This window comes from Gossypium arboreum, chromosome 1 (genome assembly GCF_025698485.1).
Source record: "Gossypium arboreum isolate Shixiya-1 chromosome 1, ASM2569848v2, whole genome shotgun sequence".
NCBI classification, from domain to species: Eukaryota; Viridiplantae; Streptophyta; class Magnoliopsida; order Malvales; family Malvaceae; genus Gossypium; species Gossypium arboreum.
The window spans coordinates 20,342,909-20,414,997 of record NC_069070.1 but is presented as its reverse complement, the minus strand read 5'-3'; the positions used below and the strand labels follow the sequence as shown (position 1 = coordinate 20,414,997).

Below are 72,089 nucleotides of genomic sequence, written 5' to 3'. Positions count from 1 at the left end.
GTCGCCTTGTTCATCTTCTGATAATCGATGCAAATTCTCCATCCCGTAACCGTTCTAGCCAGTATCAACTCGTTATTCTCCTATTTAATGACTATGATACCTCTTTTCTTCTGCACGCACTGGACCGGACTTACCCATGAACTATCTAAGATGGGGTAAATTTTACCCGCATCTAACCACTTAATGATTTATTTCTTTACTACGTCCTTCATGATGGGGTTTAATCTCCATTTTCCATCGATCGTCCCTTTCTCACCATCTTCTAGTATGATCTTGTGCATGTATACCGATGGGCTAATACCGCGGATAATGGCTATGGTCCATCCGATAGCCCTTTTGAATTGTTTCAACACGAAGATGAGTTTCTCTTCTTGCTTAGTAGTTAATTTTTGCTGAAACAATCACAGGCAGAGTAGAAGAGTTACCTAAATAAACATATTTTAGATGTGAAGGTTGTACCTTGAGTTCTAATTTAGGTGGCTCCCCAATTGGCGCTTTTGATTGGGCATAATCCCTTTCCTCTAACTCCACAAATTCAAAGCAGGATTATGAAATAAATCCCCTTTAATTAGCTTCTAACAAAGCTAAGTACTCATCCTCCTCTTTATCATTCAGAGGATCTGATGTCAAAATTTGTTCCAACGGATCCTCCACATAGTTGAGCTCCTTCTCCACTATTAAATCTTCTCAATCAGATACTGTAGAACAATCATAAATTGTGTCAGGAAATCACATAGACTTAAAAATGTTAAATGTTACCTGATCATCCTAAACATGCATAGTAAGCTCGCATTTCTGCACATCAATAAGGGTTCTTCCGGTCGCTAAAAATGGTCTTTTTAAGATAATTGGCATTTTTTTTGTCTGCTTCAAAGTCTAGAATAACAAAATCAGTAGGGAAGATAAATTTATCTACACGTACCAATACGTCCCCGATTTTTCCTTCTAGATGTGCTAAGGATCGATCTGCTAATTAAAGTGTAACCGTAGTAGGTCTAACTTCACCTATTCCCAACTTTCTAAATATTAACATAGGCATCAAGTTGATACTCGCACCCAAGTCACATAGTACCCTACCACAATATGTTGCTCCAATGTTGCAAGGTATGGTAAAACATCCAGGATCTTTCAATTTTGGGGGTAGTTTGTCTTGAAGATATGCACTGCATTCCTTCGTCAGAGCTACCGTCTCAAATTCTCCGAGTCTTCATTTTTTGGACAGGATATCCTTCATGAATTTACATAGTTCGGCATTTGCTCAAGTGCTTCAACCAACGGGATGTCGATATGAAGTTGCTTTAGTGCATTTAGGAACTTCTTGAATTGAATATCCTGCTTCTCATTTTGAAGTCTTTGAGGGTAGGGTGGTGGTGGTTTCTTTATTGGAACTGGTTGATTCATCTTCTGTGGCAATTCAGCATCTGACGGGGTTGTTAGTTGATCAAAATTAGCTGGTTCTGAAATTACCTTGTCGGGTTTTGTAGATTCTGGTTCTTGTGAAACTGGAATTTCAACGCTCGGTTGAACTTCCTTTGATTCTTGAGCATCAGCTTGCTCATTTTCAGTTTCAATGGTGTTGGGCTCTGGAACGACGGAAAATGTACAAGTGTATACAATCGCAACAAGTAATAAAGTAAAAAGTAAATGTCGAGTTATCGTACCCATAGGGACGGTAAAAAGAATTTTTTATAATTAATTATAAAACACTTTGGTTAGGTAAAAATATTTTTTTTAAAAGATGGTCAAAACTATTTAAAAACTAAGTAAATAATTAAAATAAAACAAAGGAGTTCTAATGCACGATTTCAAATAAGATTTAATCAAGATAACATACTTGTGTTGGATTAATTACATTTCTTTAACTTAGAATTATTAAACTTTTGTTTATATTGCTACGAATAAATTCACGGTAACTCGGTAATTTGCTAACTACTGCTCATACATACTTATTAAATTAATCAATCTCTTGAACATTTTTCAATGCCAATCCAAGCGGTTAATTAATCTTCATAAGCATATAAAAGATTAAGTGAGGTAATAGGGTATTTCAACCTTGAAACAATTTAATCACAAAAATCTTGCAAGTTATGCAAGGCATATGTATTGCCGAATACAATGCTAATTTAAACTTCAGCTACCTTAGAAGAATAAACATGCACTGATTAAGCATTGTGTCTATTAATTCTAATTTCTATATGATTTAATAATTAATTCATTAGTTATTTAACAATTATATTGCAAAAATAACTTAGGCATGATTTTACTTAACCAAGCAATTTACCGAGGCCTATAATAGCATAAACATCATTTTAACAATTCAAGCAGGCATAATATAATCAACCCAACACAAACTTAATTTAAGCTAAATTGATTAAAATAACTATTTCAATAGCATAAATATTCATAAACATGTTCGTCAAAACAACAAAAAAAATTAAAGAGATAGGGAACAAGAAGCAAATCCGGTGTTTCTCCGTGGTTTGACTAATTGCTCTGTTCTTTGTTCTTCGTTGCCCTCGGCTATCAAGGTAGCTTATGAACACCTAATTGCTGCTCCAAAATGGCCGATGAGAGCCTCTTTCCCAAGAGAAGAAATCCACACTTGAACAAAAAGGGAAATGGGATGGAAAAAAATAGAGAGAAAAGTGAGAGAGGAGAAGAGAGAATGAAAGAATGTTGTGGGATTAGGGGGTAGTTTGAATTATCAGCAAGGGGTCATTTTTATAGCTGATTGTGGCTGCTAAAAATAGAAAATTCCAGCAGCCAAAGAGCCCCCCTATGGTCGGCCATCTACTGGGCAAAAGTTGAGACTTTGAACTTTGCTAAAAATAGCCTGGGGCAAATCTACAAAGCCACAATTAAAGATGGGGTTTGAATGCAATTTGGAAGTCTTTCAAGGGCCTTTTTGCAAGAATATTTAATCAGCTAAAATACTGATTTGGGTCAGCATATGGACGGTTCTGGCTGCCCAATTAGTGGCTGGTTTGGTTCACTCAATTTGGTTCGACCAGTGCGGTTCAACTGGACCCTTTCTTCATAATTAATTAAAAATAATTTATTTAACCCAAATTAAATGGGGAATAAATTGAAATTAATTAAGTTATGAATTAATACACATTTTTGGACCATCTTAGGCTGGAAATTAATGTGCCTCGATACTTCAAATTGCTTCTCAGTTTTGTGCTTTCAGCAGTGTCAGCCAAGCCAATTTTCGCCCTTTGTGAGAATCTATCGAAAATAGTCAAAATTAATCAAAATTAAGTATAAAATTAACTAAAATTCACCATGTTCATATTTTTAACACAATTTAATTATTTTATAATATTTAATTATTTTTTCAACAAGAATTTAACCGGATTTGCACGAATTTAAGTAAAAATGGGTATGAAAATGCATATAAATTTTTGTGTTTCCACACCCCCAACTTAATTCATTACTCGTCTCGAGTAATGCATAAATTTTGAAAAGAATTTATCAGAAACACTTTTGAAAAACTCCTTTAGAACAACATTCTCCCTAAAATTATGAATTTGATATACTCATGCTCAAAAACAAGAAATATGATAGTTATGCTACTTAAGTATAACGTTCAAATTAGATTCAACAACTTATTGTAATAGAAAATTTTAGACTAAATGATTTTGTAACAAAGACATGTTAACCCTTACCAATTTGATTTTTATTCCTTTATTCAAGACTAAGCTGCAATCATTAAGCTTAGCTTATGTCTTCATATGTTGATCGTAGCAATTTCTCTCCACTAATGTAGGTAGCATTAGGACTTTGAATCAATAGGTCTTTATCAAGGTTGTAACGTGGCTAGGCTAGGGGTAGGTGAAAGATGGATAAATTTTGGCTTAAAACCCTAGACTCAGCATCAATCGAACCTTCAGAACTTTTACCTTCGATACACCAACTTGACTTTCATATGCTCTTTTGTACATCTCTTTCAAATACATGTGCTCTTTTCTTTTTTTTTAAAAATAACACGAGCACTTACTTTGTGTACTGCAATTCTCGAGCATTTGATACTTCTTTTCAACTCCCCCAAACTTATTTTCGAAGAACATTTTGAATAGTACTGAGTCTAGTGTTTGGGACAATTTTAAGATCATTAAACGAAAAGTAAGGGCTAAATATTGGAAGGGAAGAAATAAAATTAGACCATATAGTCTCAAAGTTGGGTTTCAAAGGATAAAATTTACCATGATGGGCTTGAAAGGCTCAAATGGTCCAAACAATAGTTGCCTAAATCATTTCCAAAGCTCCATGCTCCCTAAGATTTCGCCTCAAGAAACTACTAAGTCAATTCTAAAGACTTAAACTTTCATGCATACCTAACTTTCCTAAAGAACTAAAAAAAATTATGGTACGAATTTGCATGTTTTATTAAAAATACGTTCATGTCATTATTAAGCTAACATAATAATTTATTGAAATAATAGAATTTATTCATACTCAAGTTTAGCATACTTAACAAAATTCAAATTTTTGAACAAAATATATCCTAATCATAATTAAAAGAAAAATTTTATTCTGAGTGGAAATTTCGGTCCCTAAACTTAAAATGAACAATGTTCTCATAATTTAAAGTGAATAAATACTATACACCAGGTAGGATTCCAGAAAAGAGGAGGTGAGTCAATTTGACTGCTTAAGTACCAAGCTCTCTCTGAATCCAATCCTAGTATGTATATATTTATTGCCACTCTTTATATTTTGTGACTTGTTCATATTACTCATAATTTCCATCTCTTGTTTTATTATGCAAAAATAAAAATTCCTAATTAAACTTAATCCTAGAAATAATCTACGAACAAAAATAAAGAAAAGTCAAGATCCCTCCATTTTATTTATTTGCAGATCCTTCCGAATTGGACTCATATTTTACTCCATCATTATTGTCTTTGCATGAATCGCTTCACTCCTTCTTTTATAATGGACTCCATGGTTTGAATATGAAATATAGGAACTCAGGCACAAAAATAAACGGGTCATTGTATATTTTCTTAAAAGCACTTCTTATCAAGCCATCCCTTATTTTTCAGTATCTCTAGTAGGCTTGTTTCTGCCATTGCATATGTTGCATTAAGTCCATCAATTTTGATAGCTCATCTTGAAGGTTTGGGCTAGGCGGTTGAGCTCTAAACATTGAAGTTTCAGCATCAAGTTCAGCTTCTGGCTCCACTGATTCTACCTTATTAGGGACTTCAAACGATTGTATCATGGGATCTTCTTCTTCATCAAGGTCCTCAGGTTCGTCACTTCCTTCAACTCATTGCTATAGAACTGAGTCTCCAGCTACTCGGTAGATGTCCTAATCTGTGATTGTTCCTTGGCTATACCCTGTCTTCTTTACATTTGCAAGATTTTAGGTTTTAAGTATAGAATTGTTATTGTAAACGGGAAGTGAGCAGGGCCAGAGCGTTTAATGGCACAATTCCGTATTTCCCTCAAGATGATCTTTCCCACATCAATGGTCTTACCAGTTAGGATCGAGTACAATAATACCATTCTCTCTAACGAGATTGTAATCCCATGTGAGCTAGGCATAAGGCTGAATTGAATGAAGTAAAACCATACCTTCGTGAGTGGCATCAAATATTCTCTTCGACAAGTGTGGATTCCTTGTTTTGACACAGTCCCCGTAGAACCCTAAACTGTCAGTTCCTCAAGAATTTCTTGCAAATTCTCAGGCTTGATATTGCTCATTAATGTGGAATATTCATTGTTTTCAAAATCAGGTTATTCAAATAACTCATTAATAGCGTTTGAATTTATTGGTACCTTGATTCCGCGAACTGGAACTTCTGTCATCTCACTTGAAGTTAAATTCGCATAGAAGTCATGAACTAGCTCATCATCCACACTAGGTCTCTTTTCACAAAACAGTTCCCAATTGAGGGTTTCAGCAACTTGATGAATACGTGCCATAAAGTCTCTATAGTTGCTTTCCTTTAATGTAAAGCCTTTCACTGGATGCATCTGTTGATTCTTGAAGATACTTTCGTATCTCACTTTGGCCTCTTCACAGTGGAACTTGTTTTGTGTTTCATCAATTTGAACAAAAGCACGAGTTCTCTTGCAAGGCATGTTTCATCTGATCATAAGATGGAAAAATTATTTTCTGAAAAATTTAATAAAAATTATTAATAATTTAATGAATTGAAAAATTAACTAATTGAAAAAAATTTAAAAATTAAGAGAAAATTAGGTCTTATCACCTTTTGTTTTTGTAAAAATATAATAACTCTTAAAAATAAAAATAGAAATAATAATTATGAAGAAAAAGATGGCAATTTAAAAGAAGGTTTGGAAGGCTTGGCTTAAGGGCTTGGCGTGCAAAGTGGCTAGGTGCTTGGACAGATGGTGCATGTAGAAGCAGCAATGCAGTAATGAGCCTTTAGCAGCAAGCCTAGTGTGGGCACTAAGGCACTGGGCATTCATGCATTGTGGCCTGGAGTAGTAGGCATGTGCGGATGGAAGCCTGGTGCAGGACTTGGCCTGGACAGCTGCTAGGCAAGAGCAGCAAGCGCGCGTGGATAAGCACTTGGCGCAAGCTGAGGCTGGAGCAATAGGCGCGCGATGGAGCTGGAAGTACAAGAAGATGTCGTGTCTTTGGTCACCACCGGGCTAGTGTGACGATTATGGGTGTCGTAACTAATCGACTCTTCAAATCCTTGAAAGTCTTAAGCATTCATCATCGAACTTGAACGCCGTGTCCTTCTCCAATAATTTGTATAAGGGTTTAGCAATTTTGGAGAAATCCTTGAAAAATCTTAGATAGAAACCGATGTGGCCCAAAAAGCTCCTAACACCCTTTACAGATGCTGGCGGTGGAAGCTTCCCAATAATGTCTACCTTCACTTTATCTACCTCGATCCCATGTCTTGTTATCCGATGCCCTAGAACAATTCCTTCTCGTACCATGAAATGGCACTTCTCCCAGTTAAGTATGAGGTTTATTTCTTCGCATCACCTTAGTACCTTAGCCAGATTGGCTAAGCAATCATCGTAAATATCTCCGAATACTAAAAAGTCATCCATAAAAACTTTCAAGTACTTCTCAACCATGTCAGTAAAAATAGACATCATACATCTTTGAAATGTAGCAGGTGCATTACATAAACCAAATGGCATGCGTCTAAATGCAAATGTACCGTACGGGCAGGTGAACGTCGTCTTGTGTTGATCTTTCAGTGCTACTGTAATCTGATTATACCCTGAGTATCCATCGAGAAAATAGTAATAGTCTCGCCCTGCGAGTCTATCCAGCATTTGGTCCAAAAACGGCAAAGGAAAGTGATCTTTCTTAGTCGCCTTGTTCAGCTTCCGATAATAGATACAAATCCTCCATCCCATAACTGTTCTAGTTCGTATCAACTCGTTATTCTCGTTCTCTATGACTGTGATACCTCCCTTCTTTGGTACGCACTGGACCAGACTTACCCACGAACTGTCTGAAATGGGATAAATGATACCCGTATCTAACCACTTGATAATCTCCTTTTCCACCACGTCCTTCATGATGGGGTTCAGTCTTCGTTGTCCATCAATAGTCCCTTTTTCACCATATTCTAGATAATCTTGTGCATGCATATAGATGGACTAATACCGCGAATATCGGTTATGGTCCATCCGATAGCCTTCTTGTATTATTTCAAGACTAAGATAAGTTTCTCTTCTTGCTCAATAGTCAATTCTGCTGAAACAATCACGGGCAGAGTAGAAGCGTTACCTAAATAAATATATTTTAAATGTGAAGGTAATACCTTGAGTTCTAATTTAGGTGATTCCTCGATTGATGCTTTTAGTTGGGCATATTCCCTCTTCTCTAACTCCAAAGATTCAAAACAGGATTGCGGATTAAATCCCCTTTGATTAGCCTGCAGCAAAGCTAAGTACTCATCCTTCTCTTCATCATTTAGAGGGTCCGAAGTCAAAATTCTTTCCAGTGAATCCTTAACAGAGTTGTGTTCCTTTTCCACTATTAAATCCTCTAAGTCAGATACTGCAGAACAATCATCAACCGCCTCAGGAAATCGCATAGATTTAAAAACATTAAATGTTACCTAATCATCCTAAACACGCATTGTAAGCTCGCCCTTCTGCACATCAATAAGGGTCCTTCCAGTTGCTAAGAACAATCTTCCTAGGATAATTGGTACTTCTTTGTCTGCTTCAAAATCTAAAATCACAAAGTTAGCAGAAAAGATGAATTTATCTACATGTACCAATACATCCTCAATTTTTCCTTCTGGATATGCTAAGGATCGATCTACTAGTTGAAGTGTAACCGTAGTAGGTCTAACTTCACATATCCCCAACTTTCTAAATATTGACATAGGCATCAAGTTTATACTTGCACCCAAGTCACATAGTGCCTTACCACAATATAAAACACCCAAGATCCTTCAGCTTTGGGGGCAGTTTGTCTTAAAGATATGCATTGCATTCCTTCGTCAGAGCTACCATCTCAAATTCTCCAAGTCTTCGCTTATTGGACAGATATCTTTCATAAACTCGATGTAGTTCGGCATTTGTTCAAGTGCTTCTACGAATGGGATGTTGATATGAAGTTGCTTGAGTACATCAATGAACTTCTTGAATTGAATTTCCTATTTCTACTTCTGAAGTCTTTGAGGGTAGGGTGGTGAAGGTTTCATTACTGGAACTGGTACTGGTTGATTTGTCTTTGGTGGCAATTCTGAATCTAACGCAGTTGTTAGTTGATCAGAATTAGGTGGTTCTGAGGTTACCTAATCAGATTTTGCAGGTTTGGGTTTTGGTGAAACTGGAATTTCAATACTCGGTTGAACCTCCTCTGAGTCTTAAATATCAGCTGGCTCTTTTTCAGCTTCGATGGTGTTGGGCTCTACTGTCTTTCCGGTCCACAATGTTAATGCTTTGCTATGTTCCTTTCCCGGATTTCTTGGATTCTCCGTATCACTAGGTAAAACACCTTGTAGTCGGTTTCTGAGTTCAGTTGCAAGCTGGCCCATCTGGTTCTCCAAGTTCTTCAATGTAGCTGCTTGGCTTTGAATTAAGGCATCATTCTTCACAATTTAAGCCTTCAGTAGATTCTCTAAGCTATTGGATGATTCAGCTTGAACTGGTTTCTGAACTTGTTGGGAAAAACTAGGTGGCTGGGTCAGTCTAGGTTGGGCCTAGTTGTTACTGGTTCCAGCCCTTTGTTACTCCAGCAAAAATTCGGGTGGTTTCGCCACGATGGGTTATAGATGTTGGATTTCATTCCTTGCCCTCCTCGATTTTGGTTCTGGTTACCCATGTAATATACGGATTCAGGGTTCGATCAACATTCTTCGAACAAATTTCCTTCCCCACAATAGACAGAGGCTATACTCTTAAATTGGTGAGGTGGTTGGGCTGCAAAATTGTTAGACCCATTAGTGGTAAGATTCTTAAACATTGGGGATATTGAAGATACATGAGATGCGAGTGAAGTGAGAGCGTCCACTTCATGTATTCCAATGACTCGTCTTCCTGATGCGGCTCGATTGGTTTGGCCATTGATAATTTTTACTGGCGATCCTCTCAATGATTTCGTAATCCTCATTCTAAAACTTAGAGAGAAGAGCACCATTAGCAGAGGCGTCCACTACCATCCTCGTGTGAGCATTGAGACCATTATAAAATGTCTCAAGTTGGATGCAATGTGGGATTCCGTGATGAGGGCTCATCATCCATGCCTCATATAAGGACTCATCATCCATTTGTTAGAAGGTAGTGATCTCGTTCCTCAACTTAGCATTCTTGCTTGGCGGGAAATACTTCATGAGGAATCTTTCTGCTAACTCTTGCCATGTGAAAATTGAGTTTGGTGGCAATGAGTTCAACCAGGCTCGAGCTCTGTCCCTTAGTGAGTACAGGAACAACTTCAATCGTAATGCATCTTTGGGTACTCCGGTTAATTTGAAAGAGTCGCTCACCTCCATAAGTAGTCTTAAATGAAGATGAGGATCTTCGGTAAGCATTCCACTGAATTGGACTGTCTGAAGCATCTGGAACATGACTGGCTTCAGCTCGAATTGTTGTGCCTCAATTTTGGGTCTCCTAATACCCAGATTAAGATCATTAAACACTGGCATAACATATTGTCTTAAGGCTCTATCCTTATCATCAGCAATAAGGATAGGATTTTGAGCATGCTTTGCTTCATTTCCTTGATTCATATTCTCGAAATTCATTCCTTCAGTCCTTCTCTGGTTCACTTGTCTTCTTCGTTGTCGAAAGGCACATTTTATCTTAGGGCCTACAGGGAGTAAGTCAATAATCTGGTCTATACTCTAAACACTTGTAATAATCACAGAAAAATTAAGTCAGTAAAAATTTAAACAGGAAAATAAACCAAAATGTAAAACTAACAAATTTACAAATAATGGTTTTTTAAAATAGTCCCCGGCAACGACGCCAAAAACTTGGAACGACAGAAAATGTGTAAGTGTACACAATCGCAACAAGTAATAAAATGACAAGTAAATATCGAGTTATCGTATCCATAAGGATTGTAAAAAGAATTATTTATTGAAATTAATTGTAAAACACTTTGGCGAGGTAAAAATAATTTGGTTTTAAAAGAAAACTATTTAAAAACTAAGTAAATAATTAAAATAAAACAAAGGAGTTCTAATGCACGATTTCAAATAAGATTTAATCAAGATAACATACTTGTGTTGGATTAATTACATTTCTTTAACTTAGAATTATTAAACTTATGTTTATATTGCTACGAATAAATTCACGGCAACTTGGTAATTTGCTAACTACTGCTCATACATACATATTAAATTAATCAATCTCTTGAACATTTTTCAATGCTAATCCAAGCGGTTAATTAATCTTCACAAGCATATAAAAGATTAAGTGAGGTAACAGGGCATTTCTACCTTGAAACAGTTTAATCACAAAAATCTTGCAAGTTATGCAAGGCATATGTATCGTCGAATACAATGCTACGTTAAACTTTAGCTACCTTAGAAGAATAAACATGTACTTATTAAGCATTGTGTCTATTAATTATAATTTCAATACGATTTAATAATTAATTCATTAGTTATTTAACAATTATATTGCAAAAATAACTTAGGCATGATTTTACTTAACCAAGCAATTTACCGAGGCCTATAACAGCATAAACATCATTTTAACAATTCAAGCAGGCATAATATAATCAACCTAACACAAACTTAATTTAAGCTAAATTGATTAAAATAAAAATTTCAATAGCATAAATATTCATAAACATGTTCGTCAAAACAACAACAAAAATTAAAGAGATAGGGAACAAGAAGAAAATTCAGTGTTTCTCCGTGGCTTGACTAGTTGCTCCGTTCTTCGTTCTTCGTTGCCCTCGGCTATCAAGGTAGCTTATGAACACCTAATTTCTGCTCCAAAATGGCTGATTACAGCCTCTTTCCCAAGAGAAGAAATCGGCACTTGAACAAAAAGGGAAATGGGATGGAAAAAAATGGAGAGAAAAGTGAGAGAGGAGAAGAGAGAATAAGAGAATGTTGTGGGATTGGGGGGTGGTTTGAATAATCAGCAAGGGGTCGTTTTTATAGATGATTATGGCTGTTAAAAATATCAAATTCCAGCAGCCAAAGAGCCCCCCTATGGTCGGGCATCTACTGGGCAAAAGTTGAGACTTTGAACTTTGCTAAAAATAGCCTGGGGCAAATCTACAAAGCCACAATTAAAGGTGAGGTTTGAATGCAATTTGGAAATATTTCAAGGGCCTTTTTGCAAGAATATTTAATCAGCTAAAATGCTGATTTGGGTCAGCATATGGACGGTTATGGCTGCCCAATTAGTGGCTGGTTTGGTTCACTCAATTTGGTTCGACCAGTGCAGTTCAAGTGGACCCTTTCTTCATAATTAATTAAAAATAATTTATTTAACCCAAATTAAATGGGGAATAAATTGAAATTAATTAAGTTATGAATTAATACACATTTCTGGACCATCTTAGGCTAGAAGTTAATGTGCCTCGATACTTCAAATTGCTTCTCAGTTTTGTGCTTTTAGCAGTGTCAGCCGAGCCAATTTTCGCCCTTTGTGAGAATCTATCGAAAATAGTCAAAATTAATCAAAATTAAGTATAAAATTAACTAAAATTCACCATGTTCATATTTTTAACACAATTTAATTATTTTATAATATTTAATTATTTTTCGATAAGAATTTAACCAGATTTGCACGAATTTAAGTAAAAATGGGTATGAAAAAGTATATAAATTTTTGTGTTTCCAGGCTCTATTGTCTTTCCACTCCTCAATGTTAATGCTTTGCAATGCTCCTTCCCTAAATTCCTCGGATTTTTCGTATCACTAGGTAAAGCACCTTGTGATCGGTTCCTGATTTCAGTTGCAAGCTGGTCCATTTGGTTTTCTAGGTTTTTCAATGTAACTGCTTAGCTTTGGATTAAGGCATCATTCTTGGCCATGTATGCCTTCAACAGATTTTCTAAGCCATTGGATGGTTCAACTTGGGTTGGTTTCTGAACTTGTTGGGGAAAACTTGATGGCTGGGTCGATCTAGGTTGGGCGTAAGTATTACTGGTTCCAGCTCATTGGTTACTCCGGGAAAAATTCGGGTGGTTTCGCCATGATGGGTTATAAAAATTGGATTGCAATCCTTGCCTTCCTCGGCTTTGGTTCTGGTTACCTTTGTAGTACATGGATTCTGGGTTTGATGGACATTCTTCAAACAAATCTCCTTCCCCATAATAAACACAGGCTATATTTTCAAATTGATTTGGTGGTTGTGCTGCAAAACTGTTAGACCCATTAGTAGTAAGATTTTTGAGCATTGAAGGTATTGATGATACCTGAGATGCGAGTGAAGTAAGAGCGTCTACTTCATGTATTCTAGCAACTCGTCTTCCTGACGCTGCTCGGTTGGTTGGCCATTAGTAATTGTTGCTGGCAATCCTCTCGATAATTTCATAAGCTTCATTAGAAGACTTAGAAAGGCGAGCACCATTAGCAGAAGCGTCCACTACCATCCTCGTGTGAGCATTGATACCATTAAAAAATGTCTCAAGTTGGATGCAATGTGGGATTTCATGATGAGGGCACTTTCATAATAACTCTTTGTACCTTTCCCATGCCTCATACAAGGACTCATCATCCATTTGTTGGAAGGCAGTGATCTCATTCCTCAACTTAGCATTCTTGCTAGGCGAGAAATACTTCATAAGGAATCTTTCTGCTAACTCTTGCCATGTGGAAATTTAGTTTGGTGGCAATGAGTTCAACTAGGCTCGAGCTCTGTCCCTCAGCGAATATGGGAACAGCTTCAATCATAATGCATCTTCGGGTACTCTGGCTAACTTGAAAGAATTGCTTACCTCCATAAATAGTCTTAAGTGTAGATGAGGATCTTCGGTAGGCATTCCACTGAATTGGCCCACTGTCTGAAGCATCTGGAACATGACTAGCTTTAGCTCGAACTGTTGTGCCTCAATTTCGGTTCTCCTAATACCCAGATTAAGATCATTAAATACTGGCACGGCATATTGTCGTAAAGCGCTATCCCTATCATCAGCAATAAGGATAGGATTTTGAGCAGGGTTTGTTCCATTTCCTTGGATTGGATTTTCGAAGTTCATCTCTTCGGCCCTCCTCTGATTTGCTTGTCTTCTTCGCTGTTGAAAAGTTCTTTCTATCTCAGGGTCTACAGAGAGTAAGTTAATAATTCAGCCAATACTCATAAACACCTGAAATAATCACAGAAAAATTAATTAAGTTAAAAATTAAATAGAAAAAAATAAACCAAAATGTTTACTAACAAATTCACAAATAATGACTTTTTAAAATAGTCCCCGGTAACGGCGCCAAAAACGTGGAACGACAGAAATGTACGAGTGTACACAAATGCAACAAGTAATAAAGTGACAAGTAAATGTCGAGTTATCGTACCCATAGGGACTGTGAAAAGGATTATTTATGAATGCAATTTAAAAAACTTTGGTAAAGAAAAAGATTTTGTTTAAAGAGGGTGATTAAAAAATTAAGAAAATTAAAATAAATAAAAAATGAAGTAAAAGAAAGTTCTAATGCACGATTTCAAAATAAGATTTAATCAAGATGATATAATTGTGTTGGATTAATTACACTTCTCATCTTAGAATTATTAAACTTATGTTTATGTTGTTACGAATAAAATCACGGCAACCCGGTAATTTGCTAACTTATGAACATACTTACATACCAAAATCCATCTATCTCTTGGCAAATCCCTATGTCAATTCAACCGACTAAATAGATTCTAGTAAGTAAACATGTTAGTGCACATACATACTCATTAAACTGAACTAATCTCTTGCATATCCCTATGTCAATTCAAACGATTAATTAAATCTAACAAGCATATAAAAGACTATGTGAGGTAACAAGGTATCCCTACGTTGAAACAGTTTAATCACAATAATCTTGCAAGTTATGCAAGGTAATAATATCGCCAGATACATTGCTAATTTAACCTTCAGCTACCTTAGAAGAATAAACATGCACTGATCAAGTACTGTGTCAATTAATTACAATTTTAATTCGCTTAAATAATTAATTCATTAGTTACCTCACAGTCGTAACGCAAGAATAACTTAGGCATGATTTTACTTAATCAAGCATTTTACCGAGGCCTATAACAACATAAACACAATTTTAACAATTTAAGAAAACGAAATGCAATCAACCCAATACGAATTAAATTCAAGCTAAGCTAATTAAATTAACCATTCCAACAACATGAATACTCATAGATATGTTCATCATAACAACAACAAAAGAGATAGGGAACAAGAATCAAATCTAGTGGTTTTCCGAGGCTTGACTTTGTTGCTCCGTTCTTCCTTCTTGTTGTCCTCACCGATCAAGGCTTCGATGAACACTCTATTGCTACTCTAAAATGTTTGAAGAACACCCCTTTTCCAAGGGAAGAAATTGGCACAAGAGCAAGGGAATTGAAATGGAAAAAAGAGAGAAAAAGAATGAGAGAGGAGAAAAGTGTTGTGAAATGAATGAGGAATGAATGAGATGCTTTGAATGATCAGCCAAAGGGGACTTTTATAGCTGAGTGTGGCACCTAAAATTTGCTAAAAATAGCAGCCAAAGTGCCACCCCTTGGCCGACCACCTATGTGGCAAAGTTGATGCTTTCAACTTTGCTAAAAATGGCTTGGGGCAAATCCAAAAATCCACCAATTGTGGAGGGGTTTGAATGCAACTTTGACAAGACTTCAAGGGATTCTTTTCAAGCTTAATTAATCAGATAATAAGTTGATTTGGGTCAGCATATTTCCGGTTTTGGGCTGTCCAATCTTTGGCCAGTTCACTTCAATCGGTTCTGTTCAACTGGACCACATTTTCCATAATTAATTAATATTAATTTATTTAGCCCAAATTAAATTAGGTATAAATTAAAATTAATTATATTATGAATTAATACACATAATTGGACCGTCTTAGGCTGGAAATTAATTCGTGTTGATATTTCAAATTGCTTCTCGGTTTTGTGCTTCTCGGTTTTGTGCTTCAAACAGTGTCTGCCGAGTCATTTTTCGCCCTTTGCACAATTCTGTCAAAAAATAACCAAAAGTAATAAAAATTAATTATAAAATTAACTAAAATTCATCATATTCATATTTTAAGTATAATTTAATTATTTTATAAAAATTAATTATTTTTTGACAAGAATTTAATTAAAATGGTATGATTTTAAGCTAAAAAGAGTATGTAAAAATGCGTAAATTTTCGTGTTTCCAATGTACCTGGAAGTGTTCTGAACGACTGGACTGCGGAAGAGATTCCTGTAGTTTTTGGAGCTAATTCAGAGTCTCTAGATATCAATGATATGAGCGACGCTGCTAATGACTTAAAGTCTCCTTTTGAGCAAGATATGTGTATGGAGGATTCTTAGGATTTTGAAGATGACCAAGGCTATAACCTATCTCCTGATTTTTTGAGGATGGTAGAACAAGATGAGAAACAAATCCTACCTCACAAAGAGTCAGTGGAAATTACGAGTTTAGGAGAGGGAAAAGAGGTGAAGATCAGAGCTTGTATCACCTTAGAGACAAAGCGAGACTTCATTGAGTTACTCTAAGAATTCAAGGATGTCTTCAAATGGTCCTATCAAGACATGCCCAGGGTTAAGTACTGATATTGTGGTATATTGACTCCCCACAAAGGAAGAGTGTAAGCTAGTGCAACAGAAGCTTCGAAGGATGAGGCCCGATGTTTTGCTGAAAATAAAAGAAGAGGTCAAGAAGCAGTTCGACGCCAGATTCTTAAAAGTGGTTAAATACTCAGGATGGGTAGCCAATATCGTCCCCGTCCCTAAAAAAGATGGAAAAGTGTGAATGTGTGTAGACTACAGGGATTTGAATAAAGCCAGCCTGAAAGATAATTTCCCACTACCTCATATCGACACTTTAGTGGACAACAAGGCAGGTCACTCATTGTTCTCCTTCATGGATGGTTTCTCCATGTACAACCAGATTAAGATGCATCCTGAAGACTTAGGGAAAACCACATTCATAACCGTGTGGGGAACATTTTGCTATAAAGTGATGCCATTTAGACTGAAAAATGCAGGAGCAACATATCAAAGAGCCATGGTAAACCTTTTCCATGATATGATGCACAAAGAAATCGAAGTTTATGTAGATGATATGATCGCAAAGTCCCCCGAATAGAGAAGGAGCATGTGTAAGTCCTGAGGAAATTGCTCTTAAGATTGAAAAAGTTCCAGTTAAAGCTCAATCCAGAAAAGTGTACCATCAGAGCCAGGTCTGTAAGGCTACTAAGATTTGTAGTCAGTGAAAAAGGGATTGAGATTGACCCAGACAAAGTCAAGGCCATACAAGAGCTACTTCCGCTGCATACTCAAAAAGAAGTTTGAGGTTTTCTAGGAAGACTAAATTACATCGCTCGGTTCATTTCACAACTAACTGAGAAATGTGACCCCATATTCCGTCTCTTTAAGAAGCACAATCCAAGTGTATAGGATGAAGAATGCCAAAAGACTTTCGACAATGCCAAACATTACTTGTCCAATGCCCCGGTGCTAGTGCCACCCAACCCAAATAAGCCACTGATACTATACTTGGCGGTATTGGAGAATTCCATGGAATGAGTGCTCGACCAACATGATGAATCAGGAAAGAGAGAAAGAGCAATATACGACCTTAGTAAAAAGTTCACTGAATGTGAGACAAGGTACTTACCGATTGAGAAATTGTGTTGTGCCTTAATATGGACAACCCGAAGACTAAGACAGCATATGTTGTATCACACCACTTGGCTAATTTCAAAACTGGATCCTTTGAAGTACATGATTGAGTCGACAGCTTTGAATTAGAGGATGGCCTGATGGTAAATTCTGCTTTCCGAATTTGATATAGTCTATGTGAACCAGAAAGCTATAAAAGGGAGTGCAATAGCGAATTTTCTGGCTAGTAGAGCTTTAGAGGATTACGAGCCTTTAAACTTCGATTTCCCAAATGAAGATCTAGTGTATGTTGCAACCAGAAAAGAAATTCTTAAGAAGGCCACCTTTGGAAACTAAATTTAGACGGAGCCTCAAATGTTGTGGGTAATGGAATCGAGGCAGTCTTGTTATCCCCAAACGGAGATCATTATCCATTTACTAGTAAATTGGATTTTGATTATACAAATAATATGGCAGAATACGAAGCATGCATCATGGGTATCCGTGCAGCCATAGAATGCAAAATCAAAGTGCTAAAGGTATATAGGGATTCTGCACTAGTAATCTATCAGCTCAAAGGCGAATGGGAGACAAGAGACCCCAAATTGATTAATTATCGAAAGATAGTTCTGGAGTTAATTGAGGAGTTTGATAACATCACTTTCTGCTACCTCTGTCGAGATGAAAACCAGATGGCTGATACATTGGCTACTCTAGCGTCCATGATCAAAGTGAACAAACAAGAAGATGTAAAACCTATCCAGATGAATATTTATGAAACTCCGGCTCATTGTTACAACATCGAAGAAGAAGAAAAGGATGATCACCCTTGATACCACGATATACTGCGATATGTGAAAAATCGTGAATACCCTGACCAAGCAACTAAGAATGATAAAAAAATGTTGAGAAGACTGGCCAATGACTATGTCTTAGATGGGGAAATCTTATACAAAAGAAGAAAGGATCAGGTATTACTAAGATGTGTGAACGCTGTTGAGGCTAAGAAAATCTTAGAAGAAGCCCATGAGCGCATCTGTGGAATACACGCTAATGGCTTTACAATGGCCAGAAATATTATAAGATTCGGGTATTATTGGTCCATCATGGAAGGGAATTGTATAAATTATGCCAAGAGATGTCATAAGTGCCAAATTTATAGAGACAAAATTCATATACCTCATTCACCTCTACACTTCTCCATGATCTTTCTCTATGTGGGGCAAGGATGTCATTGGGCCAATCTCTCCAAAAGCTTTAAATGGGCATCGATTCATCTTTATGGTCATCGACTACTTCACCAAGTGGGTAAAGGCCGCTTTATATGCCAATGTTACAAAGTTGCCGGTCAGTAAATTCTTGAAGAAGGAAATCATATGTCAATATGGAATGCTAGAGAGGATCATATCTGACAATGCACTAAACTTGAACAACAGCACGATAGCGGAGGTCTGCAGTCAATTCAAGATCAGACACCACAACTCATCGCCATATCGCTCAAAAATGAATAGTGTAGTGGAGGCAGCCAATAAAAACATTAAGAAGATCGTGGGGAAAATGACAGAGACTTATAAAGATTGGGATGAGAAGTTACCATTTTCCCTCTATGCTTATCAAACATCTGTCAGGACCTCCACCGGGGCAATGCCTTTCTCTTTGGTTTACAAAATGGAGGCAGTTTTGCCTATTGAAATTGAGATTCCTTCCCTTTGAGTTTTGTCAGAACTAAAGTTAGATGAAGCAGAATGGATCTAGTCTCGATATGATTAGTTGAACTTGATTGAAGAAAAGAGGCTAAGGGCTATCCGTCATGGTCAGATGTACCAAAAATGAATGATATGAGCTTATGACAAAAAAGGTTCGCCCAAGAGAATTTCATGAGAGAGACCTGGTATTAAAAATGATTCTTCTCATAGAAAAGGATTTCAGAGGGAAATGGATGCCAAACTAGGAAGGATCTTATGTGGTAAAGAAGGTCTTTTCTAGAGAAGCATTGATTTTAACCGAGATGGATGGGAAAAACTTACCTAATCTTGTAAATTCAGATTCAGTCAAGAAGTACTTCACCTAAAGGGGGGAGAGGCTAATGCGAAAACCTGCAAAGTGCACTTTGAGACCTAAAAAAAAAGAGGGAGAGGCCAATTCAAAAAACCCGCAAAGGGCGCTTTGAGACCAAATAGGTTTTGAGTTGAAAACTCAAAAAAGGGTAGCTTAAATTTTGATCGAAGATGGGGCATATGGTAATCTTGTCCTCTCAGAATTAACAAGAATGAGGAATGTTACATCTTGGGGCATCAACAAAATACTTTAGATCTTCTAAACACATATCTAGCTCGAAATGGTCTTTGAGAAGTTTGAATGGAGAAGCTCGTGCTGTGTTTGAATGGAGAAGCTCGTGCTGTGATATCTAGGGCACCTATTTTCATCTTATTCATTTTGTACCTTAGCAAAATTTGCTATCTTGATTAATTTATCCATTTCGAACATTGCTATCAATAAAATTTCATCTTGTCCATTGTGACAATCTTTTTCAAGCATTTTTCATTGAAATAACGATTATTGAACAAATAATATTCATAAGCGAAGTTCTGCATATTACTCTGAAAGGTTTTCTAAATAGTACAAGGACTTGAAATAAGTCCACTAGTTAGAACTAACTAAATTCAGGAATTGGAAACATTTGAGAAAGAATAGTCCAAATTATGACTATTTCTTCAGATCTTCTGTCAAAGATACTGGCTAAACAAGAAGGCACGATAGCATATAAGTGATAGGACCTTGATGAACGACGAGCAATGACAACCTAAGCATTAAAAAGGGGATCATTCTCAAAAAATGACGTTCTACATTCATGTAAATATCATTCGTACACATTCAAATAGGAGCATTTGATTCATACCGATCATGACATCCTAATGGCTTGGCATAAATAGGCCCATAAAATGGATCCTACAGGTCATGTTCCCCAGAAAATGGTGTAACGGATCAGAGAAACCATAAATCCTATACCTCTAAAGTTGTAATAGGTCGGATTAAATCTACCATAACAAGTTTTATCTCCTTGAAATTGTAACAGAGCTGACTGAAGATAGCGAATCTTATTTCCCTGAAGTTGCAATGGAAGGATTGAAGTTATCATGACAAATCTTATCTCCCGGAAGTTACGGTGGAGCAGATTGAAGCCACAAATCCCATACCCCTAAAGTTGTAGTGGGATGGATTGAAGTTATTATGGCAGGCCTTATCTCCCTAAAGTTGTAGTAGAGCAGGTTAAAAGTTACAAATCTCAACTCCCCGAAGTTACAGTGGAGTAGATTGAAGTTAGATCTTATCTCTTTAATGTTGCAGTGGAATAAATCGGGGATAGCAAATCTTACCTCTCTGAAGTTACAGTAGAGCAGATTAAAGCCATTAACCTTATCTCCCTGAAGTTGCAGTGGAGCAGGTTGAAGATAGCAAATCTTATTTCCCTGAAGTTGTAGTAGAACAAATTTAAGCTTCAAGTTACAAATCTTATACCCCTGAAGTTATAATGGGATAGATTGAAGTTATCATGGCAAATCTTATCTCCTCAAAGTTGCGGTGGAGCAGATTGAAGCCACAAATCCCATACCCCTGAAGTTGCAATGGGATGGATTGAAGAAATCAAGTCTTATCTCCCTGAAGTTGCAGTGGAGTAGACTGAAGATAGTGAATCTCATTTCCTTGAAGTTGTAATGGAACAGATTAAGATTACAAGTTACAAATCTGATCCCCTGAAGTTGCAGTGGAGCAGATTGAAGAAAGCGAGTTTCATCTCCCTGAAGTTGTAGTAGAGCAAATTAAAGCTACAAGTCTAATCTCTCTAAAGATGCAGTGGAGCAGATTGAAGCGACAATTCCTATACCCCTGAAGTTGCAGTAGGTTGGAACGAGGCTACTTGAAAAAGATGAGCACCATGAAGTCAAGATTTGGCGAGACAGGGCAAAATTGGTTTTTCTTAAAAGTCTTTGCTATATTCTCGTTACACGACAATAACCAAAGAATGGCAACTATAAACAACCCAATTTGCCAGGGCTCAGGTGGAGAATAAGAACAAAAAAAAACCAAAAATAATACACCAAAAGTCCAAAATATTGGACTAACTTAAACAAGCCCAAAAATTAAAAAAAAAAACCTAATGGCCCAGTTGCCCAATGTGACACCCCTAATTTGACCCTAGTCGAAAAGTGGTTTCGGGACCACAAAATCGAGTCATAAAAATAATTAGCCGTCATATTTTATGTTTATTATATGTGAATATGAATGTGTGAAAGTTTCAAGCTTCGATTTAGTCGATTGCATGTGAATTTAGCTAATCGGACTTATGTATGACACTTTTAAAATGTGATAGGCTAATCTATAAGGATCAATTAGTGCATGAAATCAAAAGGGTGGACTTGCATGTCAATTTCCCCCTCTAATTAGTAGTGGCCGGCCATGAGCATGAGGGTGGACAAAATGTTATGGCTAAAACATGTCATAAACATGTTGGATTAATGCTTTATGTTAGGAATAATAAAATAAAGAACATGGGCAATAAAATATTAGTGTTAGTAGTAGGAGAAACAAAAAAAAAAATGTGTGTGGTTGTTTCCCCATTTTTGCCGTACCTAGAAGAAAAAAAAAAGGAAAAAAAAAAGCTTCATCCTCTTTGTTGTTCTTGACCGAAAAATGAAAGAAAGAAGAAATATGTTTTGAGGATTTCGGCAAGATAGCAAGCTAAAAATTTAAGGTATGTGCATTCGGTCATAGAGAAAATTGAATCAAAAGTTGGTTGATCCTTGTCCTCCATTGCCGTTGCCTAAAGGGAGGGAGAAGAAAGTTTGGTTGCCTTGATTTTTGGCTTAGAAGATGGCTAGAATGAGGTATATATTGAATGATTCTTGAAAATCTATGCATGTTTGAGAGGATTAGTTCAAACTCTACTTATCCCATAGATTAAACTTAGAATTTTGAGGTTTGAGATTCGGTCAATAAGCTTGAAACTCATAGTAGTTTGTTTTGGTAAGCTTGGTATACGGTTGATAGATGTGTTTTGGTTTTGGTGTGATAAAGGTGTTGAAGATGGTGATTTTCGGTCATGTATTAACTTAAATTGTAAGTATGATTTATGGTATAATTTGTGTGATGGAATGGCCTTGAGATTTGGCTTGATTAAATGGGTAAAATGCTAAGTGTATTAAAGGTGATGTAATGGATATTTCGGTTTATGTGAAGTAAATATAGATGATGATTATATGTTGTTTTATGATTTGATAATGGTGATTAAATCTTGTAGTTAAGTGTTTAGATATATATATATTAATAATGAATTTAGTTGTACTTGCTATATGAGAAATATGCAATGCTATAGGTATTTGATTATTAGATATGGTTATTTTAGGTTGATTTGTAATGGTATGATTGCATTGATGAATTGGTTTGAAAATGGTGGATAATATGTACATGAGTATTAGGATAGGGCTTTAAGTTCATATTGATAAGTATGCAATATAGGTATTTGGTATGTACATATATTGTTGATGTCGTATGCGTTGGTCATTTTTTTTATGATTTGTAATGGTAAAAATAAATTTGTATCACTTTGTGTTATTTATATAAGTGGCTGTATTTTCGGCCATGGTAATTGGCTATCTAGGTTCCATTTATAATGGCAAGTAATGTGAGTTCTTGTTTGTGCATGTGAATTGGGTATTAGTGAAATAAACATAAAAGTTAGTCAAGGTATATTTCATAAACACATTATGCACTGAAGTTATACGATTATCAACTGTGACTATTAAAGAAGTAATGTTGAATAAGTAATGAAACAAATTCATTTGTTTTAATTAAGCTTAAGAGCAAAGAGGATCAAAGTCGAATAGGGGAAAAGAGAGAGTAAACGAATAGCCGTGGATATCTAATCGTCGACCACTTCCGAGGTAAGTTTTAAGTGATTAAACATTCAGTAAATTCAATCATAATAGGACATAATGAGTTGATTTAATAAGATATGATGTGGCCATGATATGTCTTAAACTCAAATGGTAAGTTCATAAGTGTTTGGACTTGGAAATTTAAGAGCAAATTGTAATAATTTGCTTTGGACAGCAGCAGTAACGTGATTTAGAAAATCACTATAAATTGTTGGTGTGGAATTATAGGCTGAATAAAATATGTAATCAAAGCTTAGTTAGTCTAGTTTCTTATAAAAGAGACCGTGTAAGCAAAGAAATTTCCTATAAAGAGATATTTAAAGTTGTGTGGGACAGAGTCAGAATGACTCCGAAATCCCCTGTTCTGTTTTTAGAAAATCATTATAATTTTTACAAAAATGGTTATAAGATAAAATTTATATGCTTAGACTCCTTAATGAGTCTAGTTTCAAATGAAATAAAATAGAACACATTTTGAATTCTGTACAATGAAAAATTTGATTCGTAGTGAAGAGTGGTCAGATTAGTCAAATAGCGAAACAGGGGAAACTTTAAGAAAAATCTGGTATTGATTGGACAAACCTAAAATTCTGGAAATTTTATGAATGGAAGATATACGAGTCTATATTCAGGGAAAATTAACGGCAAGTGATTTGGAGTTTTGTAGCTCCAGTTATAAATAATTTAGTGACTATTGCTCAGGAAAACAGCTCGTAGTGAATATGTGATTTTGTTGTAAATATGGATAAAACTTGTTTTAGTTGCTCATAAGCTATTGATTAAACCCATACGTGAATTCTAAATCGTGATATTGTAAAACGATATATGAGTGTTAGACTGATCTTTGATATTAAAATTTGTGAAATTGTAAGTTTATAAGTATTCGAATATGAAATGATAGTATGGCGTGAAATTGAATTATTCATTGGAAAATGATTGATGTAGATTCGGCCAAGACAAAGTGTATACATGATAGTATATGTGGTATGTGAAGTATATTTGGATAATTGTGATGTGAATACATGAAAATTTATATTTTGATTTAGGATTTTATGTGATGAATGTGAATGTGTATATATGAGATAAGGTAGAATGGCCAATGTGATGAATGTGAACATGCATATATGTGATAAGGCCGAATGGCCAATGTGATGAATGTGAGCATGCATATGTGTGATAAGGCCGAATGGCCAATGTGGTGAATATGAACATGCATATATGTGATAAGGCCGAATGGCCAATGTGATGAATGTGAGCATGCATATGTGTGATAAGGCCGAATGGCCAATGTGGTGAATATGAACATGCATATATGTGGTAAAGCCGAATGGCTAGTGTGAAATATGTAGGCGATGTGCGTATATTGTGGCCGAACGACCAAATGTGAAAGGTGTGTATTATTAGATATTTGATGAGGCAAATGAATTACAAATATGACAGTCGATGTGAATGTTGTAACATGTGATTAAATGTACATGAAACTTGGAAATATATTCCGAGTAAGACCCGATGACTACGTGTGGAGATTATGTCCGGGTAAGACCCGATGACCACGTGTGGAGATTTTGTCTGGGTAAGACCCGATAACTTCGTGTGGAGATTTCGTCTGAGCTAAAGGTCTCGCCAATAATCCAAGTAGAGGTTAAAGCTATAAGACTTCGTAATAAGAATTGCTTATAAATATATTCAATGCGAAAGGTTAAACAGGTATGTACTCCAAGTTTATATGTGAGCTTAATTTGAATTAAATCATAAGGTAGTTATGTGATGCATACGAGAGCAATCTATGAGACTAATCCTATGATTATGTGACATCGGATCAGTGTGAGAGGTTATGTGAAATCATACAATATATCTATGTCACATGAGCTCACTTTTATGTGAAAGTTTATCTGCCTATTGTATATGATGAGATGTGCATATTCGGTAAAGGGATGGTATGCCCGAAGGAAGAGTGAAATAAAATATACGAATAACTATGTTATAATTTGATTGTTATCTGTTGACATTGCTTAAAACTTACTAAGCGTTGTAATGCTTACTCCGTTTACTCTGTTTCCTCTGTTTTATAGATCTCATTGCGAAGCTACAGGCTCGGGGATCGTCAACAACTAGTCACACTATCACTATCCACCGCTTGTTACTATTATGTTTAGAATTATTTTATGGCATGTATAGAATAGACTAGTGGCGGAAGAATATTTTTGGTTAATGTATATAAGCCATGCGAAAATGGCATCTTTTGAATGTTTACTTAGTGAAGTTTAAATTTTACCTCTAGCTGTGCTTAGTACTTATTTAAATGAACGATCTTTATTTCAAGAAAAAGTTCAAAATTTTACTGTTCTGACATGAGTTACAAGTCCGGTAATGCCCCTTACCTATTCTGGCGACGGTTACGGGATAGGGGTGTTACACCCAAGACCTAAACAATCACCAGCCAAACTAAGAAAACCTTAGGGCTAGCCGACGTTGTACCCCCCGTTGCTTTCCCTCGGGCCTCTACCTCACCTTTGTACCCTTTGTACCACCACCGCGTGCCTCTACGTCTTCACTATACCTGTAAAAAGGACAAACAACAGCACAGAAGAAAAAATTTTGTATTTTTTCTTTTTTCCCGACTATAAAAGCTACAAACAGAGAATGTATAGTTTTTTTACAAAGAATATTAATCGAAAAAGAATTCAAAGTTTAAGAAAAAAAGTGATTTTTTATTCTGTTTTTCTTTTCATGTTTTTTTATTTCATTTATGTTTAAAGAAAAAAAATAAAAATAAAAAGGAAAGAGTCGAACCTTACCTTTTCCTTGCGTGCACCACCGTGGGAGGCCGAGGTTCGTCGTTTCTGATACAAAACGACATTTTTGGGTTCAGGGAGTCGAAAAACAAAAAAAAATGAGATTTTTCGTTTTCTGGCCACCATGGACGGCGACATCGTCGCCTGTGACCGAAGCATGGTCGATCATGGGGTTTTGAAAAGAGAGGAGAGAAGTTGAGAGCTTTTTTGGCTTTTTTTAAAGGGGAAGTGAGAAAATGAAGTAATTTTTTTTATTTAAATAAATGAAGCAAAATGAAGTCGTTTTGCTTTAGCCATTTAAGGGCCAAAATAGCATCGTTTTGCCCTCCAACTCGAGAACCGACCTGTTCCAATCTTAAGATCCTCGTGTTTTTGCGGAAGGGACTAATTGCACTTTTAGCCCTTCCGCTTTTTTATAGTTTTGCAATTAAATTTTTCCTTATTTATAATTTATACCCCATGATTTATTTCGATTGCATTTTGGTCCTCTAAAGCTGTACGTTTTGGAGGGCGAAAATTATTGCCCTTTTGGTCCCTTCTTGTTATTGGCGCGTTCAAATTGGTTCATTTCCTTTTATTTATTTCGATATTGCCTCAAAATTTTAGTCATTTTTTTGTTATTTTCTCTATTTTATTATTAAATTAATTAATTTAATATATTATTACTATTATTATATTTCTATTTATATTTATTTACCTATTTTTAATATAATAAATTTATTTATATATTTATTTCGCTTTGTTATTTGTTTATTTATGTCCTCTTATATATTTTAAAACTTTAGTTATTATTATTATATTATTATTATTATTAATATCATTATTATTTTTAAACTATTTTATTTAATATTGCTTTATTTATTTATTTATTTGCTAAATTTCAATTCTTAATTAAATTTTTATCCATTCTTATTTGTTTATTTATTCATTATTGTTACTGGTTTTAATTGGCTTGCTTTATTTTCTTTATTTTTGCCTATTATTGTTATTTCATTTTTTATATATATACTTTCAAAAATTAATATTATTCATTACTATTATTATTGTTATTATTATCGTTTTCATTATTATTATTCTATTATGTATAATAGTACCACAATTTATTTTACTGCAAAGTCGTGCAACATTTTACCCGATACATATAAAATATTGTTTAAATAAACAATCTTTCATATTTTAGAATTTGAAAAGTCGTTTCCTAACTTACGGGGTTTCAATTTTTTCGATAAATCCAAACAAACGAATATTTTAAATTTTTAAATAATCTTGGGAATTACAAAAATATCGTGTTCTAACTTATAGAATATGGTTTCTTTCTAAAACCGAGATAACCAAACATCTTCCAAAATAAATTTTTCAGGGTTTATTCGCGTGTTGGGAATTTAAGACATTGTGTTCTAACTTACGGGACATAATTCTTTTTCTCAGTTAACGTGAAATGTGCCATTTTCTCTAAATCTTCAAATTAAATAATATTTTAACAAAGGATCGTATTTTTAAAATCTTTTCAAATCTACAATTATCGACACTAAGACATTAATAAATCAATTAAGTACTAATTTTGGACATTACGAGGGTGCTAATCCTTCCTCGTGCTAACCGAATCCCGAACCCATCTTTCTGAATGTTTTAATAAATCAAAACGGTTTGTTGAAAATAACCATTTTACGAGGTAACCTGATCACACCTCATCAAAAAGGATTGGTGGCGACTCTCCCTTTTCGTTTTAAAAAAAAAGTCGACCCCACTTTCAAAAAAATGGTTTCGACAGGTTAGTTTAGGGTTTGGTGGGAACAATGGTTCACAACAGTGGCGGGGGTTTAGGAAGTAGTGAGTGGCGAGTGAGTTAGGAAGCGACAATGAGGGATTTTAAAAACAAAGAAAAAAAAAGTAAAGAAGAGAAGAGGACAACAATAGTGAGTGTGGTCGAAAAAAGTAATCGGAGGTCGAACGACGGTGTTGGAGCTTAGGCAATGGAGGCCCAAAAGGGATGCCAGGTTTTTCAGTTGAGAGAAGATTGCTTATAAATCTAATCTGTTAGTGATTAATGAATGTTTTGACAATAGTGACTAATTCGCATAATTATTTTAATCAAAGTGACTAAATTGAAAAAAATTAGAACGAACAAAATAAAACAAACCTTGTTTTAAAGTGACCATAGGTGTAGTCTACCTAGATCTATTCATGGGTCGGGCCACCCGGCCTAGCCCGAAGGCTCGCCCTAAATGTAAGAAGGTTTGAGAAAAAATATAAGCTCGAAAAATAGGCTTGGACGAAAAAATAAGACTCATTTAAAAAATAGGCTGGGCTTCGGGTAAGACATTTTTAGCTCGGGCAAGCTAAAGGAAAAAAAATCTATTTTTTAATATTATTTTCTTATTATTTTCTCTATTTTGTACCATTTTACTATTATGTTGCTACTATTTTATTGTTATTGTTTGGATATTGTATAAAACTTATTTTATTATTAATTTTGTTATTATTTTAAAGGCATTTGTTAATTTTATTATTATTTTAGAAAAATTTACTTCTTAAGTTGTATTTTATTGTTATTTAAGTATATATATATATTTTAAAATTTATTTTTAATTTGTTAAGAAATATTTATTATGATGTTTTAATATTTTTGATAATTATATATATATTAAAATTATATAAAAAATAATATAAAAATTAAACCCATGTTTTCTACCTTTATTGGAAAACGATACCATATGATTCCCCGTTTGAATTCCCTTTGGCTACATCACTCCATAACCCTTCAACTTCCTTCATACTTCAGTCTCTACTTGTCTTCTTTTTTACATCACATGGCAACTTTGAGATGCAGTTCCCACATCCTTGTTTTCCCTTTCCCAGCGCAAGGCCACATGATCCCTCTCTTAGATTTCACCCATCGCTTAGCCTTAACCGCCACTGCCATTGATCTAACCATTACCGTCTTAGTCACCCCAAAGAACCTCCCTTTCTTAACCCAACTCCTCGCCGCCCACCCGCTGATTCAGCCTTTGGTCCTCCCTTTCCCTCCCCACCCTTCCATCCCTTCCGCCGTCGAAAACTTAAAGGACGTCCCTCAACGGTGTTTACCTGCCTTAATGCATACCCTCGGCCAACTCTACCATCCTTTGCTTTCCTGGTTCCAGTCCCATCCTTCGCCTCCTTCGGCCATCGTCTCCGACATGTTCTTGGGCTGGACCCAACGTTTGGCCTCCCGTGTCGGGGCTAAACACATCGTTTTCTCGCCTTCCGGCGGCATGGCTTTGTCTGTTTTGTATTCCCTGTGGATGGAGCTTCCTAGGCTCGATGATCCTCGTGATCCGACGGCTGTCGTTTCGTTTGATAAACTTCCGAATTGTCCGAAATACCCTTGGTGGCAAATCTCTGGCTTGTATCGAGCTTGCGTCGAGGGAGACCCAGCCATGGAATTTATCAAAGATATTTTCCACGCGAACATCCAGAGCTGGGGCCTTGTGGTCAACTCCTTTAATCAACTTGAAAGGCCTTATTTTGACCATTTGAAACGGGTGATGGGCTGTGATCGAGTGTGGGCAGTGGGACCCTTACTCCCTCTCCATGACCACGATGATCTTACCGTTTCTGTTCATAGGGGTGGGTCCAGCTCGGTGCCGTTGGATCACTTGCTGACGTGGCTTGACGCGTGTGAAGATGGCGAAGTCGTGTACGTTTGCTTTGGGAGTCAAGTCGTGTTAACCAACGATCAGATGGCCGGTGTTGCATCCGGGTTGGAAAAGAGTGGTGTTCGTTTTATATGGTCGATCAAGGAGCCTTCTGTGGCGCACGTGGAGGAAAATTACGGAATGATGCCAAATGGGTTCGAAGATCGTGTGGCTAACAATGGACTCTTGATCAGAGGGTGGGCCCCGCAAGTCGCTATACTGAGTCACCGAGCAGTGGGTGCATTCTTAACTCATTGCGGGTGGAACTCGGTGTTGGAAGCAGTGGTAGCTGGCGTAACCATGCTGACGTGTCCATTCGGAGCCGACCAGTTTGTGGACCAAACATTGTTGGTGGAAGAGCTAAAGGTGGGTAAGAAGGCGTGTGAGGGACCACAAATAGTGCCGAATCCAGAGGAGTTGGCCCGAGTCTTGGCGGAATCAGTGAGCCGGGAGAAGGGAGTTGAGAGGAAAGGAGTTATGGAATTGAGAAAGGCAGCATTGGAAGCAGTAAGAGAGGGTGGCAGCTCAGCCCAGGACATGGAAGAGATGGTGAAGCAGTTATTTTCTATGCAAGCCTAGATCTAATGTCGTTTTATTATGAGCATATTTAGACCCTCTTTTTCCATGTTAGTATGTTATTACCTAATTATAACATTATATTAGTTGGGACTATGAACTCTTTTAGCAATTATGTGGACTTCAAATCAAAACAAAAGTTATATATCACTACTTAATGACATAACAAATTAACTATGTGCCCACACTTTTACATCATGGATGTATTTGTAAATGAATTAATTAATTGGTGTTTAAAATATAATAATTTTAAGGTCAATAAATTAGGGTTTTTTTCTTTTTTACACCCAAACACGCCCTATTCCCATTTCCACCGTGAAGATAAAATATTTTCCCAGGCAAACAGGGGGGAGAAGAATGGCGTTCCTTTGCAAGGGTTTTTTAAGAGCAGTAGCTAAAAGAGGTTTAAGTTCTAAATTTGTTCGAACCCCTTTTAAATCTCAACGCTCGTTATCGTCTTTGGATCCTCTTCCAAACAAGCTGCTTCAGTTGCCCAGCTCATTAATCAAGTCTACCCTTGATTCAGCTACCCGTTTTCCCCAAGATAATCCCCACTTTTCCTGGGATTCCCTCCTTGCCTGTCTCCCCTCTTTGTCATCTGACAAGGCTCGGCTTGTAAGACCCTAAAACCCATTTCTCTTCTATTTTTTGCTTTTTCCTTTCATTTATTGACAGATGAGATTGTTTTGGCTGCTGAGATTTTTGAACATGAATGAGTTCAACAACTCATACCCTTCTTTTATTTATGTTGTTTCCACTCTTAATTTTCTTCTACTACTTATGTTCGAATCATATTTAAGTATGGGTAAAGAAGATACGAATCCCCTAAATACTCCAAATAGACGATCTAACTTACAAATAATTGAACCTGATTTACATAAAATAGCTACTTAGCGATGGCTTAATTTACTGAATGAATGCCTTTTTTCCCCCATTATTTAACTTAGATTACTATTTTATTGCTCAGGTTTTGGAATGGAAATTAGAGAAAATGTTGAAGGGAAATGAGAGAGATTACGATCAGTATTTGTATTTAATGTCTCTTTGTGCAAAGATCCGAAATGCTTCACTGGCAATGCATGTGTTTACTTCAATGGAGATTCATGGGATTAAACCCACAGCTTCCCTTTTCAATTCCCTTATACACGCCTGTTTGTCTTCGAAGGATACGATTACAGCATTGAACTTATTCGAGATTATGCAGAGTTCAGAGGATTATAAACCAAATGATGAGACTTACGAGACCTTCATAATTGGGTTTTCGAGTTTAGGAAATACTGATGCCATGAAAAGTTGGTACTCGGCAAAAAAAGATGCCGGTTATTGTGCCACTCTTCAAACATATGAATCTCTTGTTTCCGGTTGCATTAAAGCTAGAGAATTTGATGGTGCCGATAGATTCTACGATGAAATAAAATCAACCGGAATAATGCCTAGTGAGACCATATTGGAGAATTTACTGGAGGGGTTTTGTAGACGCCGGAGATTCAATCAAGTTAAAGAGTTCATCAAAGCTTGTCTAGAAGTTTGGCAGGAAATTAGTGTCAAGATGGCTGAGGAGGTTGTCGGTTTATATTTGGAACATGGAAAATTAGAAGAAATGGAGGAGCTACTTTCAACTGTAGTGGAGTCAGGTCAGGCTGTCACACTTTTCTCACAGGTGAACTCCGGGATCATAAGGATGTATGCCGCGTTAAATCGATTGGATGATGTAGAATACTCTGTGGGCAGGATGTTGAAACAAGGATTATCTTTCAGATGCGCCGATGATGTTGAGAAGGTTGTCTGCTGTTACTTCAGGGAAGAAGCTTATGATAGGCTAGATCTATTTTTGGAACATATTAAGCGTTCTCATAAGCTCGCGAAATCGACTTATGATTTGTTGGTTGCGGGGTATCGAAGAGCTGGGCTTTCTCAGAGATTAGACACGGTGATAAAGGATATGGAATTGACTGGAGTTCGGTGATAACATCATAATTGGAAAACTCAGATTCTTGCGTTGATGACACTCGATTCATAAGTGATTTAGGATGTGCTTCCAGACAATTAATGCTGTATTTGAAACATGGTTTTCGCAACGCACGGAAAAGAACTGAGCTGACATTTTTGGGATCGGTAGGGAATGTTATATGGTGGCTATCTTTTAGTAGTTTGCTAACAATAGGGCAGTGTTTGAAGTTGAGTTTTAGTTTTTTTTTTCACAAGATGTAAATAAAGACATGAACAGGAGCAGCTTTATTGTAGTAATAGTGTTGTTGACTCATAACATCAAACGAATCAATTAAATCTGGATAAGAGTGAGTTTTATGAAACAGGACAAGTGATCCGGTCAGATTTTATTGCTTCCCGTAGAGGGTTTTATTTCATTAATCGCTTTAACTAAGGAACCCAAATCGTTGTCTGAAGTTCCACCATTGACTGCATTCAGGGCTTTTTCACTCAACATCTTGGCTCGACTCCTCTCTGCTCTGCACCCATCGAGTGACTCCACCAAAATTCGAGCCAACGTGCTTGACTCTGGTATATTTTGAGTCGACTCACCCACTCGTATTCCCACCCCACATTCATCTACCAACAACTGGGTATTCGTAAACTGGTCTGCACCCATCGGCCATGTCAGCATAACCATCCCGGCGGCAGTCCCTTCCAATGTCGAATTCCAGCCGCAGTGTGTCACAAAAGCCCCCACGGCTCGGTGTCGAAGAACCGCCACTTGGGGCGCCCACCCTTTGATTAAAAACCCTTTTCCCGCCACACGATCCTCAAATCCATCCGGAATCACGCCGTGATCGCTCGAGACTTGCGAGGCCTTGGGTTCCCTTACGGACCAAACGAAGTTGACCCCACTTTCCTCGAGCCCGGACGCCACCACATCCATTTGCTTACGTGTCAACACGTAGTGACTCCCGAAAGAAACGTAGACGACGGAGTTGTCGTCCCGTGAATCCAACCACGCCACCAGCTCCTGAAATGGCACCGAACTAGACCCACCGCGATTGGTGGTGTCCAAGCCATCGTCTCCCAGCACGGGCCCAACCGCCCAAACCCGATCATGACTCATGATCTCTTTCTTCAAGTGGTCAATGTAAATGGCCTCCAAGTCAGAGAAGGTGTTGAAAACGACCCCCCAACTCTCTAGATTCTGGAGCCAGTTTCTCCTGTAGAATTCCTTGTCTGGGTCGCCATCTTTGTATGTTCTGTAAATCGAGTTGATTTGATAGGCAGGGTATTTTGGAGAATTAGGGATATCCGGAAACGATAACGTTTGATTTTCGGCCGGGGGATCGTCAATCCTCAGTGATTCCCGACACAACGACATGTTCAACGAGTAGCTGAAGGAACTGGAGGGCGAGAAGACAATCCGTCGTAGGCCTAACTCGGAAGCGAGACTCTGAGTCCATCCAAGGAAGAAATCGGAAAAAATAGCAACAGGGGGAGAAGTTAAGGATTGAAACCATTGGAGCAGAGGAGGATAGTGAAGGTCACGCAAGCGGCGCAATCTAGCGGGGAGGTTGGGTGCTGGCAATGGGTCCATGTCGGGGAGAAGCAGGTGATGGAGTGAAGAGGAAGCATGGCGGGTCAGGAGCGGGTCGAGGAGACGGAGGTTGTTGGGTGTGACCAATACAGTGACAGTTAGGCGGCGATTGAGTAAACGGTGAGTAAGGTCGAGGAAAGGGATGAAATGGCCGGACGTCGGAAACGGATACACCAGAATATGTTGGCCGGCAGCGGACATTGCTTTAGTGTTTTAGAGTTGAGAGTGAGAAGTGGCGTTCAAATTGTAGGGTATGGAGCTGCTTTTATGTGGACTGGTTTAGCGATTACGTCATGCCTTACGAAGAAGGTTTTTTTCTTTTTTTGGATACTAGAGCTGGCAGAACATGGTGAATGAACTGCACTAAAACCCAAAAAATGTATTACAACCTTTAGTGAATATTTCCATCACGAGTTTATTCTTTTGGGCAGGCGACCTCCGAAATAAATGTGGGAATCCCCAAAAAATGCATGATTGGATGATTGAACATGGTTGTTCGGTGGTGGTGGTGGTGGTGGTGGTGGTGGTGGTGGTGGTGGTGGTGGTGGTGGTGGTTTTCTTAAGCAAAAAACTTAGTCCTTGCGTTGATTTTACCCACTTGAAGCTTCCTTTTATATAATGTTGACGTATAAATTTGTAATGATGCAGGTTGAAAGTTTGTTAAAGTTTTTTAAATTATAATGTATATTTATATATTTCGATCAAATTCTTAATAAAAATTATTTATTTAACATTTAAATTTAATATTTTAGATTAATCACGAAAATAATTATTTTTATATGAAAATGCTTATGTTGTGTTTATTTCATTTAAAATAATCTTTGGAAAATGAATTCACAAACGTTTGTTAAAAATTGAAAATGTTTTGCGTAAGATCATCAAAAAATATCACTTTTTTAAAAAAATCATATTGTTTCTAAAAATTATTTTTCAAAGTAATTTTAATGAATCAAACAATTATCAATTTTAATCAAGATAGTTGGTATTGTACTGGTGGATGTACCTTTTCCTATTAATATTGATACATATTGGTATAAGTTTACTCGAGTATACTGTTTTGGATTTATCATTAATTTTTAAAAATATTTGATATTTGTATATAAAAGTATTTATAAATATCGGATAGTAAAATTAACTAAATCAAAAATATAAAATACTCATAATGGTTGAAGTGATAAAGAAAAGATTTTTAAAATGTTGGTGACATAGGTTCAAATCTCACAAAAAAAAAAACTCATCAACTATATAAAATATTCTGTAATAAGCTTTACAAATGTAATCCATCATTAACAAACTTAAAATAAATAAGCAAAAAATTATTCCAAATAATTTAAACAATAAGATCAACTCATTCTAGGCATATAACAATTTATAATTCAACAAATTCAAAATAAATAATACTTTTTTAAATTTAAATTTAAAATATATTTTTTCAAAATTAAATTTTTTGATATCAACCAGTACGAACGAAATTAACCGGTACACACCGATACCAATCAAAATTTACATCGGAATTGAACCTAAATTTTATTGTTCCGATTTACTGTAAGAAAGGAATGTTTCGGCAGATACAAACGATACCAAAACCATACTAACTACCATAATTTTAACTCTATTTCACAAGATGTAGATCAAGACATGAACCTGTATTTCGTTTTTTAGTTTATAAATCTGTTTATTTAAATTCAACCAAACTTTTAAGTGTTAATAAATGTTTTGACGTATTTGTATGTTTACTTTTTTTATCTTACATATTAATTATTTATCATATTTACTGTTGTATTAATTTCAAGAGATTTGTCCATATTATTTAAAAGCATCATACCAATAATATATAATGTTATTTTTATTTTATATTGTAATTATTTTTGTGTTATATAAATTTTTTATTGTGAATTTATTTATAGGAGAATTTGTGAATTTGTATTGTGGCTCTCACATTTTAGTTCATAATTTCTCTTAGAGAAAATACTTATGTATTTGTATTTATGTTCATGACGTGTATGTAATTTTAATTATAAATTTAAGAAATTAATATTTTTATATAGATTTTGCAAAATCATAAATTTGTGTAATATTTTGGTAAAAGTATCAAAAATTGCCTATAATATATCCATTTTAGTCTCTCTATTAAAAAATAGATAAATTTGTCTCCATACTGTAGATAAATAAGCAAAATAGTCCCTTTGTTAAATTTTGGTGTTTATATATAAGGTATAATAGTAAACTTAACCTCAAACTTTACATGTTTATTTAATTTGATCCCTACTCTTTTATTAGAAATATATTAGAAAATTTTGAAACTAATACAACTAAAGGGTAAAAAAAGCCTTAGTAACAATTTAAAAAGTATCAATTAAGCCATTTTAAAATTTAAAAATTTAAAAATCATTTAAAAATCATAAAAATATGAACACAATTTATAAAAAGTATAAATTTTTATTAAAAATAACAACACGGCCATTAAAATCTAATGGCTAGAAGATTTAAAAAATTAACCCTACTCTTTTATTGGGTTGGTATTGATATTTTTAATAATTTTTTATAATTTTATAATTTTTATGATTTTTTAAAAATTTTAAATTTTAAAGTTAATTCATTTTTAAAATTATTACTAAGGCCTTTTTGACCCTTTAGACTTATTAGTTTTAAATACTTACTAATTTACTTCCTATTAAAAGAGTAGGGATCAAATTGAATAAATGTGTAAAGGTTGAGGATAAATTCTTCTTGTACTTTATATATAAACATAAAATTTTAATGGAGGATTGTTTTGCTCACTCATATAATGTACAGGGACTAATTTATCCATTTTTCAATAGATGCGCTAAAATGCAATCCAACTTATACTACAAGGGGTTTTGTTGTACTTTTATTGTAATATTTTAATTGTTTTTGTATTTATTATGTTTGAATTATCGATATCTGTTAAAAATAAAGAGAAATGAAGAGAATAAAGATCAAAGAAAATATAAAAGCAATAGAGAATATACTTTATTAATCAAAAGAATGATTACAATGCTTCATCAGAGTCTCTATTTATAGGCATAAGAAGTATAAAAGAAGTAGGGATCTAATTCTAATAACTATTAGAATTTAAAGTACATCAAAACTTTATCTTGATCATGATGGACATCCATTTAATAAGATATTCATAACATTCCTCCTTGGATGTCCATTGGTAGATAATGTGCCTCATTAAAACCTTATTAGGAAAAACCCTGTGAGATAAAAACCAAATGAAGAAAAAAGAGTACACAATCTTCTATTACAAGCTGCCTCATTAAAAACCTTTACAGGAAAATCCAGTGGGACAAAACATTGGTTAAAGGAAAAGAGTACAACTTGTTTTAGACTCCTTCTAATGGCAACATTACATTACATCTTTGAGTTGACATATTCCAATCTTGTGTAGTAGTCTTTCAAATGTTGAAGTTGGCAATGCCTTAGTAAAAATATATGCTAAATTATCACTAGAACGAATTTGTTGAACATTTATATCACCTATTTTCTCAAGATCATGGCTGAAGAATAATTTTGGTGAAATATATTTCGTTCTATCACTTTTGATGTTACTCTTCAATTGAGCTATACATGCTGCATTATCTTCATATAAGATAATTGACATCTTTTCCTATAAAGGCAAATTACATATCTTCTAAATATGTTAGGTCAATAACCTTAGTCAAACACACTCTCGACTTGCCTCATGCATTACACTTATTTTTGCCTGATTTGAAGCAGCAGCAGCTAATGTTTGTTTTGTCGAATGCCATAATATGGTAGTACCCGTCACATGTAAATAAATATCCTGTTTAAGATTGACCTTTATGTGGATTTGGTAAGTATCCAGCATCATCATTGCCAACTAATAGAGATTTTGAATCATCTAAATAAAAAAAACCCCTTATTAATGGTCCCTCTGAAATATCTAAATATATGCTTAATTTCATTCCAATGTCTACATGTTGGAGAAGAACTAGATCTTGTTAACAAGTTTACAGCGAAAACTATATCAAGTCTTGTGTTGTTTACAAGATACATCAATACTCTTATGGCATTTAAATATGGTACTTTAGGACCAAGAAACTCTTCATCATTCTCATAAGGACGAAATTGATCTTTTTTCACATCTAACGATCGTACAACCATCAAAGTACTTAATGGGTGTGCTTTATCCATGTAAAATTTCTTTAGTATCTTTTACATATAAGGTGGTTAATGAACATAAATTTCATCTTTTAAATGCTCGATTTGTCAGCCAAGATAAACCTTTGTTTTTCCAAGATCTTTCATCTCAAATTCTTTCTTTAAATAATTTATTGTATTTTGAAGCTCTTTAGAAGTTTCAATAATATTTCGATCATCAACATAAACAACAATTATTACAAAATCTAATCCAAACATTTTTATAAAGACACATGGAAAAATTGGATCTTTTTTGTAACATTTTTTTAACAAGTATTCACTAAGACGATTGTACTACATACATCTAGATTGTTTTAATCCATACAAATATTTCTTTAATTTGATTGATCAGTTTTCTCAAGAAACTCTATATCCTTCTGGGATTTTAATTTCTTCAAGGATTTTCATATAAATTTCACTATCAAGTGTACCATATAAATAAGTTGTAACAACATCCATTAAATGCATGCCAAGTTTTTCACGTACTATTAGATTAATAAGATATCCAAACGTGATTGCATCCACCACAGGAGAATATGTCTCTTCATAATCAATGTCGGGCCTTTACGAAAATTCTTATGTTACAAGTCGAGCTTTATATCTTACGAATTCATCAATTTCATTGCATTTTTGCACAAATACCCATTTATATCCTACCAGCTTTACACCTTTAGGTGTTTGGACTACAGGTCTAAAAACTTCACGTTTAGAAAGTGAATTCTATTCTGCTTGAATTGCATCTTTCCATTTTGGCCAATCTATTCGATTTTTACATTCCTTAGTAGATTTAGGCTCAGGATCCTCATTTTCTTTTGTTATTTCAATAGCAACATTATAAGCAAAATTGTTGTCAACAACTACATTTTTTTTATTCCATCTTTTTCTCATATTGACATAACTTATCGAGATCTCTTTATTTTCATCATTTCCATTTTCATTTTTAGGCACCTAATTCTCTTCTTGAGTTTTATGATTAGTTATGTCATGGGTCTCTTTAGGAACCCCGGTCTCCACTATATGTCCATCTTGAATGTTTGCTCCTTTTTTTTACGAGAATTTTTATATTTGTAACCGACCGGTCTTCTACACTTTAGGCATGAATTACTTTCTTTTGCACTAATAGTATGCCCTATTAGGATATCAATTCGTATTGGAGCATTTTCAGCTAGTATATGAGATTTAATGAATTTGACAGCTGATTTGTAAAATGAATTATCTGTTGAACTTTTGGTCCATATTGCTTTGTACGAGGATTTAGAAATTGATAATTCCTTTTAAGTACTTTATTAATCCAGCTTTTTATTCCCTCCCCTAATGTTAGGGAAACAGACAACTCATGTCAAATAAATATCGAATTAATAGCTTAAAAATATTATATGGAGATTCATATAAATATACATTCTCAATCTCTTATTATGACCCATCTTTGTGCATTGTGGTGGAGCAGTTGGAACATATTCCGCACATCCAAAAATTGTCAGATGGAAATATTTGGCTCTTGAACAAAAATCAATTGTAATGGAGAGTATTTATAATTTATTGGTTTGATGATTACAACATGTAAATCAATACAATCTCATGCTAAAATAGAAAGTTTTGTTCTCATAATTAATGATTTAGCTATTAGTTCGAGGCATTTGATCAACAATTCAACTAAATCATTTTTGTGTGTGAAGATGAGCTACAAGATGTTCAACTTTTATCCCAATTGACATGCAATAATCATTGATAACTTGGGATGTAAACTCACCAACATTAGCAAGATGAATTGTTTTAATTGCATAATCTGAAATTAATCATTTAAACAAGCAATCTCGCAAACTATAGGTTGCGAGTTGGTAACGCTTATGATTATTTTGTAGATGCATCTACCAAAATTATATAATGTCAAAACCATCCACGTGGTGGATGAATGAGCCCATACTCATTTCAGAAATGCAAGACATTAAATCTCAACTTTAGCTTGTGAGTTTTTAAGAATCCATTTTCATTGAGAACAAGCAACAAATGAGAATTCTTTAAATTGAAGAATCTTATGGTTCTTTAATGAATGTCCATATGAATTCTCAATTAATTTTCGCATCATATATAATCCAGGACAGTCTAATTGGTCACGCCAAGTAGTAAATGCATTTGTATTAGTAAACTTCTGGTTTACTTTAACTTGTATTTCAATTGTACTAAATTATAACAAATTGATGATTTTATTATCATTCCTTTTAATTTGTATCCACATATAAGTCCTATTGTGACATTTACTACTAGAAATGTCTAAATCAATATGGAATCTATAATGCCACTAAGTCAATAAATATAATTTCCAAATAATTATATGCAGTATTCGCTTCAAAGAATATGTCAAAAGCTTCAAATGTCCAAAAATCTATTAATAGCAAACTTTGAGAGTGAATCTTATTTTCCAGGTGTACAACAAGTACATAACCAATAACCTTTCATACATAAGTTTTCTCTCTTGCAAGTTCTCATCAGTAATATCTTACCACGTAATTTTAATTGAGAACTTATTCTGAATACTGTAGAGTTATACTCACAGTTTTTTAAAAAACTTGCAACTTTAGGTGCACCCAATCATAATAAACTTAGATAGAATTATCATATTCTATTGCTCATAAGTAAATCTTTTACGAGACAAATATTTTGCTTTCAACCCTTTTATGGAGATGATGACAAAAGAATATCATAAAGATTATAAAATAAATATAAATTAATAACCCAATCCCTTTTATTTATTTATATGAAATATAATATTTTCCTCATTCACAATCTCAATATGAGATCCATTACAAATATATTTTAAAAGTAATGCATTAACCATCACAAATTTTGTGCTTTTTAGATTTTGATATATTAACTCTTCTAGAGCTTTCAAAATTTTTTAATATCAAATATTGAAATAATATTTGTTTGTTTCATACCAAATAAGATAAATATTTTCTATCTGTAATGATAGAATTCATTATTATATTTTCATATCCTTCCTCAAAGAATATTAATAGAAACAAAATATTTGGGCATACGCCATATATGTGGCCAATAATATTTCATATCACATTGATAACATAAGTTATTTTTACCCTTTGAATAGTTATCTGAAGAACTCTCATTGTTCTCTTATTTATTACTATGTTCCCACTCTCAGTGGTCCATAATTATATCTTTTATTTTCTTTATGTTTGCATTTACTTTAGGGAATGTAACAAATTTGGTAGGGCAGACTTCTAAACACCTCTATTGATCTTTTATTTCATAATAACCATCATAAACATACGTGGATTTTAAATCAGAATCTATCTATTCATGTTGTCATGATTATTCTCCAATTATAATAGATATGATATAATAAATAAAACATAGTAAAATATACCTAAGATCTTTAACATCATCATCATCACCTTGACTATTATCACGAGCACTATTACAAGTAGTAAAACAACTTTATTTTCATAATAACATGTATAATGTAATAGTAAAAATCATTTAATAAACAATCAAAATTTTTGTTGATGATGCTTGAAAATTATCCGATACGCATTGTATTAAATTTTAATACCACATATATATTATAAAATCTTATGTTGCTTTTAATAAAATATTTATAAATTCAATATAAAAATATAATACAATCATTCAATATTAGCAAGTTAATAAGACTAAATAGATCCTATCAATTTCTCTTTAATCAACAATGGCAGTTAATAACACTTTCCACCATAATTTTAATCAAATTCAAGAATAAATAACAGGAAAAAAATTTAAACATAAAAATATTATGCATAATATAACTTAATTAAAAAACTTAAAAAATACTATATTAATAGCAAACATATCTAATCAACAATTATGTCTTTTACATAAAAAATTTAACCTAGAAAGAGAAAAATCAAATATCATCATAATGTGAAATTTATGTTAAATAAAAATTAGTAGTAGTCATACCTTAATTAAAAAAGAAAATATGGTCGAAATATAAAAGTTTCTTACTAAATCTATTCTTTACCCATGCTTGTACAATTATAAATCAAAGATCGGGAATAAGAACCATAATCCATTATGAGATTGAATCTTTCAACATACTGAAAATGAAATTGTAAGGGTGAAAGTTTAAGGTATTTGATTTGTGGGACGATTTTAAAAGATTTTGAAAAAATAGAGAATTATCGTGCTGATAACGCGTTATAAAATAGAGAGAAATGAAGAGAATAAAGAATAAAGAACAAAGAAAATATGAAAGCAATAGAGAATGCATTTTATTAATCAAAGGGATGATTACAATGGTTTATCAGAGTCCGTATTTATAAGAATAAGAAGTATAAAAGAAGTAGAGATCTAATTCTAATAACTATTAAAATTTAAAGTACATTAAAACTTTATTTTGATCACGATGGACATCCACTTAATAAGATATTCATAGCAATATCATATTTTTATCTCATTTTTTATATAATGAGTAATTATTCTATCCGTTACTAACGGAGTAAGAAAAAACTCCACAAGTGGATTTAGAAAGCGTAAAGTGTCTTTTTTAATTATTTTATTATTTTAAGAAAAATATTTAGTATACTACCAGTGGAGTTTTAAAATTCACAAAGTTAAGGGTTAACAAATATCCTATAGAAGTATAATAAAATATTACAAATAAAAAAACACGTCAAATTTTTAAAGCTGCTTATGCTAACATGTATTTTAATACACCGTAAAAACAAGTGACATCAATCCAAACTTGCTTATGGAGTTTTTTTACTCCACTACAATATTAATTTTAAATTATTTTATAAAATTATTTTTATAAATGAAATATTTAACCCCGAGTAAGGGAGTAAAAAATCTACTATTTCTAAACAATTACTATTTAAGATATTCTTTTTAATGGTATGAGAAATGGCTGAGAATGGATGATGATATAGGGGACACACAAACCTCAGTTCCATTTATAGTAACCCAACTTTATTATGACTCGGATAGGATACAAAAGCATCAAAAGCTATCTAGTGGGATGACACCATAATAATACATGCGCATTCAAGATCTCTGCCTTTCATTTAGTAGCTCTCGGAATAGAAATGAGCTCACATTTTCGACTTCGTTTGCTAACACTAGAGCAGTGTTTGAAGTTCAGTTTTAACTTCTTTTTTCCACAAGATATATCAATTAAATTCGGATAAGGGTGAGTTTTATGAAACAGGACAGGTGATCCGGTCAGATTTTATTGCTTGCCCTTTTGGCTTTTATTTCATTAATCGCTTTAACTAAGGAACCCAAATCGTTGTCTGAAGTTCCACCATTGACTGCATTCAGGGCTACTTCACTCAACATCTTGACTCCACTCCTCTCTCCTCTGCTCCCATCGAGTGACTCCACCAACAATCGAACCGCGATTGAGTTAGCGGTGAGTAAGGTCAAGAAAAGGGATGAAATGGGCGGACGCCGGAATTGGATACACCAGAATATGTTGGCCGGCTGTGGACATTGCTTTAGTGTTTTAGAGTTGAGAGTGTGAGAATTGACGTTCAAATTGTAGAGTATAGAACCACTTTTATGTGATTGGTAAGCCAAATGGGACTCGTTTAGCGATTACGTCATGCCTTACGAAGGTCATACCATTTATTTATGGATTGCAAGAGGTTTATACGGACGGGTTTCTTTTTTCAAATATATAGTTTGGTGCTTCAATTAGTTTGGGAATTGTTTAAGTAGTAACTAATGTCGTATTCAAAGAATTACTTATTTAAATTCTAAATAAGTTAATAATAATAATTGATATATTGAAAATCATACGTCTTAAGTTAGTAAACATAAAATTGGTCTATTGGGTATATGATTACTACATGACATTTCATTCAAAATAATGAAATCACAATTCTATAAAAAGTGAAATCCTTACATTGGCATTGTATGATTACTGACAATAAAACATGAACATTTGCCATTTGTTTGAGACAAATGACTTTATCAGTACTGTCAAAACCTTTTGGAACTTGACTTTTATTTTAAAACAAAGATAGAGTCGCCATCAATCCTTTTTTATTAGGTGTGATTGGGTCATCTCGAGATTTTGTCATTTTAATAAAATGTTAAAATTACTAAAACGATAATTTTCGGTCTACAAATTCCAGGAAGTGGGTTCGGGAGTCAGTTACATATGAGGAAGGATTAATACCTTTATAATGCCCAAAATTAGTACCTAGTTGACTACTTGATGTCTTAGTGTCGGAAATTGAGAATTCAAAGAGAGTTTAAAGTGCGATCCCCCTTTTGCATAATGATTAACATATCATTAACTAAATTAAATTATATGGAGAAGGCTCTCTTATTTCAAGTCAACCGAGAAAGAAAGATCATGTCCCGTAAGTTAGGGCAAGGCATCTTGAATTCCCGAAAATAATGATACTCATCGTTTTAAGGATTACCTGAACCTATGTGTTTTATTTTTTAATTTTTAAAAAGGACGTTCGATTATTTTGGTTCGAAGAGAAAGTCGTACCCCGTAAGTTAGGGGCACAATTTCTCAAATCCCCTAAATAAAGAACATAACCTTGATTCTAATTATTTTCTTATGCATCGTGTTAGAATTAAGTGACCCAAATTCTTATTTAAATAAAATACGATGGAAAATAAAATAAAAGTAAAATCCATATAGAACTAGACTTCTTTTATTTTATTTTAGAATAAGGTTTTTAAACCTTATTAAACTCCATCTATTTTATATTGATTAGGATAAGGTGTTTCAATCCTACTAGAATATGGCTTTGCAAGCCTATAAATAGACATAGTCTATTCCTCTTGTATTTGAGTAAAAATTTTTCGACATAGTGAATTTTCTTCTCCTCTGCGTGGTTTTTTCCGAAAGGGTTTCCACGTAAAATTTATGTGTTCTTTATTTTTATTTATTTTATTCTATTTTATTTTTCACAAATTGGTATCGAGCTTACGGGTTATTCATCTCGATCACGGTAATGGCGTCTTTGAAGTATGAAATTCATTGTTGGATCGCAACACCGATTTGCGTTGTGGCAAATTAAGATGCAAGCGTTCTTGCACAAATGGATCTAGAGGATGCCGCTAGGATAGATAAGATGCCTTCGACATTAACGAGATGAAGAGAAGAAGCGTAAGGATCGAAAGGCATTAACACAATTACATCGCATTTGTCCAACGAAATTTTGCGGGATGTGATGAAAGAGAAAACTGCCGCTGCATTATGGAAGAGGCTAGAAATATGTATGTCGAAAACTCTAACAAGCAAGTTGCATATGAAGCAGCGTCTTTATGCTCATCGTTTGGAGGAAGGTGCGTCTGTACACGAACACTTAACAGTGTTTAAAGAAATTCTCTCAAACTTGGAGGCCATGGAGGTTCAGTATGATAAGGAAGATCTAGGGTTGATTCTACTTTGTTCGTTGCCCCCGTCTTATTCAACCTTTAGAGACACGATTTTATATAGCCGCGAGTCTCTCACAGTTGATGAGGTTTATGATTCTTTAACCTCGTATGATAAGATGAAGCATCTTGTGGTTAAACCCAACTCTCAGGGAGAGGGTCTCATTGTTCGTGGGAGACAAGACCGGAATGTTGATGATGATCGTGGTAGAACACGAGAACGGAATCCTCGTGGTAAATCTAAGGGTAGATCGAAATCTTCAAGCAGAGGTAAAACTTGCAACTTCGCAAGAAGAAAGGGCACATTAAATCTGAGTGCTATAAGCTACAAAATAAGATTAAAAGGAGGTGCGAATCAAAAGGGAAAAAAACGGAAAAATTCGGTGAAGGCGATGTTGTAGAAGACTACGGCGATGGTGAACTTCTAGTTGCTTCATCAATGATTCTAAAGTGGCGAGTGGATACTTGATTCAGTGCACCTTCCACATGAGTCCCAATCGGGATTGGTTTACAACTTATGAAACAAGATGTCTGAAGGTGTTGTTTTGATGGGAAATAATGCTTCATGTAAAATCGCGGTGTTGGAACAATTAAAGTTAAGATGTTTGATGGAGTTGTCGAACACTTAGTGACGTGCGGCATGTTCCGAATTGAAAAGAAATTTAATTTCGTTGAGTACTCTTGATTCAAAAGTGCAGATACACGGTGAAAGTGGGGTTTTAAAGATTTCAAAGGGTCCCTTGTTGTGATGAAAGGGCAAAGAAAGATTGCCAAGTTATATGTTTCTGAGGTTCTATTATTCTTGGTGATGCAAATTGTCGCTTCCTCTTCCTTGTCAGATGATGATATTACTAAACTTTGGCATATGCGCCTAGGGCATATGAGTGAGAATGGCATGGCAGAATTAAGCAAAAGAGGACTTCTTAATGGGCAAGGAACTTGCAAACTGAATTCTGTGAGCCTTGTGTTTTGGGAAGCAAAGAGAGTTCGATTCACTAGAGGAATCCATAACACGAAGGAAACGTTGGAGTATATCCATTACGATCTGTGGGGCCGTCGAGTGCCTTGAGAGGTGGAGCTAATTATATGCTAACCTTTATTGATGATTTTTCGAGAAAAGTTTGGGCGTTCTTCCGAAGTAAAAGCGATGTGTTTTCCACATTTAAGTCTTGGAAAATTATGATTGAAAAGCAGACGGGAAAAGCAGATAAAATACCTCCGCATGCACAATGGCTTAGAGTTACATTACGATGAGTTTAATAGATTGTGCAAGTCGAAGGGATCATGAGACACTTGACGATTCGTCATACTCCCAAGAAAGCGGCGTTGCGAGCGAATGAACGAAGCGATCATGGAGAAGGTTCGATATATGTTGTCAAATGCCAACTTACGAAGTCATTTTGGGCGAAGCGACCTCTCTGCATGTTTTTGATCAACCGATCTCCATCCGTTGCCATTGAGAAAAAGACGCCACAAGAGGTATGGTCCGTAATCCCGCTAATTATTACGATTTAAAGATTTTTGGGTGTCTGCGTATGCTCATGTTGATAATGGAAAATTGGAACCAAGATCCATTAAATGCGTTTTCTTGGTTATAAAGCTGGTGTAAAAGGCTATAAGTTATGGTGTCTGAAAATAGAAAAGTTGTGATTAGCGAGAGATGTTGTTTTTGATGAAACCGCTATGCTACCTAACTTATCTCTTAAAGACTCTTCCAATAAAGAAAACCAAAAGCGGTGGAGCATCGATTAATACGAATCAACTCCTCAAGCCAAGTACAAAATTGAGAATAGAGTTGCTTCTTCACCGCAATACTCTATCGCCAAAAACAGGACAAGAAGAGAAATTAAACCTCCAAAGAAGTATGCCGAGGTTGATCTAGTTGCTTATGCTTTAAATGTGGTGAAGATATAGATGCGAATCAAGAGCCATTTAATTATTCGAGGCGATCAGTGTGAAGACTCGAAAAGTGGATGTTTGCTATGCAAGAGGAGATGGAATCACTCCACAAAAACAGAACATGGGATCTTGTAAAACTTCCTAAAGGTAAAAAGGCATTCGTTGTAAATGGGTGTTTAAAAGAAAGAAGGGACTCGGGAGTTGAAGAACCCAGATATAAAGCAAGGCTTGTTGCAAAGGGTTACTGATCAAATTCCGAGTGGACTTCACAGATGTGTTCTCTCCGGTTGTTAAGCATAGTTCGATTCGAGCTTTGCTTGGTATTGTGGCCATGCATGATTTGGAGCTTGAGCGGTTAGATGTAAAAACGCATTTTGCATGGAGAACTTGAGGAAGATATTTACATGCAACAACCGGAGGGTTTTATAGTCTCGAAAAAGAGGACTATGTTTGCTTGCTGAAAAAGTCCCTTTACGGTTTGAAACAAATCACCAAGACAATGGTACAAGAGGTTTGATTCCTTTATGACTTCTCATGATTTCAAAAGAAGTAGTTTTGACAGTTGTGTCTACTTTAAGAAAAAGCGTTGATGGTTCTTTTGTGTATCTACTTCTTTATGTTGATGACATGTTGATAGCGAGAAAAGATAAAGAGAGATAAGAAAGGTTAAAGCCCAACTAAGTGAAGAATTTGAGATGAAAGATTTAGGACCAGCAAAGAAGATACTTGGTATGGAGATTCTCGAGATAGAAAAGCAAGTAAATTGTACCTAAGTCGGAAGGGGTACATTGAGAAAGTTCTTTGCGGGTTCAATATGCGAGTGCTAAGCTGTTAGTACTCCTTTAGCACCATTTCGGACTTTCATCGGCCTTATCTCCTCAATCGATAATGAGATTGAGTACATGTCACATGTTCCATACTCTAGTGCGATGAGGATCTCTCATGTATGCTATGGTTTGTTCACGTCCGATTTATCATATGCGATCGGTGCGATTAGCGGATACATGGCGAATCTCGGTAAAGAACACTGGAAAGCGATTCGATGGATTTTAAGATACTTACGAGGCACTACTAATGTTTGCTTACAGTTTGGAAGAACTAAAGATGGAGTTATAGGGTATGTTGATGCTGATTTTCTTTGGAGACCTTGATAGAAGAAGATCTCTCACAGTTACGTCTTTACAATCGGAGGTTGTGCAATTAGTTGGAAAGCCACTTTGCAAACTACGATCGCTTTGTCTACCACTGAAGGTGAGTACATGGCGATTCTTGAGGCTTGTAAAGAAGCTATTTGGTTGAAGGGACTATTTAGTGAACTCAATGAAGACCTTCAAATCAGCACGATATTTTGTGACGATGAGTGCCATCTTTCTTACAAAAGATCAAATGTTTCATGAGAGAACAAAACACATTGATATTCGGTATCATTTTGTTCGTGATATTATTGCTCGTGGTGATATTGTTGTGAGCAAAATTAGCACTCATGAAAATCCTGCAGATATGATGACTAAGTCACTTCCTATAACCAAGTTTGAGCATTGCTTAGACTTGGTTGGTGTTCATTGTTGAAGTTAAACCCTTAAGGGGTTTTTGGAAGAGGTGAAGAACTTGTTTATTGAAAGTTCGCGATGAAGAACTTGTTCATTGAGAATTTATGTCAAGGTGGAGATTGTTAGAATTAAGTGACCCAAATTCTTATTTAAATAAAATACGATGGAAAATAAAATAAAAGTAAAATCCATATAGAACTAGACTTCTTTTATTTTATTTTAGAATAAGGTTTTAAACCTTATTAAACTCCATCTATTTTATATTGATTAGGATAAGGTGTTTCAATCCTACTAGAATATGGCTTTGCAAGCCTATAAATAGACATAGTCTATTCCTCTTGTATTTGAGTAAAATTTTTCGACATAGTGAATTTTCTTCTCCTCTCGCCGTGGTTTTTTCCCGAAAGGGTTTCACGTAAAATTTATGTGTTCTTTATTTTTATTTATTTTATTCTATTTTATTTTTCACACATCGTATAAAAACAAATGCAACATTTAACGCGATATCGATTAATTTATTCGAGCATGGTACGAAAATGAACGAATATTTAAACATGTTATACAATATGGTAATACAAAATAGAATAAAATAGCTACCCGGGTAAAAAAAAGATGATAATATAGCAAAAAGAATCATAAAAAATAAAGATAATAGTAATCATGCTAGTAAATAATAATAATACAACTATAATGGTAATAATATTATTAATCAATTATGATAATAATATCAATATTTATGACATGATTAATACCATAATAATATAAATAAATAAACAAAATAACAACTTAAAGATGAAATTGAAGATTACATAATTTAAAGGGGCTAAAGCATAAATAATAAAATTAAAAGGACTAGAAATTAAAAATATAAAATAAAGGAATTGAAATAAATAAGGGACTAAATTGAAAATGTAATAAAATTTACGTATAAATTACAAAAAAATAGAACATGATGGATCAAATTAAAAAAAAGAAAAGTATAGGGACTCAGAAGGTTATTTCCCCAACACCAATACACGTGTCATTCCCTTAGTGTGTCAACAGTGAGTCAAGAGACTGATTTGTAAGGAAATAAAATTAAAGGGATAAAAATAAAATAAATAAAAAGATATAGGACGAAATTAAAAATGGTGAAAAAGCGAAAGGGCCTAAGTAACAATTAGACCATCCTCTTTGAAAACACGCGAATCCTAGAGGGGTTCGGGTCTGATGCTTGGGTCATGTCCAAAATGGCGCTATTTTGGGCATTTGAAACTAAGCCCAAAATGACATTGTTTTAAAGGGCTTATATAAGTAAAAAATGTTACCAAAAAAAAATTCATTTTAGTCAGTTTGTTTTAAAAAAAACATTCTCCCCCTCTTTTTTTTCTCTCAAATCGTCCCTCAAGCCAGCCATAGGGACGGCAGATCTCTGCTGTGGCCACCGATCATCGGCGATAGAGACCACCGGCTCTAGTGGTCGGAGTTCTCAATAACTTCTCCCTTTAAACCCCTTAACCTAAAAAACACTAATCTGGGGTCAAAACTCCCAAAAACCTAGTCGAAACTCCAAAAAAGGGAAAGAAACCTTTCGATTTCCTTCTCTCCGACGAAGCCTTAGACGAATCCTGACGGATTTAGAGGCCCTACAGTCAGAAAAAATCGTCTTTTATTGGAGATGGGGTCCTCAACCACCCACGACGGTGGAAGACGAAACGTCTGTCAAGGAAAAAAAACCTATCTTTCTATTCTGTTTTCCAGAAAATAAAAAATGTAAACAAAAAAAATTATACCTTTTAATACTTTTGTTCTTTTTTTGTTTTTTGTCTCTATTCGATTTTTCATTAATCTGTTACAAAATGGTTTCGAATTTTATCGCCAAATATATTATAAGATAATTTTTTTTCTTTTTTGTTTTCTTTTTTCTACTTCTGTTTTTCCTTTTTGCAGGTATTTTCGTGGTAGTGGCAAGGAGGGCCTTCGGTCAATAGCAATGGAAGGTGTGCCTTTTTTTCATTTCGGTGAAACAATGGTAGGGGGCAGACCACGAGGCGTGGGTGACTTCGGGAGGTGTGCCTGCTGTCGTGGCGAAGGGTAGCAGTTGCTAATGGCTTAGGCGGAAATTAGGGTTTCTGTTTAGGTTTAAGATTTTTGGGCTTGGGTTTAAGTAATTTGGGCTTGTAAATGGACTGTTATTAATGGACTTTTTTTAAATGTTTTTGTTTATCTGTTTTTGTTTTTTGGTTGGTTTGGGCTGGACGAATTTGGGTCATTATAGTTGCCCCTCTTTACTTATTATCGTGTAACGGGAAAGGAGCAAAGATTTTAAAGGAGGACCAATTCTGTCTGGTTCTGCTGAATCTCGACTTTTCTAGTGCTTTTCTTTTTCAAGTAGCCCACTCTTTCAATTCATTGGTTACTTTACTTTACTGTATTTGCTTTGCTACAACTTTAGGAAGGCAGGACTTAGTGTCACAGTTTCATTTTGCTCCATTGCAACTTCAAAAAGATAAGGTTTGCTGTTGTAGTTTCATTCCAACTCACTGCAACTTTAGGGGGATTGGAATCAATGATTTATCCTTTTCACTGCAACTTCATGATGACGAGATTTGAGGTTGTAGCTTTATCTTACTCCATTGCATCTTCAGGGAGATGAGATTTTTCTTTGTAGTTTCGATCCATTCCACTGCAACTTCAAGGATATAGGATTTGTAGCTTCATCTTGCTCTACTACAACTTTAGGGAGATAAGATTTACTGTTATAATTTTAATTTGATCTATTGCAACTTCAGGGATGTAGGATTTGTAGTTTCATCTTGCTCCACTATATCTTCAGGGAGATAAGATTCGCTACTGTAGTTTTGATTCGATCCATTGCATCTTCAGGGATATGAGTTTTGAGTTTGTTTTACTGATCCATTACGCCATTCTCTAGGGGAACATGACCTGTAAAATCCATTTCATAGGCCTATATTTTATGCCAAGCGTTTAGGATGTTATGATCAGGATGAATCAAATGCTTCTAACTAGATATGTATGAATGATATTTGTACTCCTGTCTTTTAGTTTTTAGGTCAACATTAGTTGTCGTTCATCCAGGTCCTATCACTGACTTGTTACCATGCCTTCCATTCAGGTTTGGTATCTTTAACAGGAAACTCAAAGAGGTAAACGCAATCTGGACTATTTGTTTCAGGATCTTTCCAACTTTCAAATTTGGTTATTTCCAACTAGTGGTCCTGTTTCAGATCTCTGTACTATTTAGAAATTTCCAGAGCGATATATAGAAATCCTTTTATACTTTATAATATTGTTAGTCCATTAATCGTTATTTGAATGTAAAAATGCTTAAACAAGGTTGAAATATGGATAAGACTAAAATTTATTGGGTGCAAAAACTTTAATGAAATGATTAATTAAAACGGAAAATATTGCTAGAACACAAAGTGAGTAAAAATAAAATTAGGTGCCCTAGATATCACAGTATGAGCTTCTCTGAACAAACTTGCTAAGGTTCATTCTGAGCCTGATATGTGTTTAGGAGATTTAGAGTAATTTGTCGATGCCAGAAGATGTAAAGCTCTTCCTCTTCGTTACCTTTGAGGGGAAACGATTATTACATGCCCATTCTTGGGCCCAAATTTGAGCCGCCTTTTTCGGGTTTTCAACTTAAAACTACTTAGGTTTCAAGACGTCTATTACGAATTTTCATCTTGACATCTTCCCCCTATTTTTAGTTGAAGAATTTCTTGACTGAATCCAAATTCACAAGGTTGGGTAGATCATTGCTGTCCATCTTGGTCAAAATTAGCACTTCTCTGGAAAAGACTTTCTTTACCATATAAGGTCATTCCCAATTTGGCATACATTTTCCTCTAAAGTCTTTTTGTATAGGAAGGATCTTTTTCAACACCAGGCCCCCTTCCTGGAATTCTCTGGGATAAACCTTTTTGTCATAAGCTTGCATCATTTGTTTTTGGTACATCTAACCATGACGGATAGCTTTTAGCCTCTTTTCTTCAATCAAATTTAACTAATCATATCTGGACTAGATCCATTCTGATTCATCCAATTTTAGTTTGGACAAAATTTAGAGGAAAGGAATCTCAACTTCAGTGGGTAAAACTGCCTCCATTCCATAAACCAATGAAAAAGGTGTTGCCCTAGTGAAGGTTCTAACAGACGTTCGATAAACATAGAAGGAAAATGATAATTTCCCATGCCAATATTTATAAATTTCTATCATTTTCCCCATAATTTTCTTAATGTTCTTATTGGCTGCCTCCACTGTACCATTCATTTTTGGGCAATATGGTGCTGAGTTGTGATGTTTGATATTGAATTGATTGCAGACCACTTCTATCGTACTGTTTTTCAAATTTAATGCGTTGTCGGATATGATCTTTTCTGGCATTTCATACCAACACATAATCTCTTTCTTCAAGAATGTGCTAACTGCCGACTTTGTGACATTGGCATAAGAAGTGACTTCTACCCACTTGGTGAAGTAGTCAATGACCACAAAGATAAATCGATACCCATTGGAAGCCTTTGGTGTAATAGGCCCAATAACATCCATGCCCCACATTAAGAAAGGCCATGGAGAAGTCATAACATGGAGAGGTGAAGGAGGCACATGAATTTTGTCCCCATAAATTTGGCATTTAGGGCACTTCTTCGTGTAATTGACGCAATCTTCTTCCACGATGGACCAATAATATCCAAATCTCATGATTTGCTTGGCTATTGTGAAACCATTAAAATGTGTTTCGCAACCACCTTTATGAACTTCTTCCAAGGTTTTCGAGGCCTCGACAACATCTACACATCTTAATAACACTTGATCCTTTCTTCTTTTTGAATAGAATCTCTTCATCTAGGACATACTCATTAGCTAGCCTCCTTAGCGTCTTTTTATCATTCTTGGTTGCTTTCTCAGGGTACTTACATTTCTTTATATTTTGCAATATGTCATGGTACTAAGGATGATCATCCCTTTCTCCTTCCTTGATGTTGTAATAATGGGCCGAAGCCTCATAAATGCTCATTTGGATTGTAACAGCCCGATTTAGGGCTAGTTGGAATAGTGGTCTCGGGGTCATAAATCTGAATTTGAATAAATTATTTTATAATTATTTTGATATTTTAGCATGTTTTTAATAGTGCATGAAAAATTTGGTGAAGTAATTTTAACATTTGTGAGTCCAATTGCGTAAAAGGACTAAACGCATAAAGTACAAAAGTCCTAATTTGATAGCTAAAAGTGTCAAATAGCTAGAGAATAAATTTTGAGGTCTTTAAAGGGTAAACCCTTTTAAAAGAGCTTGGCCGACCATGAGACAAGGAAGGGTGAATGGTCAAAATGTTAGGTAAGTGGTGTCATGTTATGTGATAAAATAATACCTAAGCCTAGCTACCATCTTTTTTCTTTCATTCTCTCTTCATTCCCACCAATTTTTTAGGCATTTTTAAGGGTTTGAAAGCTTAAATTTTTCATCAAACTTTAAGCCTTCACAAGTAAGTGATTTTCCAACCATTTGTTGAATATTTTTGTACTTTTGAAACCCTTGAAGCATGAGCTTTCAAATGAGGGTACTATTTTGCAAAATGATTAAGAGTGTTGGGTTTTTCCATGAAAGGATTTGTAATGTTTGCTGAGTTTTTATGGAAGAAAATAAGTCTTGGGTGTATTATGAACAATTTTTGTAAAAGGTATTAACATGAAAACACCTAAAAGGACTATATTGCATAAGTTGTAAAGTAGATGTTAAGTATGTGAAATAGTGAGAATTTGGAGTTTCTATACAAGTAAAAAGGGTTTGGCTAGGCTTAAGATGTGAAGAAATTCGATAAAAATTAATTTTCAGGCCTAGGGGTAAAATGGTCATTTTGTCAAAGTTTAGGGGTAAAATGGTCATTTTACCAAAGATATGAATTCTTGATTGCTTAATTTTATTTAGTGACTAAATAAGTGCATTTTGCTATTATAGATCAAGAAATACCAAATCTGAACCTAGACTAGGGGAAAGCCAAGCAAATCGACTAAATCGACTTAGTCGCCACATTTTGTAATCCGAGGTAAGTTGTATGTAAATAGTAGAACTACAATATTAATGTATGTGTTGAATTATACTTGAACTTAATATAGCATGAATTGCTTGATTTTGGAATTGAGAAAGCAAGATGATAATAGAGATAGTAGAGTTCTCGTTTGAACCTAGGAAATAAATCGGATATTCATGCCATAGCATATGGGCTATTGTGAGTTAGTGTAAGACATGTTTGGGACATGCATCAGCCATATTCTGAGAGCCAGTGTAAGACCTTTTTTAGGACATGACATCGGCATTGAGACGAGTGCTAGTGTAAGACATGTCTAGGACATGCATCGGCCTCGAGACGTAATTCAGTGTAAGACATGTCTGGGACATGCATCGGCTACGAGATGTGTCAGTGTAAGACCATGTATGGGACATGGCATCGGCACCTTACCCCATGTTTGAGGCTTAATGAATATTTGATAGTGTTCTAAATGGTTCAACAGTGAAAGTTACTGTTTCAAGTTAACAAAGAAAGTATAACTGTGTTGAGAGTGGTACAGGCATCCTATTTGGTATATATATAGAATATGAGCCCAATTTTTATGATATATGATGTGTACTGAATATTGATGAGTAAATTTTGCTTATGCCCAATTGTATGTTATGAGCCTGTTGATAAATGATAAAGTTATGTTGTATAATTATTTATGTGCAACTTACTAGGCTTTATGCTTACTCCCTCTCCTTTTTCATTTTCTTATAGTGCCGTCTATCTAGCTCAAAGATCATCTGAAGTCAGAGATATCGATCACACTATCAATCGAAGCATTCGGTATAGTTTGATTTATATTTTTGAATATGGCATGTATAGGGCTTAGACTTTACTATTTTTGTGTCATTGGGAACTGGCCAAATGTGTTGGCTTGGGTTGGAAACCTTGCATTTTGTATTAAGCCTTGAATGGTGGAAAATATTCATTTTGATCTATATGTAAAGATGTATTTTCATTGATGAATAAAATACATTATTGGAATGCTGGCTATTATGGCTGATTGGTTTAAATAAGTTATTCTTGTATTGGTTTGGTTGTCTTTGTGTAGGTTGTGTAAGTAAGGGTGACAAATAGGCTTGGTAAATAGCCTTATATTGTCCACACGGGTAGACATACGGGAGCGTGGTCTGGTTGTGTGTCCCCTACCCGTAAAAATTCCAAGTCAGTATGTATGATAGTAAAAACATGGGTATAGACATGACCGTGTGTCTTAGCCATGTAATGGACACGGCCTAGCACATGGGCGTATGCCTTGGCAGTGTGGCATTTTGGAGATGCTGACGTTAGAAAAAAAATGTCCATGTTTTTACACACGAGCTAGGACACTGGCGTGTTACGACCGTGTGAAGCACACAGGCCAGGGACACGGGCGTGTGCCAGGCCGTGTGAAAACCCCTGTAGGTGTACAATTAGAATTAATTCCACATGGGTGGAGGACATGGGCGTTTCCCTGTATTACTTAGGCCGTGTGAGCCACATGGGCCATCAACACGCCCATGTTGTCCTTCCACATAGGTGTGTGCCTTGTTTCAAAGTCAAATTCTCTATAGATGGTTTAAAGGCTCGGGTTGATCCCGAATAGTTCCCAATGGTATATTAGGGGCTCGTAGGCCCATCACAAGAGGTTTAGAGTAGAAATTGAAAATTTTTTAAATTGGACCGAGCCTGGGTGGCTTGTGAACATTTGTGTGCATGAGATCGAGTTAGGTAATGCCTCGTATTGCACTCCAGCGTGGGTTACGGATATGGGGTGTTACATGGATGGGTTTTAAATCTCCTTGTTTGTTCACTTTGATCATGGAGGCCAGGGTAGCCAAGGCATCAACCATCTGATTTTCATCTTGTAAGAGGTAGCAAAATGTGATATCATCATACTCTTTAATTAACTTGAGAACTAGCCTTCGATAATCAATCAGTTTGGAATCTCTTGTCTCTTATTCACCCCTGAGTTGATAGATTACTAGTGCAGAATCCCCATATACTTCCAACACTTTGGTCTTGTATTCTATAGCCGCACGGATACCCAAGATTCATGCTTCTTATTCAACCATGTTATTTGTACAATCGAAATCCAATTTACTGGTGAAAGGATAGTGATCTCCATCTAGAGATACCAGGATTGCCTCAACTCTGTTACCCATGGCATTTGAGGCACCATCAAAATTCAGTTTCTAGGGATATTCTCTTGGAAAACCTTCTTCAATGGTTGCAACATGCACTAGATCTTCATTCAGGAAATCAAAATTTAAAGGCTCGTAATCCTCTAGAGCTCTACTAGCTAGGAAATCCACCATTACACTCCATTTTACTGCCTTCTGTTTTACGTAAATTATGTCAAATTCAGAGAGTAGAATTTTCCATCGATCCATTCTTCCATTTAATGCGATTGACTCCATCATATATTTTATAGGATCCATTTTCGAGATAAGCCAAGTCGTATGGTACAACATGTATTGCCTTAGCCTCCGGGTGGTCCAGACCAAGGCGCAACACAGCTTCTCGATTAGTGAAAATCTTATCTTGCATTCAGTAAACTTCTTGCTGAAGTAATAGATTGCTATTTATTTCCTTCCCGACTCATCATGTTAGCCTAGTACACATCTCACATAGTTTTCAAATAATGCCAAGTATAATATCAATAGTTTATCTAGGCTAGGTGGCATCAGCACCGGGGCATTGGACAAATAATGTTTGACCTTATCAAAGGTCTCCTGGCTTTCATCATCTCATATACCTAGATTATGTTTCTTAATCAGACAAAATATGGGGTCACATTTCTTGATTAGTTGTGAAATGAACTAGGCGATATAATTTAATCTCCCTAAGAAACCCTAAACTTCTTTTTGGGTACACAGCAACGATAACTTCTGTATGGCCTTGATTTTATCTGGGTCAATCTCAATCCTTTTCTCACTGACTATAAATCCCAACAATTTGCCCGACGTGGCCCCGAAAGTGCATTTTGTTGGGTTCAACTTTAGCTAGAATTTCTTCAACCTTAAGAATAGTTTCCTTAAGACTTTCAAATGCTCGCTCTCTATTTGGGATTTTGCAATCATATAATCGACATAAACCTCAATTTATTTGTGCATCATATCATGAAACAAAGTCACCATGGCTCTTTGATTGTTTCTCTTGCATTTTTCAGCCCAAATGGCATCACTTTATAACAAAATGTTCCCCAAGTTGTTACGAATGTCGTCGTCTCCATATCTACAGTATACATCTTTATCTAGTTATATCTAGAGAAACCATCTTGTTATGAATGTCGTCGTCTCCATATCTGCAGTATACATATTTATCTAGTTATATCTAGAGAAACCATCTATGAAAGAGAATAGGGAATGACCTGTCCTATTATCCACTAAGGTATCGATGTGGGCAATGGGAAATTGTCCTTCGGGCTGGCCTTATTTAAATCCCGATAATCTACACACACTTGCACTTTTTCATATTTCTTAGAGCGGATACTATATTGGCTACCCACTTTGAATATTTGACCACTTGTAGGAAACCAGCATCAAACTGTTTCTTGACCTCTTCTTTTATCTTCAATAGTAAGTCAGACGTCATCCTTCGAAGTTTCTGCTGAATGGAAACACAAAAATATACAAACTTTTTCGTGCCCTTTTTAATTCAAATTCATGCAAGTTCGGTAAAATTCTTGTTGAAAAATATATAATTATTATAAAATAATTAGTTTGTACTTAAATTATTAAAATAATGAACTTTAATTAATTTTATAATTAATTTTGATTAATTTTGGTTATTTTTTATAGATTTTCACAAAAGGTGAAAATGGCTCGGCAAACACTGCTAGAAGCGCAAAACCAAGAAATAATTTTTGAAGCATCAAGGCGAATTAATTTTTAAGCCTAAGACGGTTCAAATTATGTGTATTAATTCATAATATAATTAATTTTAATTTATATCCAATTTAATATGGGTTAAATAAATTATTATTAATTAATTATGAAAAGTGGCCCAGTTGAGCTGAACCGAGAAAACCGAACCGACCGAGTATCGGGCAGCCCAAAACCGTCCCACATGCTGACCCAATCAGATTGATTAGCTGATTAATTAGCTTTTAAAATGACCCTTGAAGACTTTTTCAAATTGCAAATAACCCCCCCATTGTTTATGCCTTTTTAGATTTGCCCCTACCTTAATATAGCAAGTTTGAAAACTTCAAACTTGCCACATGTGTGGCCAGACAAGGGAGGGCTCTTTGGCTGTTGATTTTGGCTATTTTTAGCACTCCTCTCAACCTATTAAACCCCCTCTGGCTGCTCATTTCAAACACACCTCAACTTTTTCATCTCTTCTCTTCTCTCTCAATTTTCCCTCTTCATTTCCCATCCATTTTTCTTTATTCTCTTACCAATTTCACCTCTTAAAAAAGAGTCATTCATCCACCACTTGGAGCTCATTAAAGTGTTCGTAGCAGCCTCGGTTTGACAAGAGCAAGCAGAGAAGGAAGAGTGGAGTAAACCAGTCAAGCCATAAAGAAACACCGGATTTGATTCTTGTTCCCTATCCTTTTAATTTTTGTTGTTGTTATGATGAACATGTCTACGAATATTTGTGATGTTGATATGTTTAATTTAATTGATATGGCTTGAATTTAATTCATGTTAGGTTGATTGCATTTCATCTACTTAATTTATTAAAATTGTGTTTGTTTGTTATAGGCCTCAGTAAGATGTTTGATTAAGTAAAACCATGACTAAATTATTCTTGCATTACAATTGTAAGGTAACTAATGAATTAATTATTTAAACGGATTGAAATTGTAATTAATTAACACGATATTTAATCAATGCATGTTTAATCATCTAAGGTAGCTGAGGATTAAATTAGCAATGGTATCTAATGATACATTTGCCTTGCATAACTTGCAAGATTATTGTGATTAAACTGTTTCAAGGTAGAAATACATTGTTACCTCACGTAATTTGTTATGTGCTTATGAGATTGAATTAATTGTTTGAATTGGCATAGAGATATGTACAAGAGATTATTTTAACTTCATAAGTATTTATGTGCATTAACACATTTGCCTATTAAAATTTGTTTAATCAGTTGAATTGACATAGAGATATAGTCAAGAAATGAATGGATTTTGGTAGGTTAGTATGTTCATAAGTTAGCAAATTACTGAGTTGCCTTGAATTTATTCGTAACAACATAAATATGAGTTTAATAATTTTAAGTTAAAAAACGTAATTAATCTAACACAATTATGTCATCTTGATTAAAATAATCTTTTTGAAATCGTGCATAGGAACTTTATTTTACTTTATTTATTTTACTTTGTTAAAATTTTAGTTTTTAATCACCTCTTCAAATCAAAATATTTTTCTTCACCAGAAATTATTCTTTTCATAGTCCTTGTGGGTACGATAACTCGACATTTACTTGTCATTTTATTACTTGTTGCGATTGTGTACACTTGCACATTTCCGTCGTTCCAAGTTTTTGGCGTCATTGCTGGGGACTGTTTTAAAAAAGTCATTATTTGTGAATTTGTTAGTTTTGCATTTTGGTTTATTTTTCTGTTCAATTTGAACTTAATTAATTTTTCTTTGATTATTTTAGGTGTTTATAAGTATTGACCGAATTATCGGTTTACTCCTTTTAGACCCTGAGATTCAACGTACTTTTTGACAGCGAAGAAGACAAGCAAGTTAGAGAAGGACTAAAGAGATGAACCTCAAAAATTTGAATCAAGGAAACGGAGCATACTCGAAATAAGCAAGTCAGAGCTTTAAGAAAGTATGTCGTACTAGTTTTCATGAACTTAATCCGGGTATTAAGAGACCAAAAATTGAGGCATAGCAATTCGAGCTGAAGCCAGTCATGTTCCAGATGCTTTAGACAGTGGGCCAATTCCTTGGAATTCCTACTGAAGATCCTCATATTCACTTAAGTCAGTTTATGGAGGTGAGCGATTCTTTCAAGTTAGCTAGAGTACCCGAAGATGCATTACGATAAGCTATTCCCATATTCGCTAAGGGAAATAGCTCGAGCCTAGTTGAATTGATTGCCACCAAATTCAATTTCCACATGGCAAGAGTTAGCATATATGTTACACCCTAAACCTGGCCAAAACATTATTGTCGAATCTGGCGGTGTCACTTGATAGGGTGATTGAAAACTAAGTTGATAATAAAACCATTTCCATTTTATTAACATTTCATTAACTTAGAATAACGCATGTCCATTGATTTGTCTCAAACGTATCTTTTTAGCGAAAGCTTTGGAAGCCACTCATTTTTAAATAAAATCATTCATTTTATGGAAAACCTTAGTTTTTGGAAAATTCGTATTTTGTTAAGGTTGTAGTTGTAAGTCCGTAAAAGCAGTTAAAATTTCCAAAGTTGAAGCAAAACAATCCATAAAGTCCAACTACATAAAAATACCCCAATAAAAAATAAAACCATAAACGAAAGTAAGCAATTTAAAATACGTGTGGCCATCATTGAGTCCTCCGCTGCACCGAACCGTCAAGTGTAGGGATTACCTGTATAGATTAACAGGAAGGGGTGAGTTTACGTAAACTCAGTGTGTAATCCCCACAGAAAACATGCATACAGTCAATCATAACAAACAATCAAATGCAGTCTGGGCCTAAACCCATTTCAGTTCAGTGTCAAATATAGATTAGGGCTTTAGCCCATCACAGTAACAATAATGCAAACAGTAATCAGTGAACAAAGTCCTACCCACCAGCCTCTACACACTATATCTGTCCATCCCTACACTCTATGTGGGGTTTAAAAAACCCACCCATCCCTACACTCCAAGTAGTACCGAATGTGGCACATAATCAGTAATTTGCAGCTGAGCTGCCAGATCATAGGCTTAAGAGCCTTTCAGTACACTTCCTCCAATAGCAACAACCCAACCCAATGCAATGAAACATACAATATATGACATGCTAATACATGAATATCAGTTATACATACGGTTCAGTATTCATTCATATAATCATCATGCACAGTACATACATCATACATACAGTTCAAGCATTTAAGGGTGTAAATAGTGCTTATGACCCTACAAAAGGTTCACAGTTGACTTGGGTGACCCTGCAACCCTAGAACACATTTTAGTTAAATGGGCTCACACACCCATGTGGCCTGCCCGTGTGGGCTCACATGCTCGTGTGACCCATACGACCCAACTTGGCCTTGGCCTTATAGATCATATGACCCAGCCCAGAATCCCACACGCCTGTGTGGACTACCCGTGTGGCCCCTACGGCCCAAATCAGTCTAGCTCGTGTGTCGCACAAGGCCTACCTGGCCATCACATGGCCGTGTCTTGCTCGCATGGCCTGGCCTCGTCAATCAAATGCCCGTGTTATGGCACACAACCTATAACACGACCGTGTGGCATCGATAGAAAAGTTTTCAGCTTTTACCGAAAATGCGTTTTCTTGCGATTCAGGTACACACATGTTTCGATTTTTGACACAACAACCCACTCGATATCACCAGAGCCTACAATTCACCAATTATCCCAAATTAATTGCCTAAAACGATAAATTAATTCGAACTCCCTCAAACAAATCAAGTTACAATTCAAATACTCAAGGCTTACCCGAATTCTTGAACGCCTCCTACTAAGACTCCACGAGAGGTAGATCCCCTCCTTCATGATTTGCTGTTGAGCAGAACAAAATTTTAATCCCATGAAAAGATTTGAGAATAAAACATAGATTTTAACATTTTACTCTCACGAACTAACACTATCAAACCCAAATCATAGTTAAAGGAAATATAACTCCGCTTACCAGCTGATTAAAGAACAAGAAACCTTAGAATAACGATTTATTGCAGGATTCACAATTTGAATTAAAACATTAAAAGAAAGTTTAATGAAAAAGAAAAGAAAAACCGAAGAGAAGAAGAGAAGAAGATTTTTCTACATCAAAAGCTTTTGGGGATTTTGGAGAAGAGAGAAAGATAACCATCAAAATTAAGATTATGCTCCCATATCCCTAAATTTCCTCAATTAACCACCCATTAGCATCCGCTACTCAGAATTTCAATTTAACTTGAACTTTACCACATGCCACACGCCTCAAGAAAAAATAATTCCCTTGCTCGCTCAGGGACTCGAACACAGGACCTCCAGCCAACTAACATTCCACTTAACCACTAGATCAGCAAGCCCATTCTGTTATATACCTACAACCAATTAAATTTAAACCCTTTGAGCAAGGTTAAGGCTTTATTCAGAAAAAGACAAAAATTCACCTAAGATAAGGCTTGAACTTGGGACCTCCCACACATATCTAGAACACTTAACCACTAAAAAAGATACCCATTTTGTCACATTTTAATAGAAACAAAAATAAGAATTTTGGGGCATTACAATTCTACCCTTTTAAAAGAAAATTTCGGCCTCGAAATTTACCTGATCAGAACAGATGAGGATACTGGTGACGTATTGCATCCCAGGCTCCCACGTTGCCTCCTCGGTGCTATGATTCTACCACAGCACCTTCACTAATAGGATAGACTTCTTCCAAATAACCTTTACATCGCGATCCAGAAACTGAATCGGCTCCTCCTCGAAAGTTAAAGCTGGCCTAACATCAATCTCCTCATCAAGGACAATATGAGTAGGATCAGAACGGTAATGCCTCAACATCGAGACGTGAAACACGTCATGAATAGGTCTAGCTCAGGAGGTAACTGCAATTGATAGGTGATAAACCATAATTTATACATATTTTTACCCTATGCTTAACACATTTTATGGATGATTTCTCCTTAGAATTGGTGAATTCGATGCTCCTAATGCCTTAATTTCATGTTTTATACTTAGGTGAGCATAAGAGAGCAAAAGGAACGAGAAACGGGCTAAAAACGGAGAAAATGGGCCAACTTACAAAATCAACACAGCCTGGACTTCCTCACACGGGCAGACCACATGACCGTGTCAATTTGGCAGAATCGAAGCACGACTCACACGGGTATAACACACGCCCATGCCATTCTAACAGGCTCGAGCACGGCCTGAAGTAATCGTACACGGGCATGTCTCTGCCGAGCCCAACTATAGTCCAATTCAGAAAAGGCCAATTTTGAGGGTTCTTAGGCATTCCAAAGCCTATAAATACACCCTAGAGGAAGAGGAAAAAAGAGACAAATGGAGAAGGAGGCAGGGAACTACTCAAGAAAGCCGATTGATCCATCTTAGAAGCCAGATTCATCATCAAGACTGAAGATCTCCGCTCAATTTCCCTTCAGGAGTTTTGGGTTTTCTTTATGTTTTGTATTCATTATTCTTCTGAGATGTTTTCCTTTTTAGTTATGAACTAAATCCCCTAAATACCTAAGAGGAATGAAACCTAAGACGAATCTTGTTATTATTTTCTGAATTGTATGATAAATATTTGACTTGTTCTTAATTATGTGTTCTTAATTCTTGTTTTGATATTCCAGGATATTGATTCAAGTTAAGCTCTTATTCATCTAAGAGTACATTTGTCATAATTAAGCGGAGTTGGTTGCGCGCTAGAGATAGGGTGACAAGATTTTTCCAGATTAGGGTGAAACCTAATAAGGGGATCCATAGATCTAGTTAATGCAATCCTAGGGAGTTATTAGAAACAGATTTCAATTATTCAACCTAGGGTTAGACGTTGTTAGTCTCGAGAGGGATAATAATATAACTTAGGGATTTCTACGGATCAAGTCAAATGAATAAATCGTCGATTCAGAGTCAAATAACAAGTGAAGTCTAGGTAGATTTTTCCTTAGGTATTGTCTCAATCAATCGAGTTTTCCAAAAGTCATTCCCTAATTATATTTTCTGTGATTTCTTAGTTTAGTTAATTAGTTAGTTAAAACAAACCGCATTATTCTTAGGCTAGATAATAAGAAGACAGTCATTATTAGTACTTTTAGTTCCTTTGGGTTCAACAATCCAGTCTTGTTAAAACTATACTACTATTTGATAGGTACACTTACCTTGGTCGTGATAATAGTTAGTTTCAAGAACGATTCATTATAAATTTATAAAACTTATCACACGAATATCACGATCAATAACGACTGGTCCAACTCGCTTTAGAACTCGGTAAGTCCCAATAAACCTAGGGCTCAACTTGCCCTTATGATCGAACCTCAGAACCTTCTTCCATGGTGAGACCTTATGAAAAACGAAGCCCTCACAGAATACTCAATCTCACTCCTTTTTAGCTCAGCATACGAATTCTGTCCATCAAAATCTACCTTCAGACAATCCCTAATTAGTCAAACCTTATCCTCAGTCTCGGAAACCATTTCAGGACCCAAAACTCGACATTCGCCTAACTCAGTCCAACACAAAGAAGTACGACACTTGTGACCATACAGAGCCTTGTAAGGTGCCATTTGAATACTTGATTGGAAGCTATTATTGTAGGCGAACTCAGCTAACGACAAATAATCCTCCCAATTTCCCTGAAAATCAATAACACAACTCCTCAACATATCCTCTAGTATCTGAATCATCTTCTCAAATTGACCATCGGTCTGAGGATGGAACGCAGTACTAAAGTCCAATCTCAAAGCTAGAGCCTCATGAAACTTTTCTTAGAACTGAGACGTGAAGCGAGGATCCCTATAAGAAATGATGGAAACCGGTACCCCACGCAGTCTCACTATCTCAGAGATGTAGAGCTTCGCCAACTTCTGAAAAGAACAGTCGGTCCTAACTGGAACGAAGTGTGTAGATTTGGTCAGTCGGTCCACGATGATGCAGACAAAATCCTTCTTAGTGGGTGTCAAGGGCAACCCATTAACAAAGTCTACCATTACTCTGTCCCACTTCTATAGCAGAATCTTAACCGGCTGTAGCAAACCCGAAGGCAACGGATGCTCAGCCTTAACCTCCTGGCATGTCAGACATCGTGCCATAAAATTAGTAACCTCTCGCTTCAATCCTGGCCACCAATACAGCACTCGAAGATCTTGGTACATCTTATTCCCACCAGGGTGCATAACGTAAGGGCTACTAAGCGCTTCTTTAAGTATAGACTGTCTCAAATCAATATCATTCGGCACATATATCCGGCCTCGAAAACACAATACACCCTCAGAGTTCAACCCAAAGTCCGTAATGCTACCACTCTCAATTTGTCGAAACTGAAGACCCAAAGACTCATCCTCCAGCTATTTAACCCTAATCTACTCGATCCAAGTCGGTTTGACTTGTAGCTCAGCCAACAAACTTCTATCGTCGAACAGGCTAAGTCGAGCGAACATCGCTCTCAGATCAGTCATAGCTCTACGGCTCAATGCATCGGCCACCACATTAGCCTTGCCCGGATGATACTCATTGGTACAGTCGTAATCCTTAAGCAACTCAACCCATCTAGCTGCCAAAGATTCAGCTCCTTCTGAGTAAGGAGGTACTTGAGGCTCTTATGATCAGTGTAAATGATACACTTCTTACCATACAGATAGTGCCTCTAGATTTTCAGATCAAAAACTACGGCAGTTAATTCCAAATCGTGTGTCTGTAGTTCGCCTCATGCGTCTTAAGCTGAAGAGATGCATATGCTACCACTTTACCGTCCTGCATCAACACACATCCCAAACCGACATGTGATGCATCACTATAAACCGTGAACTCCTTTCCAGGTTCAAACTGTACCAGAATAGGAGCCTAAGTTAGTACCAAACTGTACCAGAATAGGAGCCTAAGTTAGTACTGTCTTAAGCTTCTCGAAACTCTCTTGCTGCGCATTAGACCAGGCAAATGGTACAGCCTTACGTAGCAGCTTAGTTAAGGGTGCTGCAATTAATGAAAATTCTTCCACAAACCGTTGATAATAACCTGCTACCCCTAAAAAGCTGCGGATCTCAAACGCATTCTTAGGTTGCTTCCAATCCAATATAGCCTCAATCTTTCGAAGATCAACTTGAATCGCCTCACCAGACACCATATGACCCAGAAATGTTACTTCACGTAACCAGAACTCGAACTTGCTAAACTTAGCATGGAGCTGATTTTCCCTCAAAGTCTAAAGAACCACTTTAATGTGCTTGCCATGCTCATCCTCAGTCCTTGAATAAACCACTATGTCATTGATGAACACCACTACAAACAGATCCAGGTAGGGCTGGAACACTCAGTTCATCAGATCTATGAAAGCTATTGGTGCATTAGTCAGTCCAAATGGCATCACTAGGAACTCGTAGTGACCATAACGAGTCCTAAACGCTGTCATATGTACGTCAGCCTCTTTAACCCTCAACTGATGTTGCCCAGACCGGAGATCAATCATAGGGAATATCAAAACTCCTCAAAACTGGTTAAACAGGTCATCGGTCCTCGGTAATGGATACTTGTTCTTAATGGTCAGCTTATTCAGTTCCTGGTAGTCAATACACATCCTCATAGATCCATCTTTTTTCTTAACAAACAGAACCAATGCTCCCCACAGAGACATACTGAGGCGGATGAACCCACGATCCAACAACTCTTGAATCTGAGCCTTAAGCTCCGTAAGCTCTTTCAGTGCCATTCGATAGGGAGCAATAGGCACTGGAGCTGTACTCGAATGAAGCAAAATCTCAAACTTCACTTCATGATTCAGAGGTAAATCCGGTATTTCATCAAGGAAAACGTCCGGAAAATCCCTTTCAGTACGGATATCCTTTACAATAGAGTCCCTAGAAGTGGAAATACTTACGTAGGCCAAGTACACTTCACATCCCTTGCGAACTAGTTTCTCAACTACCACTGCAGAGATCACATTAGATAGGTAGTTCCGGTGTTCTCCAATCACGACTACCTCATCATTCTCCTCAGTTCTCAGGACGACCCTCTTAGTTGCACAATCCAAGATTACATAATGCTTGAGCAACTAGTCCATCCCCAATATCATATCGAACTCTCCAAATGGGAGCTCCATCAAGTCAACCAGAAATACAATCCCTTGAACCTCTAAAGGAACATTCCTATACAGTTTGCCCCAGCGGCCTCAGCACAGTCAGATCACTAGAAGTACTCTCAACCAGAATCCCCAAATTTTTGGAAACAGAACAGGCAATATAGGAATGTATAGATCCTATATCTATCAATGCAATGTAAGGCATATCATAAATAAGAAACGTTCCCGTGATGATGTCCGAAACATCTCTGTCCTTTCAACAACGTGCAGTGTAAACAAGAACAGGATGTCTTGCGTCAGTTTGTCCAATACCTCTGCCCGATGCTCTCTGACCACGACCCATACCGTTACTACCTCTAGCCTGACCACAGCCCCTAGGTGGCTGCTAAACTACCTTCTGTGGCTGTGTAGTACCAGTACCCAGAGCTTGTATCTAATCGGTCCTCGGTGGACACTCCTGAATACGGTGCTCTAGTGACCCACACCTCAAACACACCCCAATCCTCCTCCAATACTCGCCCTGATGGTGCTTACCACAATCTCCACATAGCTGCAATCCAGTAGGAGCAATAGGGGGCCTAGCTCTAACTGGCCAATCAGCTCTGGCCTTTTTCTTAGGCCTCTGCATCGAACTCGAGGGCTCCGAATTCCTCTTGTTCTTACCTCTCTCACACTCCCTGTTTTGGAGCTCAGTGAGCTTAACTTCCTCGGTAATCTTTGCATTCTCTACCAGGACAGAGAACTATTGCTCCATCTACGGAACTATCAGTACCCTCAAATTATCCCTAAGACCATCCTCAAAATGGACACACCTCTCATACTCCGATGCCACCACACCTCACGCATAGTGGCTTAATCTTAGGAACTTAGCCTCATACTCGGCCACTGATCGATCCCCCTGAGTAAGATTCAGAAACTCCCTCCTGTGAGTATCCGCATAACTAGTTCCCACACATTTTCCCTAGAAGGTGGTATTAAAGAACTCCCAGGTCAGACGTTCGGGCTGAGTGCCCTCCTTAACAGTCAGCCACCGTTGATAAGCCTCATCTCCTAACAGAGAGACTACACCCTTCAAATTTTGCTCAGAAGCGCAATTCAGGTCATCCATAATACGCTCCGTGGCCTCAATCCAGTACTCAGCCACATTAGGGGTAACTCTAATGAAACCCCTAAAAAGTTTAGCTCTATTGGACTAGAATCGTTCCGTAATCGTCCCACGGCCCCAAATATGGTATTAGGCCCAATTACCCTCTCTAATATTCTTAGCATAGCCTAGGAAAATGCGTCGTCCCCAGTCATGTGATCTTGAGACCCAGTCTCAGTAGTAGGCGACATTGACGTCGCACTCGTGTCCAGATTTGGCATACTGCCCAATGAAGAGGACTCAGCTCGAGCCCATCTACGACCTCTACCTCAGCCTTTAGTACCTCATCCGCGGATACCTCGTGCGTTCATGTCTAGTCAGATTTATCTGTATTACGAATTTTATGAATCAGTTACGGTTTCAGTACTTATTAGTAGATATTTTATGTAAACAGTTTCTGTAATTCAGAGTGATTTTCATAAATCGCAGTCTCTATCAGTTTTGCTACAGTCTTAGTTTTACTACAGTTTCAGTAAACACTAACTAGAGTGTTTGCAAAACAGAATAACTTAACAACTTATCAGAATACTTACAGGATCGGCGCCGGAGACTTGATGCACCACATTCTCAGTCAAATCATTTCAAATCATTTGAAAATCAGTTCTTCAAAACCAAGTTTTAAAATCCAAAATCAATAGCAGAGTTTTGCAACCTGGCTCTGATGCCACTAAATGTAACACCCCAAATCCAGCGTAGAATAACGCATTTCTATTTTATTAACATTTAATTAACTTAGAATAACGTATGTCCGTTGATTTGTCTCAAACGTATCTTTTTAGCGGAAGCTTTGGAAATCACTCATTTTTAAGTAAAATCATTTATTTTATGGAAAACTTTAGCTTTTGAAAATTTCGTATTTTGTTAAAGTTGTAGTTGTATGTTTCTAAAAGCAGTTAAAATTTCCAGAAACTACTTAAAAATACCCCATTAACAAATAAATCCATAAACGAAAATAATAAATTTAAAATACGTGTGGCTACTGTCGAGTCCTCTGCTGCACCGAACCGTCAAGTCTGGGGATTACCTATACTGATTAACAGGAAGGGGTGAGTTTATGTAAACTCAATGTGTAATCCCCACAAAAAACATGCATACAGTCAATTATAACAAACAGTCAAATGCAGTCTGGGCCTAAACCCATTTTAGTTTCAGTAGTAGTTTGGGCATTAGCCCATTTCAGTTTAATGTCAAACATGCAGTAGGGCTTTAGCCCATCACAGTAACAGTAATGTAAAAAGTAATAAGTGAACAGAGTCCTACCCACTAGCCTCTACACACCATCTCTGTCCATCCCTACACTCCATGTGGGGTTTAAAACACCCACCCATCCCTACACTCCAAGTAGTACCGAATACGGCACATAATCAGTAATTTGCAGCTGAGCTGCCAGATCAAGGGCTTAAGAGCCTTTCAGTACACTTCCTCCAATATCAACAACCTAACCAAATGCAATGTAACATACAGTATATGACATTCTAATACATGAATATCAGTTATACATACAGTTCAGTATTCATTCATATAATCATCATGCTCAGTACATATATCATACATACAGTTCACACATTTAAGGGTCTAAATAGTGCTTTTCGACCCAATAGAAGGTTCACAGTCAACTTGGGTGACCCGTGCAACCCTATAACACATTTCAATTAAATGGGCTCACACACTCATGTGGCCTACCGGTGTGGCCCATATGGTCCAACTTGACGTTGGCTGTGTGGATCAAACAGCCTGGCCAGAATCCCATACACCCGTATAGACTACCCGTTTGTGGCCACACACCCGTGTGGCTTCCACGATCCAAAATAATCTAGCCGTGTGTCGCACACGCCTACCTGGCCATCACACGACTGTGTCTTTCGCGCACGACCTGGCTTCGTCGATCACACGCCCGTTTTATGGCATACGAACTACCACATGGCCATGCGGCGTCGACAGAAAAGTTTTCAACTTCTGTCGAAAATGCGTTTTCTTGCTATTCGAGTACACAACTATTTCAATTTTGACGCAACAACCTACTTGAGATCACCAGAACCTTCAATTCACCAATTATCCCGATTAATCACCTAAAATAATAAATTAATCACCTAAAATAATAAATTAATCTAACTCACTCGAACAAATCAAATCACAATTCGAATACTCAAGGCTTACCTGAATTCTTGAATGCCTCCTACTAAGATTCCACGAGAAGTAGATCCCCTCCTTCACGATTTGTTGCTGAGTAGAGAAAAATTTTAATCCCACAAAAAGATTTGAGAATAAAACATAGATTTTTACATTTTGCTCTCATGAACTAATACTATCAAACCCAAATCATAGTTAAAGGAAATTTAACTCCGCTTACCAACTGATTAAAGAATAGGAAACTGCAGAACAACGATTTAACGCAAGATTCACGATCCAAATTAAAGCATTTAAAGAAAGTTTACCGAAAAAGAAAAGAAAAACCAAAGAGAAAAAGAGAAGAAAATTTTTCTACGTGAAAAGCTTTTGGGAATTTAGGAGAAGAAAGAAAGATAACCACCAAAGTTAAGATTATGCTCCTATATCCCTAAATTTCCTCAATTAACCACCCATTAGCAACCGCTACTCAGAATTTCAATTTAACTTGAACTCTACCACATGCCACACGCCTCAAGCAAAAATAATTCCCTTGCTCGCTCAGGGACTCGAACACAGGACCTCCAGCCAACTAACACTCCACTTAACCACCAGACTAGTAGGCCCTTTCTATTATATACCTACAACCAATTAAACTTAAACCCTTTGAGCAAGGTTAAGGCTTTATTCAGAAAAAGACAAAAATTCACCTAAGATAAGGCTTGAACTTGGGACCTCCCACACACACCTAGAACACTTAACCACTGAAGTAGATACTCATCTTGTCATATTTTAACAGAAAAAAATAAAAATTTTGGGGCGTTAAAAGAAAGATTCCTTATGAAGTATTTCTTGCCTAGCAAGAATGCTAAGTTGAGGAATGAGATCATTGCTTTCCAACAAATTAATGATGAGTCCTTGTATGAGACATGGATAAGGTACAAATGATTATTACAGAAGTGCCCTCATCACGGTATCCCACATTGCATCCAACTTGAGATGTTTTATAATGGTCTCAATGTACACACGAGGATGGTAGTGGACGCTTCTGCTAATAGTGCTCTCCTTTCTAAGTATTATAATT

At 35.9% G+C, this 72,089-nt stretch overlaps 3 protein-coding genes and 2 non-coding genes across 5 annotated transcripts; 3 read left to right on the top strand and 2 right to left on the bottom strand.

Annotated features, from left to right (window-relative positions):
- The first annotated feature begins 13,079 nt into the window (after nucleotides 1–13,079).
- Nucleotides 13,080–13,186, top strand: LOC128281875 (small nucleolar RNA R71). The gene has a single exon (XR_008272156.1). It is a non-coding gene; the product is annotated as a small nucleolar RNA R71 (small nucleolar RNA).
- Nucleotides 13,187–28,676: 15,490 nt separating this feature from the next.
- Nucleotides 28,677–30,327, top strand: LOC108461744 (flavonol 3-O-glucosyltransferase UGT89B1). Its single transcript, XM_017761671.2, has one exon. The coding sequence runs from the start codon at nucleotides 28,677–28,679 to the stop codon at nucleotides 30,216–30,218; it is 1,542 nt and encodes a 513-aa protein (XP_017617160.1). The 3' UTR covers nucleotides 30,219–30,327.
- Nucleotides 30,328–30,520: 193 nt separating this feature from the next.
- LOC108464438 (pentatricopeptide repeat-containing protein At5g46100-like) lies at nucleotides 30,521–32,527 on the top strand. The gene is made up of 2 exons (XM_017764738.2): nucleotides 30,521–30,830; nucleotides 31,183–32,527. Exons 1-2 carry the CDS (start codon nucleotides 30,573–30,575, stop codon nucleotides 32,179–32,181), a joined length of 1,257 nt encoding a protein of 418 aa, XP_017620227.1. The 5' UTR covers nucleotides 30,521–30,572; the 3' UTR covers nucleotides 32,182–32,527.
- On the bottom strand, nucleotides 32,518–33,951 carry LOC108464436 (UDP-glycosyltransferase 89B2-like). Its single transcript, XM_017764737.2, has one exon. It carries the CDS (start codon nucleotides 33,949–33,951, stop codon nucleotides 32,545–32,547), a length of 1,407 nt encoding a protein of 468 aa, XP_017620226.1. The 3' UTR covers nucleotides 32,518–32,544.
- A 37,924-nt stretch (nucleotides 33,952–71,875) lies between these two features.
- On the bottom strand, nucleotides 71,876–71,982 carry LOC128281552 (small nucleolar RNA R71). Its single transcript, XR_008271783.1, has one exon. It is a non-coding gene; the product is annotated as a small nucleolar RNA R71 (small nucleolar RNA).
- Nucleotides 71,983–72,089: the final 107 nt, after the last annotated feature.

What these genes read in the sequence shown, in the direction of transcription:
- LOC108461744 (XM_017761671.2), top strand. Translation starts at nt 28,677, where the DNA reads ATGATTCCCCGTTTGAATTCCCTTTGGCTACATCACTCCATAACCCTT.
- LOC108464438 (XM_017764738.2), top strand. Translation starts at nt 30,573, where the DNA reads ATGGCGTTCCTTTGCAAGGGTTTTTTAAGAGCAGTAGCTAAAAGAGGT. An exon ending in CATCTGACAAGGCTCGGCTT is followed by an intron (nt 30,831 to 31,182) that starts GTAAGACCCTAA and finishes TTTATTGCTCAG; the next exon opens with GTTTTGGAATGGAAATTAGA.
- LOC108464436 (XM_017764737.2), bottom strand. Translation starts at nt 33,951, where the DNA reads ATGTCCGCTGCCGGCCAACATATTCTGGTGTATCCGTTTCCGACGTCC.